At 40.9% G+C, this 72,089-nt stretch overlaps 1 protein-coding gene across 1 annotated transcript; it reads left to right on the top strand.

The window, feature by feature from the left end:
• Nucleotides 1-12,756: 12,756 nt before the first annotated feature.
• Nucleotides 12,757-55,787, top strand: LOC106095744 (uncharacterized). The gene is made up of 21 exons (XM_013263103.2): nucleotides 12,757-12,872; nucleotides 24,234-24,422; nucleotides 24,503-25,146; nucleotides 25,228-25,387; nucleotides 25,459-25,702; nucleotides 25,770-26,602; nucleotides 26,671-26,907; nucleotides 26,985-28,782; nucleotides 28,853-29,063; nucleotides 29,127-31,445; nucleotides 31,518-33,067; nucleotides 33,140-33,289; nucleotides 33,357-33,975; nucleotides 34,034-34,621; nucleotides 42,359-44,039; nucleotides 44,123-44,292; nucleotides 49,754-49,843; nucleotides 49,931-50,496; nucleotides 50,563-50,763; nucleotides 51,544-52,234; nucleotides 55,510-55,787. The coding sequence occupies exons 2-21, from the start codon at nucleotides 24,344-24,346 to the stop codon at nucleotides 55,567-55,569; spliced, it is 12,891 nt and encodes a 4,296-aa protein (XP_013118557.2). The 5' UTR covers nucleotides 12,757-12,872; nucleotides 24,234-24,343; the 3' UTR covers nucleotides 55,570-55,787.
• Nucleotides 55,788-72,089: the final 16,302 nt, after the last annotated feature.

Below are 72,089 nucleotides of genomic sequence, written 5' to 3'. Positions count from 1 at the left end.
ACGGAGAGGTAGAGGTAAGCGGGTAGCTTTGCTGTGAAAGCAAGTGCTATGAGTTAAGTAGTCTATTTGATACATATTTTAGAGCTTCTATTTATTCTGTGTGTGTGTGTTTTTTTTTTTGCTATCCACATTTTTCTATAAAGTATTTTTCCCAGAAAAGTCAGCCAAAGACTCATACACACACACATACACATACTCATAATACACTCACATACACCTAACCAGATGTCGACTTAAAGTACTCAAAGTGCTTAAGTGCAAGAGATACGAGTTTCAATTACGTTATGATAAAGAAACAGAAATAAATAAATAATTCCCTCAAGCTATGCAAGAGAAAGTTGCACACACACACACACGCTCACTCACAGACACGCTTCTAAGTGGAAATAGAAAAATAGGAAATCCTGCTTCAGGATGCTGCTTTACATTTAGCAAATATTGAAATACAAAAAAAATATATGAGAAAATTTCCAGAAGTTAAAGCTTTAGGCTCTAGCGTTTTAAAAAAAGTTTGCGAGATTAATGGCTTATAAAGGGGAAAAAGAGGAAAAAAGGATATTTCAATTAATATTGAGTGGTAGTATTTTATTTGTGGATAGCCCACCACTAGATGTGGCAATCAAAATACCTTTATTTATTATTTTTATGCTTTCCCTTTTTTCTTTTCAAGCTTTATACACTTTTATTCAAACAAATCCATGGACAGTCATTAATTTGTCAATGAGTAGATGGGATATTCCACAATACGTAAGACAGATGCCATGCTTAAAATGTAATCAACTTTGGAAATAGTTGGTCAGCAAACTCTTTCAGGTAGTTTTTATACCCTCCACCCTAGGATGGGGGAGACGAATTTTATCATTCCGTTTGTAACACATCGATTTTTATACGCTCCACCATAGGATGGGGGAATACTAATTTCGTCATTCTGTTTGTAACTGCTCGAAATATTCGTCTCAGACAGACGTATTCCGTCCGTCCGTCAGTCTGTCGAAAGCACGCTAACTTTCGAAGGAATAAAGCCTGCCGCTTGAAATTTTGCACAAATACTTCCTATTAGTGTAGATCGGTTGGGATTGTAAATGGGCCAAATCGGTCTATGTTTTGATATAGCTGACATATAAACCGATCTTGAATATTGACTTCTTGAGCCTCTAGAGGGCGCAATTCTTGTCCGATTTGGCTAAAATTTCGTAAAAGGTGTTATGTTATGACTTCCCAAAAATTGTGCTAAGTATGGTCAAATCGGTTTATAACCTGGTATAGCTATCATATACAGCGACATCGGATCTTGACTTCTTGAGCCTCTTTATTGCGTAATTATTGTCAGGATTGGCTGAAATTTTGCATGAAGTGGTTGTTTTGACGTCCAACAATTACGCTAAGTATATACCAAATCGGTTCATAACCTGATTTGGCTTCCATAAAAACCTATCTCCCGTTTATAGTTTTAAGCCTATAGAGGGCGCAATTCTTATTGGATGAAATTTTGTTCAACGACAAACCTTAACGACATGACCTTCAAATTACGTGCCAAATATGGTCAGACCAGACGGTATTTAACCTGATATAGCTCCCACATATACCGATCTCCCGATATTATTTCTTGAAACCCTATATGGAGCAATTCATCTACGATTTGGCTGACATTTTTTGGATGATTTCTACTGTGGTATCCAACATTCAAACCAAGTATGGTCGAATCGGTTCATAACTTGATATGGCTCCAATAGCATAGCAATTTTTATCCATTATCCTTTGTTTGCCTAAAAAGAGATACCGGGCAAAGAACTTGACAAATACGATACATGGTGGAGAGTAAATAAGATTATGCCCGGCCGAACTTATCACCCTTTTACTTATTGAGGCCTATATTTGGAATTGTAGGGAAATCGGGAGATATAGCCCATTTGCAACCCCGATACCCCTTTTTAGAGAGAAGTTTTACATGGCATAGTACCTCACAAATGTTTCCAGCATTAGGAGAGCAAAACCATCGCTGAAAATTTTTTCTGATGCTCTCGCCAGGATTCAAACCCAGGCGGTCAGCGTCATAGGCGGATATGCTAACCTCTGCGCTACGGTTCCTACAAGCTTTAATTTTTGCTTAAGCCCTTACAAGCCGCAATTTTTGTTCGATTTGGCAGACATTTTGCATGTAGTGTTTTGTTATGACTTTTAACAACTATGCCAAGTACGGTCCAAATCGGTCAAAAACCTGATATATCTCCAACTTCTAATTCTATTTCTACTTCTGCTTCTACTTCTACTTCTACCTCTGCTTCTACTTCTACTTATAGTTCTACTTCTGCTTCTGCTTCTACTTCTACTTCTACTTCTACTTCTACTTCTACTTCTACTTCTGCTTCTACTTCTACTTCTACTTCTACTTCTACTTCTACTTCTACTTCTACTTCTACTTCTACTTCTACTTCTACTTCTACTTCTACTTCTACTTCTACTTCTACTTCTACTTCTACTTCTACTTCTACTTCTACTTCTACTTCTACTTCTACTTCTACTTCTACTTCTACTTCTACTTCTACTTCTACTTCTACTTCTACTTCTACTTCTACTTCTACTTCTACTTCTACTTCTACTTCTACTTCTACTTCTACTTCTACTTCTACTTCTACTTCTACTTCTACTTCTACTTCTACTTCTACTTCTACTTCTACTTCTACTTCTACTTCTACTTCTACTTCTACTTCTACTTCTACTTCTACATCTACATCTACTTCTACTTCTACTTCAACGTCTACTTCTACTTCTACTTCTACGTCTACTTCTACTTCTAGTTCTACTTCTACTTCTACTTCTACTTCTACTTCTATTTCTACTTCTATTTCTACTTCTAGTTCTACTTCTACTTCTACTTCTACTTCTACTTCTACTTCTACTTCTATTTCTATTTCTACTTCTACTTCTACTTCTACTTCTACTTCTACTTCTACTTCTACTTCTACTTCTACTTCTACTTCTACTTCTACTTCTACTTCTACTTCTATTTCTACTTCTATTTCTACTTCTACTTCTACTTCTACTTCTACTTCTACTTCTACTTCTACTTCTACTTCTACTTCTACTTCTACTTCTACTTCTACTTCTACTTCTACTTCTACTTCTACTTCTACTTCTACTTCTACTTCTACTTCTACTTCTACTTCTACTTCTACTTCTACTTCTACTTCTACTTCTACTTCTACTTCTACTTCTACTTCTACTTCTACTTCTACTTCTACTTCTACTTCTACTTCTACTTCTGCTTCTGCTTCTACTTCTACTTCTACCTCTGCTTCTACTTCTACTTCTACTTCTACTTCTACTTCTACTTCTACTTCTACTTCTACTTCTACTTCTACTTCTGCTTCTACTTCTACTTCTACCTCTGCTTCTACTTCTACTTATAGTTCTACTTCTGCTTCTGCTTCTACTTCTACTTATAGTTCTACTTCTGCTTCTGCTTCTACTTCTACTTCTACTCTACTCCACTCTGCTCTACTCTACTCTAGTCTACTCTACTTCCACTCTACTTCTACTATTACTTCTACTTCTACTACTACTTCTACTTCTACTTCTACCTTTACTTCTACTACTACTTCTACCTTTACTTCTACTTCTACTTCTACTTCTACATCTACTTCTACATCTACTTCTACTTTTACTTCTACTTCTACTTCTACTTCTACTTCTACTTCTAGTTCTACTTCTACTACTACTTCTATTTCTATTTCTACTTCTACTTCTACTTCTAGTTCTAGTTCTACTTCTACTTCTACTTCTACTTCCACTTCTACTTCTACTTCTACTTCTACTTCTACTTCTATTTCTATTTCTACTTCTACTTCTACTTTTACTCCTACTTCTACTTCTACTTCTACTTCTACTTCTACTTCTACTTCTACTTCTACTTCTACTTCTACTTCTACTTCTACTTCTACTTCTACTTCTACTTCTACTTCTACTTCTACTTCTACTTCTACTGCTACTTCTACCTCTACTTCTACTTTCACTTCTACTTCTACTTCTACTTCTACTTCTACTTCTACTTCTACTTCTACTTCTACTTCTACTTCTACTTCTACTTCTACTCCTACTTCTACTTCTACTTCCACTTCTACTTCTACTCTACTCCACTCTGCTCTACTCTACTCTACTCTACTCTACTTCCACTCTACTTCTACTATTACTTCTACTTCTACTACTACTTCTACTTCTACTATTACTTCTACTACTACTTCTACTTCTACCTTTACTTCTACTTCAACTTCAAATTCTACTTCTACTTCTACTCCTACTTCTACTTCTACTTCTACTTCTACATCTACTTTTACATCTACTTCTACATCTACTTCGACTTTTACTTTTACTTCTACTTCTTCTACTTTTACTTCTACTTCTACCTTTACTTCTACTACTACTTCTACTTCTACTACTACTTCTACTTCTACCTTTACTTCTACTACTACTTCTACTTCTACCTTTACTTCTACTTCTACTTCTTCTTCTACTTTTACTTCTACTTTTACTTCTACTTTTACTTCTACTTCCACTTCTACTTCTACTTCTACTTCTACTTCTACTGCTACTTCTACTTCCACTTCTACTTCTACTCTACTCTACTTCTACATTTCTCCTTCTTCTTCTTCGACCATACTTCTACTCTACTTTTGTTCTTCACCTTGTTCTGGAGTGACCCATACATGGCTATGTGATTTAATCTTGGTTAATTAAAACCCTTGTCCGTTGCTCAATTATCACATCAATTAAATAATCAAATATACCAACCAATTCAGTCTTACAAAGTCAAGCATGCCCTAGCGTTCCCTAGCCACATATCCCATCCATCCATCCATTCATTTCATCAACAACCCACTTTCAACCATTTCAGTCATTCAATCTTAAACGATTCATTTATTTTAAAACATTTTGTTTTCCAACTTTTGCCAAAAAATAAACTTGTTTGTTTGTATTTGTATGACAGCACTCAGCTCTCTGCTCTCAGTCCGTAGTCCTTGCGGTTTTGTCCTAGTACGAGTACTACAACCGAGTTGATTCTTATGTAGTGCTTTTTGTTCTGCTGATTGCGATTGTGGTGACGGTAATGGCGGCGGCGGCGGCTATGGTGGTGACAAGTTGACGTTTAAATGCCAATAAACTCATAAAGATTAATGGTAACGACAGTGGCAATGAGTGGAAAAGGCAAACACACACATACACTGACATTTATATAATGTAAAAGTGAGTGTAAAAATTATTGCAGGTGCTGCAATAGGCGATTTGCCGCATCTCACGGAGATTTCAATATTCAAATTTCCATGGTTGCACAATTTTTGTTATCGCGCCTGACACTGTTGAATTGAGTTTATGGTGGATCTTTTTTTTTGTTTTTATTCTATAGTGAGTGCTAACTGGTACCAAGCCTCACTTGCAATTTCCTAGTTATTTTCATTACATATTAATTTAGAAAAAGGGGGTTTTGAGGAATTAATGACATTGGGAGCGGCTTAAGTCGTTGACCATTAGGAAATTGATATTTTCTTAGAATCTTAATCTTATCTCAATTCTTATATAAAACATTTTTTTTTATTATAAATAACATTTTGATGAACGATTGTTTGGAAAACATTGAAATACAAATAAGCTCCCTTTTATTTAATTAATGAACTCAGTTAAACCAAAAATAATTCTGTTATGTGGGCATATCAAATCTTATTAATGCAAACAAATTATTCAATTAAATGAAATCAAATTATTTTGATTTGTGAGACATTTTAATAGGATTAGGAATAGATGAAAATAAGTAATTTGTTTTTAATTAGCTCCAAGAAATACATGGTAATATTAAATACACTTGAATTAGTTGAAGAGTTACCCAGAAGTTAAAGCGTTCTCCAATGGAGTGGTGGAATGTTTATTTGGTCGTTATCTCTGTAATATCGCAATATATTGTTCTTAGATAGGGAATTAGCGTTTGAGTCTATTTGAGAGTATGTATGGCCGTCCGTCCGCTCTCTTGCTTTTCCATAATATGGAAGGTTTGTTATACTTATACTGTTGTACCTTTTTTAACTTCTCAAAATATAGGTCCAATACAATGTTCTTTAGTATGAGTCTATCTTAGCGTGCGTCTGTAATTTTGTCCATCTGTCTATCTGTGGAAAGAATGTTCATTTTGGAGTAGTAAGGCTAGCCGCTGGAAATTTTGCGCCAAATCTTCTCGTTGATATATGTTGGTCAATATTAAGATACATCTTCCATATCAACCGGTCTCCCGCTTAGACTTCTTGAGTTTCTAGAGGTCAAAGATTTTGGCAAAATGTGTTGATTTTGCTGAAATGTGGCACATAGTGTTCCGTTATGATTTCCAGGCAAGTATGATCCTGATTGATGCACAACCTGTTATAGCTTCTATTAAACCAATATACCTATTTGACTTTTTCCGCATCTTTTGCTATTCATATTAGTTGGGTATAGTGAATTCAGTTATCAGTACTACTATCCCTAATGTAGAATCATATATATCGGTTTTCCGATTGTACTTCTCTACTGCAGCTGTTGCTGTCTTTAAATCCGTATATTGCTTTTGACGATTGCTTCTTGACGCACTTTGTTTGTTATATCGTTACTTGTCAAGCAACCGAATGAAAAGTGTCATATTAAAATTAAGAAACCATTCACTCCATTCGCTAATCATTCGTTGCATTTGTAAAGAAGTACCAAGAAAAAAATTAGGAAAATTATGCCCCAAATGGACATGTATACCAAACGGGACAATATGGTATTCTAATGAAAGTTAGAGTTGAGAGATAAATATGAATATCAATAATTTTCAAAATTTGGACCATGCCAAAAGGGGCCGCTAAAACTTATCCTTAACCCCCCAAAAAGAAGGTTTTTTTGGACGATAATGACAATATGGGACTGAAATGAAAGGTATTCGGGAGTAGATTTCGAATATAGTCAGGAAGAAGGTAAAGGCATTATAATTTGTTGATATTGGAAGGGGGCGGACCCTCAGCGTTATCACAAAAACACCACCCAAAATAAAAAATGGACCCATAAGGATAATATAAAAGCTATTGAAGCGTAGAATATGAATATGGTATTAATAAGTAAAAAGGCGTTAAGTTCGGCCGGGCCGAACTTTGGATACCCACCACCTTGGGTATAGATGTAAAATCTTTTTAGTAGCTATATCTAAAAATAAACCGATCTGAACCGTATACGACACGGATGTCGAAAAGCCTAACATAAGTCACTGTGTAAAATTTCAGTGAAATCGGAATATAAATGGGCCTTTTATGGGACCAAGACTTTAAATCGAGATATCGGTCTCTATGACAGCTATATCCACATCTGAACCGATTTGGGCCAAATTGAAGTGGAATGTCGAAGGGCCTAACACAAACCACTGTCCCAAATTTTGGCAAAATCTATCAATAAATGCGCCTTTTATGGCCCCAAAACCGTAAATTGGGAGATCGGTCTATATGGCAGCTATATCCAAATCTGGACCAATCTGAACAAAATTGAAGACGAATCCCGAAGGGCCCAACATAACTGACTGTCCCAAATTTCGGCTACATCGGACAATAAATGCGCCTTTATGGACCCAAAACCTGAAATCGAAAGATCGGTCTACATATATATATATGCAAATCTTGATCGATCTACGCCAAATTGCAGAAGTATGTCGAGGGGCTTAACTTAACTCACTGTCCGAAATTTCGGCGACATCGGACAATAAATGCGCCTTTTATGGGCCTAAGACCCTAAATCGGCGGATCGGTCTATATGACAGCTATATCCAAATCTTGACCGATCTGGGGCAAATTGAAGAAATGTGTCGAATTGCCTAACGCAACTCACTGTCCTAAATTTCAGCAAAAGCGGATAATAAATGGGGCTTTTACGGGCCTAAGACCCTCAATCGACAGATCGGTCTTTATGGGGGCTAACATCAAGATATAGTCCGATAAAGTCCATCTTCGAACTTACTTATGGGCAAAAAAAAGTCTGTGCAAAGTTTCTGCTCAATATCTCTTTTTTTTAAAGACTGTAGCGTGATTTGAACGGACAGACGGGCGGACATGGCTAGATCGTCTTAGATCAAGAATATATATACTTTATAGGGTCGGATATAGATATTTCGATGTGTTGCAAACGAATGACGAAATGAATATACCCCCATCCTTCGGTGGTTGATATAAAAACGGCTAAACCGATTTCTTTGAAATTTTCACAGATTGTGGGGACTAGTCCGGAAGGAATAATAGGCTATATAATTTTTTGATATCGCAGTAGGTTCGGACCCTCCCCCTTATCCCAAAAATAAAAGTAAACCAATCGTAACAATATGGGACTCAAATGAAAGGTATTCGGGAGTGGAAAACAAATTTGATATCAAAAGAAACTGGGCTTTATAATTTGTTGATATTGGAAGGGGGGGACCCTCCCCCGCTACCCCAAAAACACCATCCAAAATCAAGAGTGGACCGATAGGGACAATATGAAAGCAATTGGAGAGTATAACATGAATATAGTATTAAAAATTAGGATGAAGTATACAAGGGGTCGCCCAACTCCAAAAACTGTCCCAAACAGACATATTGGACGTACATATCAATATAGAACTCGCTTGAAAGGTATTCAGGAGTAGACTACCATCAAGTGATTGATGGTCGCCCCACCCCCAATAAGCCCCCCATATGGGAATATTACTCGATCATAGCTTGATGAAACTCAAATAAAAGGCATTTGGGAGCAGATTACGAATATAGCATTAAACTTTGTGTCCAAGAATCTAGGTGGTGCTTTACCTCCTAAAATCGTCTCTAATGGGGTTTTTTGACCCATTAAAACAATGGGAAATCAAGTGATGGATTTTTTTGAGTAGAGTGCGTCATTCACATTTGTGCTCAAATGGCAGATGGGGTGTGGCGCACAACATGACAATATGGGGTTAAATTAAAGGTAAAAGGTTGTGAACTGCGAATCTGATCTTTATTCTGCTCATATATCTAGCGGACCACCTGAACCCAAAACAGTCGATCAATCATAATGACCTAACAGGACACTGTGTGATTTTATTAATGTATGAGGACACAAATAAATGTAGGCCACCATACCCCCCCAAAAAAAAAGACGTTCAGCGTGATAGGAAAAGTTGCCAACCTTAATGTTTAGGTTGCAACAATTCTTAGCTCATCGATAGACAAGACCAACCGACTTGTTGCTGGGCAAAATTTTTTGTTCAAAAGTTAAACATGGTTTAATAGTAAGAACAATCGCCACCGCACCAACTACAATATATAGACAGGTAAATTAGTTCTTTACCACAGAAAATCGTTTCATATGGCAATTTGATTTGATTTAAAAAAATAAGACTAAATTATGACTATTAAATAGGTAGTCATTTAGCCATTTATATATAACCACCACATGAAGATCCATTCCAAGGGAATAGCACAAACATATAAATTAGCGCCATCTACTGGCTGTTTTCAATTGGATATAGCTGATCCAATTGGATTTAGTTGATCCAATTGTATTTAGTTGATCCAATTGAAAACAGCCGGTTGATGGCTCTAATTTGGAGATGCCAACATGACGAGAGAGAGGGCAGAGTGGTCAAAATTAACCATACAGCACTTATCTTTGTTATGACAACCAATCGTTTCTTTAAATAAAGAACAAGTAAAAGCGTGCTAAGTTCGGCCGGGCCGAATCCTATATACCCTCCACCATGGATCGCATTTGTCGAGTTCTTTTCCCGATATCTTTTTTTAGGCAAACAAAGGATGCAAGAAAAGAATTGCAATGCTACCGAAGATATATTAAGTTATGGACCGATTCGGATCATAATTCAGGTGAAAGTTGGAGACCACAGTAGAAGTCATTGTGTAAAATTTAAGCCAATTCTAATAAGAATTCCGCCCTTTAGGGGCTCAAGAAGTAAAATATGGTGATTGGTTTATATGGGAGCTGTATCAGGCTATAGACCGATTCAGACCATAATCGACACGCATGTTGAAGGTCATGAGAGAAGTCGTTGTACAAAATTTCAGCCAGATCGGATAATAATTGCTACCTCTAGAGACTCAAGAAGTAAAGATCCCAGATCAGTTTACATGGCAGCTATATCAGGTTATGAACCAATTTAAAACACATTCAGCACAGTTGACTTTCAATCATAACAAAACACGTCATGCAAAATTTCGGCCAAACCGGATAATAATTGCGACCTCTAGAGGCTCAAGAAGTCAAGACCCAAGATCGGTTTATATGACAGCTATTGGGTTGCCCAAAAAGTAATTGCGGATTTTTTAAAAGAAAGTAAATGCATTTTTAATAAAACTAAGAAAGAACTTTAATCAAATATACTTTTTTTACACTTTTTTTTCTTAAGCAAGCTAAAAGTCACAGCTGATAACTGACAGAAGAAAGAATGCAATTCCAGAGTCACAAGCTGTGAAAAAATTTGTCAACGCCGACTATATGAAAAATCCGCAATTACTTTTTGGGTAACCCAATATATTAGGTTAGGGACCGATTTCAATTTCATTTCCATACTTAGCACAGTTGTTGGAAGCCACAATAAAACACCTCATGTAAAATTTCAGCTAAATTGGGTAGGAATTGCGTACTCTAGAGGTCAAGACCCCAGATCGGCTTATATGATAGCAATATCAAGTTATGGACTGATTTCAATAATGCTGACCACAGTTGCTGGAAGCCATAACAAAACACTTCATTCAAAATTTCAGGCAAATCGGATAATAATTGCGACCTCTGGAGGCTCAAGTAATCAAGAACCCAGATTGGCTTATATGACAGCTATATGAGTTTATTCAAATACACTTAGCACAGTTGTTGGAAATCATAACAAAACACCTCATTCCAAATTTCAGGCAAATCGGATAAGAATTGCGCCCTCTAGTGGCTCAAGAAGTCAAGACCCAAGATCGGTTCATATGGCAGCTATATCAAAACATGGACCGATATGGCCCATTTATAATACCAACTGACCTACACCAATACGAAGTATTTGTGTATTTCAAACGGTTGGATTTACTCCTTCGGAAGTTAGCGTGCTTTGGACAGACAGACGGACGGACGGATGGACAGACGGACGGTCATGGATAGATCGACATAAAATGTCGCGACGATCAAGATTATATATACTTAATGGGGTCTCAGACGAATATTTAAAGTAGTTACAAACAGAATGACGAAATTAGTATACCCCCCATCCTATGGTGGTAGGTATAAAAATTTATATAATAACCAATTTTGGGGCCAATTGTTTGGGGTACGCCTCATCCCATAAACTTCCCTCTAACCATTGGCAATATGGGCTTAAAGTAAATAGCATTTGAGAGAAGGGCACGATGCGGATATTTTTTTCAGGGCCAAGTGTCTGACACGAAAACACCCACAAATCGGACATTCATATTTACGGGTCAAATCGATATGGGACTCAAATGAAAGGCATTTGAGAGTTGAGAACAAAATTCAAGCCCACTTTCAGGACCACGTTTCTGGGGTCCACACCACCCCCTAATCCCTCCAATCACCATCCTGGGGGCCTTCCCACTCCCAAAATCCCCATGAGAATATCGGACTCAAATAAAGTCTTTTAAGAATGGATGACCCTAAAACCGCCGAGCGAATTCATGGACCAATAGAGATCATATGGGATTCAGAAAAAGGCATTTATATTGTTATACTGCTAGTCAAGCGATATACATGTAATGTTCTCGTAGCATGGTATTTCACTATAAGCTCTTTAATGCGGTTCGGACTTTAGGAGGCCTTGTACAATTCAATGTGTCAAATTTCGGCGAAATCGAGCTACAAATGCTCCTGCCGTCTTTATACCCCCATTCCTATTGTGAAGGGTAAAGAAAAATTCCAAACATTGTGCTAAGAACTGTAAATGACAACTATCGGTCAATGCCATATTGCCGGTCGGTCAACTCTTGCTTCGACTACTGTCTGCTGCAGTCGTTTGTAATCAATCCAAAAAATATAGAAAATCATTAAGCAAATATTTGCACCAACAAATGCACTTCACTACCGTTCTCGTCACATACGCATATGGAAAAATTCCTAGACTTATCAACACACAGGAAATTCAGGGAATTGACCTTAAGTTATCTAATTTCAAATAGTTCCCAAACAAACAGTTGCTAGCTTTGAGTTCTACATGCGTCAATTTTTTTTTCGATTTTTAAGGGTCTTTGTCATGGCCAATCAATGCCCAGGGGGATCGGCTAAAGGTGCTGAGACTTTCTACTCTCTCTGTCTCTGAAAGATAAGAATTGATTTTTTTTTTTGTGAGTGATAATGAGGATGGTGACTGCACTAAGGCAGTCTTCAACTGATAACGCTTTGGATTTACGTGGCTCTGGATTTTCGGGATTAGTTTGCAGGGAAGATTGAGGGCTGCCAAGCTCTGTTTGAAAGGGAGGGAGGAGGGGAGAAAAGGTATGCCTATCTTTTTGTTTGTTTGGGTTTGAAAATAATTTCTGTATTTGTATGGATTTGCTTAATGGGCAATTTGTTTAACCCTCAGTGTGGCTTATGTATGAGCTGAGTGCTGAAGAAAGTATATAGGGCTACAGGCAGAGGACATAATCTCAAGCCATGTCTCTCTCTCTCATTGCCTTTGTATTTTCTTATTGCCATTATCAGTTTGGGTTTTCAATTGAAAGTCAGTCGAGGTATTAAATAGCCCAAAATAGAAAGTCTTCAAATCAGTTGCTTAACGCTGACATCCGTGAAAGGTCCGATTTGTTGCAAGGACATTTGAATTGGATAGTAGTAGCGTCGAAAGAAAGTGAAAGGACTAACTACAGCAGCAGCAAGTAAGAAAAAAAAAACTTAAAAACAAAAATCAATATCCTGCTTAAACCCTGACTGAAGGATAATAATAAATAAAAAGCCCAAGTGTTTTAAGCGGCCATTGACAGTCTACACTGCTTTAAATGAACTCATATGGAACTCATTTGGCTTTTTTCTTTTTTGTTGAGTTGCTTCCAAATCCAATTCAAATCAAATGGAAGAAGTTTTTTGCGAAATTTTTCTCCACGACTTTGCCAAAGAGGCCAAGTGAAAAAGAATGTGAAAAATAATTCAAAGAATTTCAAACAGTGTAGCCAAGTGTACCAAGTGTATAAAGGGCAAAACAAAGTGTGTGTGTTGAAGAGTGCTCTAGATGTGTGTCTGTATGTGTGTGTGGGTGCACATGCCCCTGCAACAACGAAAAACAAGCAGAGGATTAAAACACTTTGGCATTAAAATATTCCACATTTATGCTTAAAATCTTCTTTCCAATATCCCTGTTCCTCTACAAAATCCAATGAGAATTTGTTAAAGAACGTTGTATGTATGTGCATGTGTGTGTGTGTGTGTGTGTGAGTACTCAGAGAAGCATGGGCAAGAGTGTTGTCCTTGTACCCACTGACTAAACTGAACTTTGTGTGCATTTGAAATCCAAAATCCCTTAAAAACAAAAAAAAAACTCATACAAATATCCCAACCCAACCGAACTGTAACCGAAAGCATAAAGCGGGAAACGGAAACATACTCTTGGAGTGGTAAGGACAAACAAATTCAATGAGAGAGCGGCAGCATGTTGTTGCTGACGTTGTAAAAAGATCAAAAGGCATTAAAAAGTGATTCAGTGAATGTGTAAAATGAAATCGTTTGCCCAAATAAATGTTTTCGAGTCAAAGGCAATTGCCGAACAAAAAAAAAAAAACAAACCACACCAGGAGAAAGGAATTAAGCCACAAATCCAGGCTCTCCCCCCAAACCCCCACACACAATTAAAATTAAAAAAAAATCAAAAAAAAAAAATCTTTTGACTAGAATTCAATTAAAATCATATAAAAAAGGCAACAATGCCAAAAAAAACGAATTAAAGTATTACTCACACAAACATGGGCACAAACACATGCTTTTACTCGCACACAAGTGGCCACTGACAGGAAAGGGAAATGGATTTGCAATTTTTATTTGAATAACAATTGAGAACAGAAGCACAGAAAAGCTTCGATTGCATTACAAAAATGAAAATTACAAGAATCTGTTTTTGGCATTTGCAACACTCTCAACCGCAATCACCGCAAAACAGCAAAAAAAGAGCACTAAAACAATCGATTTTATATTTTTTTTCAAATTTTTTCCTCTGCATTATATTTTTGTGGAAAATACCTTCAAGCAAGCCATAAAAATTAGAATCATAGAAATCCGAATTAGCATTTTAATGAAAAATGGGAAAAAATTTCAACTAAAATAAAAATAGCACAAAGAAACTTTAGAATTTTGTATATATTCAATGAATAATCAAAAATGAACTTTGTAATCTGGTATAAAATTAAAATTGATTTTTAATATAGTCTAAATGAAAGCATTGGAAAGTTCAATGGTCATTAAGAAAAAAAAATGGAAAATCCCTTAATTCTTTGCTTTGCCAAAGGGGTTTGAATATTTTCTGGACAAAGAATGGTCATTTCGTTTCTCTTAGTGTACTGAGTTCGAAAAGGACATAGAAATAAAATGAAAACAAATAAAAACGTACTAAGTTCGGCCGGTCCGAATCCTACATACCCTCCACCATGGATCGCATTTGTCAAGTTGTTTGACCTGATTTCTTTATAGGCAGAAACAAATAAGGATAATGGGAGGTCATAACAGAAAGAAAGCCCCATTGGTTTTTTATATACTAGGATAAGAATCGCTTCCTCTGAAGACTCAAAGAGTATATCCTGGAGATCGGTTTATATGGAAGCTATATCAGTGCCCCTGAAATGTTCATGGACAAAATTTGCATTTGCAAATCAGGTTAAAAGCCGACTAGAGCCAAACTTGGTACATCTGTTGGATGTCATAGAAAAAGTCAACGTGCAAAATTTCAGCCAAAACGGATAAGAGTTGCGGTCTCTAGCTGCTCAAGAAAATATTCGGCAGATCGGTTTGTATGGGAGCTATATTAGGTTTTCGACCGATTGTAACCATACTTGGTGCACCGGAGGTCATTGCAAAAGTCATCGCGCAAAATTTCAGCCAAATCGGATAAGAATTGCGTCCTCTAGAGGCTTAAGAAGTACATTCGGGAGATCGGGTTATAAAAGGAAAGCTTCGTCAAAACATGGACCGATTTGACCCATTTACAATCCCAAACGACCTACATTAATAAGAAGTACTTATGCAAAATTTCAGGCTCCTAAATTTAAAGTGCTTTCGACAGACGGACGGACAGATGAAGGGACGGACGGACATGGCTACATCGACTTAAAATGTCATGACGACCACGAATATATATACTTTATGGGGTCCTAGACGCATATTTCAGTGTGTTACAAACGGAATGACGAAAATAGTATACCCCATCCTATGATGGAGGGTATAACAAGTAAAAATACCTACCACCACGGTAGGTAAAAATACCTACCACCACGGTGATAATTTTCCCATGAACATTCCATTGAGATACAGGGGCAAATTTCTCATAGATTAATAAGTACTATCCGATTCAAGTTAAGTTACCTCATATTTATAGCTAAGTCCCAACGCCATGCCAGAGGGCGCACCTCTTTGATGTCGCCTGCATTTAGAAGGGATAACCACCGCTGAAAATTTTTTCTGATTTTCATGGCAAGATTCGAACTCAGGCATTCAACATTATAAGCGGACATGCTTACCTCTGCGCTACGTTAGCTTCCATATTGTCCGATTTGGACCATACTAGCCATGAGTGCCGAGGGATTTAATACAACTCACTATGCAATATTACAGCGAAATCGAATTAGAAATGCTTTTTTTGTTGGCCCAAGGTCTTATATCGGTATATATGGCAGCTAAAGGGTGATTTTTAAGAGCTTTAGGAAATCATTTACAAAAAAAACAACAACACAAAACATTCAGAAAAATGCATGAAATCTTTATTTGCATCGATAGTACGGTCCATATAATTTTATGTTTGAAGATTATTTCAGGCAAATGTTGACCGTGACTGCTCCTCAAATGGACCATTCGCTTAGTTAAATTTTGGCATACTCTTTCCAACATTTCGGCCGGTATCTCACGAATAAATGCTTCAATGTTGTCTTCCAATGCGCCAATTGAAGCGGGCTTGTCTGTATAGACATGAGATTTGGCATAGCACCACAAAAAGTCTAAAAGCGTTAAATCGCACGATCTAGGCAGCCAAATGTTCACCGCACTCGCCTTTCAATAAATCCATTGTTACGCGTGCTGTATGGCATGTGGCACTGTCGTGATGAAAGCACACATCATGCAAGTCAAGCTCTTGTATTATAGGCCAAAGAAAAGTTGGATATCATCTCACGGTAGCGCTCACCATTCACAGTTACTTTACGAATCGCATCATCTTTGAAGAAGTACGGTCCAATGATGCCACCAGCCCATAAAACGCACCAAAGTGTGACCTTTTCTGGATGCATTGGTAGCTCTTGCAATGCTTCTGGCTGATCTTCACCCTAAAATCGACAATTCTGCTTATTTGCGTACCCATTGAACCAAAAACGGGCTTCGTCGTAAAATGGACGAATCACGCGATAAACTTTCTTAACAGAGCACGCATTTTGGCAACAAAATTCGATAGTTCGGCTTGGCCGAATTTTGGAAACCAACCACCATGGATTGAGCTATAAATTTGCAGAAACGAACTTAATCAGGTGATCGATTTATAGGGGGTCTATGCCAGATTTTTGACCGATATGAATCGGATTTGGCACGGCTTTTTAAGTGACAACAGAACTCTACCTGCAAGTTTTCAACAAAATCGGACCAAAATTGGACTTTCAGGGGCTTAAGATCTCAATTTGGGAGGTCGGTTTATATGGGAGCTATATCATGTTATACACCGATTTGGATCATACTTTTCGCGGTAGTTGGAAGTCGTAACAGATGTTCAGCTAAATCTGATAACAATTGAGGCTAGCAGGGGTTTAAGATCTCAATTTGGGAGATCGGTTTATATAGGAGCTATGTCAATTTATAGACCGATTTGAACCAAACTTGGCGCGGTAGTTGGAAGTCTTAACAAAACACTCTATGCAAAATGTCAACCAAATCGAATAACAATTGCGGCTTCCAGGGGCTGAAGGTGTCAAATCTGAAGATCAGTTTATATGGGAGCTATATTATGTTATTCACCGATATAGGGAGTCGAAGTTGGGAGTCGTAAAAAAAGACTACGTGCAAAATTTCAGCCAAATCGATTAACAATTGAAGAGTCCAGGGTCTCAAGATCTCAAATCGGGAGATCGGCTTATATGGAAGCTATACCATATTATGAACCGTTTCGGACCGTATTTGGGATCTATATCAATTTATACACCGATTTGGATCATACCTGGCACGGTAGTTGGATGTCGTAACAAAACACTTTGTGCAACATTTTAGCTAAATCGGATAACAATTGGTGTTTGCATAGGTTCAAGATCTCAATTCTGGAGATCGGTTTATATGGGAGCTATATCCAAATCTGTGCCGATATAGCCCATTTGCTGTCCTCAACGGCCCGGATCAATGAGATGTATCTGTGCAAAATTTCAAACACCTAGCTTTATGCATTCGACCGCTATCGTGATTTCGACAGACAGGCGGCCATGGATACACCAAGAGAAAAGTTAATATCAAATGAGCTCTTTTCAGTAACATACGGAATTGATAGTAAAGCAACATTGTATGGTACAAAAACAATACCGGATGACATGGATGAACCATAAAATGATTAGTACCGTTTGGCACAAGCTTTATTACTGAACTGGTATAGATTTTAATACCAATCTGTTATTGGCTTTAATACCAATCTGTTATTGGTTTTAATACCAATAATAATAATATTGTTAATACCAATAATAATACCTGTTAATACCAATAATAATACCTGTTAATGTTTTTAGTACCACACCATTATTGGTTTTAGTACCAAACCGTTTTTGATTATTCCAACACCTAATGAACCAAAAACAAAAAAAAAACATTGAAAATGATTTAAATCTAATTTGTCTTCGATTATTTATGTTAATAATTACAACAAGTAATGTTACACTATGAACAACCTCAATTTTTTGTATCCATCGATTCTCAAAAGTGGTTTTCATACGAATACACCGAACTCAGCATCGTTTTCCTCACAATGGACTATCATGTTTTTGAAGTAGAATGTCCTTAGAATTTGTACAATATCGACTTTCACCGCTTTAGAGTATTTGAACAGGGTTTTAAGTACTCCAATTGTATTAAAACATTTTATTTATTTCTTTAAGAAATATTTTTAAAGCTCAACAACACTTCTGGTGCGATGACAAGAATATAAATGTGACGCCGTCAATTCTTAATAGGCTCCATTGTCTGGTATTGTATTGATACCAAATGGCCAAATGGTATTAAAAATCTTTGCCAACGACGAGAACAAAATAATACCAGGCGGTATTATTTGGCAAAGTACCGAAATTTTTCTATCAGTGTAGATCGACTCAAAGAGTTCACATTTCATATACTTAATGGGGAGGCAGATCAATATTTTGAGGTGTTACAAACGGAATGACTACGTTAGTATACCCTTATCCTATAGTGTTGGGTGTAATAAAAGGATTTTAACGCGTGCTGTGTGGCTTGCGGCACCGTCCTGCTGAAACTACATGTCGTCCATGTCCATATCTTCCAATTCAGTCCAAAAATATAATCAGTGAGCATGTTGTGGTGGCATTATCCATTCCCGGTAACGTGACGATTGGCATCGTCGACAAAGAACTATGGCCCAATGCAAACCGCACCAAGCAGTGTTGATTCGTGAAGCACATGTGGATTTTCACCTGACCAATAACGCATATTTGGCTTATTTATGTATGAAGATTTAGTATGTATGAAGATTTAGTATGAAGATTTAAGTCAAAAATTCCGTGCTGCTTACAAAATCCCTAATTGTTTTCCATACCACAGCTCTTATTCGGTTTATGTCTGGTATTGTGTCCCCACCTTAGTGCCGGTGTCTTTTAGCCGCGTAAGCCGGCAATAACATAGGAAATTCTCCAATGTCTCAACATGCCCTACACATGCTATCACTTACCGCACCGTCATCGTCTGATTTGTCGTTTCCCCTTACTCCACTATGGCCCGGCATCCAAACGATGCAAATCGTGCCATCCTCAGAGAAGGCGTTAATCTCCTTCTTACAATCCAAGATTGTTCGTGACTTTACCGCCCGAGTTGTTATTGCCCTCATGGCCATTTTACTGTCCGTAAAGATGTTCACACTCGACGTCCTTGCGTTAGCACCACACCACCTCACGCATTCCGTTATCGTCCGAATCTCCGCCTTGAGGACCGTATTATGGTCAGGCAGTCTAAAACACATCTCAGTCTCTGGGTTCTCAATGTAGACCCCCAGGCCCACTCTGTGCACTTGATGTGATCCATCCATGTAACATGTTCTTCCAGATGGCAATACTAGGGATTCGTCAATGCAAGACTGTGCCGATGACAGCAGAGTCTCGCACTACACCTCAAGTTTCGTCTCAGGTACCCGATCGGAAACCTCTTCCCTTCCTTCCAGATTTCCTACTGTCGCCTCGATTATATTACGATGGTATGACTTCCTCCTATCCCCTATTTATTCACCAATCGCCTTAAGTCTCATAGCCGCAGTGGCTACATCGCACTTAATCTGTATGTATATGGCCGGATATCTAGAGTAGTCTCCAGTGCCCTAGTAGACGTGGTCCTCATCGCTCCACCTATGCCAAGACAAAATGTTCTCTGAACCTGTTGTATTATTCTTACGTTGCACTTTTTCTCCATTGTGTCCACCAAACTACTGATGAGTAACTAAGAATTGGTCTAATCATGCTCCTGCGGAGCCTGTAGATTATTCTCGGATTCAAGCCCCATATCGATCCTACGACCCGTCTACATAGTGCCCAACATCTGTGAGCAATCTCGGTACGCTCCTGAATTTGACACTTCCAATTAAGTTTCCTATCCAGATCACTCCTAAGTATTTGACCTTGTCAGGTAACGCAATTGTTCTACTGAGGCAACGCGGTGCGTCATATTGCCCACATTTGTTTTACTCGTGAACAAGCAGAGTTCGGTCTTTTCTGGTTTAACATTGAGACTCCTTGGTCTAGCCCAGTAGTATGTCATCGCCAAGACTTTATCGGCCCTTCTGCATATCTGGTTTGGATGCCTAGCTCTTAGAAATATTATGACATCGTTTGCGTAGCAGACGGGTTCTAATCTCTCCTCAGTCAGCATCCATAATAGACTATTTATGATGTTCACCCATAGGCGTGGCGTTTAAATGCTTCCCTGTGGTGTGACCTGTGCCACTTTCTCCCTTAAAATTATGTCATGGAATCCACAATTTATCCATATGTTCCTTAGCATGTGGTTTATCCAGTCTCTAAATACCTGGTCCTGGCCCGGTCTACTGGTCTAAGGATTGGATCAGTGTGTCGGTCCGCACATTGCTAAAAGCCCCCTCGATGTCAATGAATACCGCCAGGGTGTACGTTTGCCATCGAAGGATTCTTCTATTTTAAGCACTACCTCCTGCAGAGCAGTCTCCACCGACCTTCCCTTGACATAGGCATACTGTTTGTATTTAAGAAGTTCGCTGGATGTCCTACTCTTTATCATGGTATCCACAATGCGTTGCATGGTTTTGAGTAGAAAGTACGTAAGGCTTAAAGGCCTGTAGGCCTTTGGTATCGCATAACCTGTCTTGCCAGGCTTGGGTATAAATATCACTCTTGTCGCCTGCCAGGCTATCGGAGTATTTGCAAGACCAAGGCACGCTGTTAAATTAGTGGCCAGATAAGGCGGCAGATAGTCGGCCTCCTTCTACTGTAACGCCGAAAATAATCCATCAGATCCGGATGACTTAAATGGTTTGAAGCTCCTCAAGGATTCCTTTGCCATAAATTCTGTAATGATAATCTTTCGGGAATAGTCGCAATGTGAGCTATCTAGTGCTATTCTGTCATTACTTTAACGGTGTTTACTCATCTGTTATTCCTCTTCTTATTCTTGGCCTTTCATGAAACTCGCACCCATTTATAAATGATTTGCCAGCTTACCAGCAACGTTTTTGGCTCACAAAAGATTTAAAAAATTTAGGTAAAAATCTTTCGTTTGCGACTAATGTCTTCTTCACCAACTATGACATTCAAAAATGTAAAACAAATGTCAACAAATACTACCTCTTCTCTCTGCTCTAATTTCTAGCAATCTATCCATAGGGGACATGACCTGCGGGTGGGTTGACAGATTTAAAAAACATTTTATTTCTCTATCATATTTTCCCAATTGGTGTCCTTGACTCAGGTCGGTCGTTCCCCTCGGTATCTTGACACACGCACAGTGGGATGAAATTGAAAATTGTGCGATAGAGATAACTCCTTGAAATTTGAAATGGTTAGAGCTAAGGTGATATCGAGATCATGTACAAAATTTCAAAGCCGTAGGTGGTCCGAACATCTGTGTCACATTGGCATTTTAAAGACACTTTTATTTGCAAAAATCTAAGAGAATTACTACGATATCTCGAATTAATTTTTATATCAGATGCTTACTCTACTTTTAATTACCTTTCATTTGATATCCATATTGTCTCAATTGGTAAATATGCCCTGCTGGGGGGTTTTGGGGGTGGGGAGGTCCCTCAGGCACCAAGGAATACATTTTTATGTCAGATTTGTGCTCTACTTTTAAATACCTTTTATTTGATGCCAATTTTGCCCAAAGCGGCGAAAGTGTCCTGTTGGGGTTTTTTGGGGTGGGGTGGACCCCCTGAACACTTAGGGTGAAATTTTAATAACTTTCATTTGATACCCATATTGTCCCAATCGGTAAACATGTCCGTTCGGATGGGTTTTGGGATGGGGAGTGCATCCAGGTTACTTTACCCCAATATTTTATACCAATTGCACCCATCTACGAGATCTGGCGGTTTTGAAAATTTGGGAAAGGGGGAGGGTTGGCTCCGCCCTTCGGATATCAACCCCTTTGGATATCACACAAGTAAGGACGAGCTAAAGTGCGTAAGCAAAGGCCTTAAGTCAAAATCGGGAGATGGATATATATGGTAGATATATCTAAAACTGAACAAATTCGTATGAAATTCATTAGTCACAGAAGAGTTAAAAGAGAATCCTTCGTGCCATCCTTCGGTTACTAATTATTGAGTATTATTCAAAATTAGACGAAAGTTGAATTCAATATCAATACCCGGAGACATAAGGGAATCCTTTGTGCCAATTTTCGTGTGAATCGGTTAACAAATGACCAAATGATTGTAATACTAGTCCAAATCGGACAAACATATATATGGGAGCAATATTTAAATCTAAACTGATTTCTATGAAATTCGAAACTTATAAGAGAATCCCTCTTGCAAAATTTCGTGAGAATCATTTTAAAAATGACGAAATACAATAATTGCAATTTCAATCCAAATCGAACGAATATATATATATGGGAGCTATATCCAAATCTGAACCGACGTTTTCCAATTTCAATAAGCTTTTTATGTAGGCCCAAGAGAATACTTTTTCCAAATTTGATGACAATCGGATGAAAATTAAGATCTATACTTTGTGCATAAATTAACACTGACAGACAGACAGGCGGACATAGCTAAATCGGATAAGGGAGTGATTCTGAGTCGATCGGTGTACTTATTAATGGGTCTACATTCCTTCCTTTTGGATGTTACAAACTAATCCACTAAGTTATAATACCCTGTACCACAGTAGTGGTGTAGTGTATAAAAGTTGAGAATAACGTCATTAAAACATTTACCAACATTCCATTAGGAAACAGCGAGGATGCTCTCCTCACATCAATGAGCGCCATCCGACTCATGGTAAAGCTCAATCATAGGGGACCTTCTCTTTATTGTCGAGTTTACACGCAGTGCCGCAGAGCGACACCACTCAGTAGAGAAGTTTTACACTGTTGAAATTCCTTCTAAAGTTCTCGCTAGGGTTCAAATCCAGGCGTTAAGTATCATAGGCGGCTATCGTAACCTCTGGATCTACCAGAATCTAGATTTTCTTTCAAAAGCATTTGGAAATATTTTTTCTGACTTAGAGAACTCCCCTGAATACCTGGTTCAAATCTTTCATCATATTCGAATGATTCTCCCAAATATCATTAATTTCATTCCGCTACTTCAGACGTAAATATCGTTATTCGCTCATTTGGGTTTTAGGATGGGGCGTTCCTCCTAAAAATGTTAAGTTAAAGTAGCCTCCCGAAATCCCTTTCTTAGACAAGTTTGTGCAATGTGATAGCGCTACAGCGCAATACCGGGAATTGAACACACCACCTCCATACTGGTTATAAGAGCTCGAAGCACAAAAGTATTGCAAATTTGCCCATGAACATTCCATGAAAGAACTGAGGCAAACTTCTCACAAATCAATAAGTGCTGTCCGATTCAATTTTAAGCTCAATGATAAGGGAGCTCCTTTTATAGCCGACTCCGAACGGCGTGTCGCAGAGCGACACCTCTTTGGGGAGAAGTTTTTACATGGCAAAGAACCTCACAAATGTTGCCAGCATTAGGAGGGGATAACCACCGCTGAAAAATTTTCTGATGTTCCTGCCAGGATTCGAACTCAGGCGTTCAGCGTCATAGGCGGACATGCTAACCTCTGCGCTACGGTGGCCTCCAGCACAAAAGTATTGTGATGACTAAATCTTTATACAAGTTTTGATAGCGTGTCTACTACTGTTGCAGAGGCGGCATTAATCTAGGTTTTGAAGCCAGAGTCGAAGTCAGAATAATTAGCCGGAGCCCGGTTCGGTTCTGAGTAAGCATGCTCCAATTCCGAACAGGTCTCCGAAATCGACTCCTGCCCGAGGTCGGAGTCAAGGGTCAGACTCCGCCGCCCTGGTGTCAGTGCTATCTGAATTATCAGTGTCTCTGCTACCATATTTAAAGACAACCTACAATCATGATGGTTTTTTTTTGAAGGGTCCCATAAAACTTGTTTTTATAGGGAGAAGTGCCGGACCTAACAAATCCCACAAAGGAATTTGCCTGTTAGCGTTATACGATTTAAGACCTTATTTCATTAAAGACCATAAGGGGAAAAAATTTATCAATCCTCAGACCATATTCCAAACACTTTCAAATATTTTAACAATGAATTTTACAATTTTTTTTTTTATTTTCCTTGCAGTAAAACCTTCCCCCTCCCCCATCTTCCATCTAATGGAATTGGAATTTTGAACTGACACTTAACGATAGAATAACTAAAGAGTTACTTTGTCAACCCCACATCAAAAGAAAATGAAGCTACTTGCGCTAAGGAGCGCCAGCTTCCTCTTACTGCTATTCGTAATCTCAACGGTTTCGGGAGCCAGACAAAGTAAGTGTTAACAGAAATCAACCAATATGAATATTCCTTAGGACTTTATTTTAATTTATTTTCTTCTTTTGTTTCCTCAGATCCTTTGAAAAATCCCAAAGTATGTGGTCGACCCCAATGCGATGTGCAAAATAAAAAATTCGGCTATAGCGACAATGTCTACAGTTATGAATACAATGCTCATGTGACCACCGAATTCGAGGGTACCGGAGATGATACCTCGGATTTGGCAGTGAAAGCCGATGTCGATCTGTTGTTCCCCAAGCCATGCGAGGGTTTCTTGCGCATCAATTCGGCCCGTTTGTCCGATGACAAGAATGGTGCCAAAGACCATGCCAAGAGTCAGGCCTTCCAGCAGGACGTCACCAAGAATGTGTTGCGTTTCGATTTCCACGATGGTCTGATCAATGAAGTCTGCCCGGATGCAAACGAGCCCGTCTGGGTTTTGAACTTCAAGAAGGGTATATTATCGGCTGTGCAAAATACCATGTTGCGTTTCGATGTGGATTTCAATACCACCGAGACTGATGTCTCGGGCACCTGTGGTGTTCATTACTCGTTGGCTTCCACAGCCAATGCCTATGTGACCATACGCAAGGACAAAGATTTGAGAAGTTGCCACAGCCGTTTTTCCACTCATTCATTTTTGCAGACAGTTCCCTATGCCTTCAGCGGTGGGGACAACAGTGTCTTCCCCCTTTTGGATTCCGAAAGTCATTGCAATGTAAGTGGAGAAGGAAAAAAAAACCGTGGGAGAGTTGAAGCTACATGCCGAATAATTGTTTTTGTTTGGTTTTTTCTGTAGTTGACCATTGACAATCATATCTACCGTGAAGTTAACTGCTTTGAACGCCATCAATTGATTCCCTTCTCCAAGCAAAGTTCGGGAGCTGTTACCTCCGCCACCTATAGCCTGCAATTCAAAGGAGAGCAGCACTATAGCCCTGGAGAATTCTTGGAGCAGCGTAAGTTTTAAGAGAGAGAGAGAGAGAGATGCTTATGAGAGTCTTAATTTGTTTGTTTTTTGTTTCTTCAGATGGCAAGGACATTAAGAAACGTTCTCCCTTGACTTTCGATCACACCCCCTTGGTGAAGCCCACCCATGGTGAGATCAAGGCCTCCCGTGAACTTTTGAAGCAGATGTGTGCCGCTGGCTCTCCCAAAATCCAACGCGAATTCATTGACATCTTCACCAAATTCCTGCAAACCACCAAAAATCTGGACTATAAGGCCTTGAGCCAATTGTTGCAACGTGCCGACAGCATAGGACCAAATGGCAGGTATGTCTAACTGAAGCTGGGCTCTCTCTCTCTTACAAACTCACTCACCCCTCTTTGGATTCTTTAGAAATCATGTCTTGGAGTCCTTGCCCTATATTGGCAGCACTGCCTCCTACCAAGTTATGCGCGATCAAATTGTCGATGACAAATTTGATGAGAAGACCGCCCGCAATTGGATGACCCACATGTCCTTTATACAGAGACCCGATGATGCCACTCTGGATACCTTCTTTACCATCTTGGAATTCTCCCGCAAGAAGGCCAATGCCGAATACACCTTGGGTGCCACTGCTGTGGTCCACAACTACTGCAAGCACAACGAGAACTGTGAAAAGAATTCCAAAATCAAGCGCATAGTCAATTTGCTAGAAACCGAATTCCTTAGCCTCTTCAACACGTACAAGGGCGAGCGACAAAATCGCGAACGCATGGTTGTCATACTCAAGGGTTTGGGCAACATTGGTGTGCTCTCCGGCCCCTTTGCCGCTCAGTTGCAGGATATCATTTCGCAAGAAGCCCAGAATTTGGAATTGCGTTTGGAGTCCGCCTTGGCCTTCCGTCGTGTCGATTGCATGAAATATCGTCAATTCTTCTTGGATACCTATGGCAAATACAATCTGAACTCGGAGGTGCGTACCGTGGCCTATTTGCAGGCCATGCGTTGTCCCGATCATCAATCGGTGGGCCGTGTCAAGGCCATTTTGAATCGTGAGGAAGTCAATCAGGTGGGCTCCTATGTTTACTCGCATTTGAAGAATTTGGCCAAGTCTTCGTCACCCACTCGCATTGAGACCCAGGGTTTGTTGCAGGCCGATGATTTGCCGGACAAATTCAAGATGGACATACGCAAGTTCTCTCGCAACTATGATTTCTCAGTGTTCTTTGATGAGTACAATGTGGGTGAGTATATACAAGAGAGGCGGAGGGGGCGATAGAGGGACTTCATTTTAACTGTTTATCCTTGCCAGGCACCACCACTGATGTGAATGTAATTTTCGGCACTGACTCCTACCTGCCCCGCATGGCCACCTGGAACTTCACCACCGAACTCTTTGGCCAATCCATCAACTTCTTTGAGCTTTCGGCCCGCACCGAAGGTTTTGATCAGGCCATCTCTGGCTTGTTTGGAGCCCAGGGACCTTTCAACAGCGAATTCTTTAGCGAAAAATTGGCTTTCCTAACCAACAGCAATGCCGAAGGAGGAGGTAGGCACCTACCATCAAACACTCTCCCAGTCTGTGGTGTAATTTTCAAAACTTTTTCTATTCCTCTCACCCTGCAGTCGACTTCAACAGTTTGTTCAACACCGACAATTTGCGCTTGAAACGCGAGGTCACCGAGACCGAGGCAGAAGATGTGGAAGAAGACAACTACGACTTCGAAGAGGAATTGTACCGTCCCAGACGTGCTGCCCCCGCTATGCGCCGCAAGAAGGAAATCCGCCGCCAGGTAAGAGATATTGGCTACCAAAACGACCAGAACCATGGCAATCAGAATGCCCAAATCGGCTTGAGAATCTTTGGCAATGACATTCGCTACTACACCATGGAAGAAGCCGGTGAGCTGTTCACCAAAGTCAAAGATTTCGATTTGATCGATCACATCTCCAAGCTGTTGAGTGGCGAGGAGGTTACCTTCAGCAAGAGCCGTGTCTTCCTGGATACCTCCTACAATGTGCCCCTAGCTGTGGGCTTGCCCATGGCCATACACGCCTATGGAGCCTCCTCCGTGGATATGCGCATGTTCGGCACCTTTGAGAAGGTGGAAAATATGGACTGGCACTACGATGTGAATGGCAAATTCAAGCCTTCGGTTTCTTTGGATGTCATCACCTCCATGCAATCCGATTTCTTCCATGCCATCTCGGGCATTAAGGTCAAGAGTAATCTCTACTCCAATTCCGAGGTGGAGGCCAGCCTAAAGATACGTGGCAAGAGCCAAGTTTCGTTCACCTTCGATTTGCCCCAGGAGACCAATGAGATCTTCAGCGCCCGCTCCGAAATCTTGGTGTTGCAGCACGACAAGGAGGTGCCCCAGAAGGGCATTGCCAGCCGTCGCTCCAACAGCACTTGCACTTGGCCCGTCTTGGACAAAGCCATAGGCCTGCAATTGTGCTCCGACTTCAGCGTGCCCGATGTGGTGAGTGGTGGCGAGGATAAGGCTTATCCTTGCCTGCTGCTCAGCGGCCCCATGGAATTCAATGTCAAGTTGAAGAAATCCGATCCCTCGGCCCACAAATATGTCTTTGAGTACAACTACGACAAGAAATCCGAGGATGAGTCCAATTGGTCTTTGATCTTCCACACACCAGGCTCCTCGGTGAAGCGTGTAATGGTGACCAATGTCACCAGTGTGCCCGACAACTTCAAAGCCACCATGCAATTGATTAGTGGACGCTCCGAAGTAAACGCCGGCTGCCATTATCAGAACCAACCCAACGATCGCCGCCTTGATGTCTACATGGACACCAATGGCAAGCGCAACTTCGATTTGAATATGGAATTGGCCCGTTGGCAGGATCGCACCACCATGATGTACAAGCCCAAGTTGTTGTTGGCCATTAACGGTGTCAATGTCACCGGTCTGCTGGGCAGCATACGAGTCAATGAGAAGAATGGCATTTCCCAGAATGGTTTTGAGCTCTCCTTTGAGACCAAGAAACTGCAGGCTGTGGTCACTGGGGAGTTTGTGACCAACGAGGTCCTCACTTCGACCAATTTGTCCGTCAACTATCGCTTCCAATCGAACAAGGTGGAGACCATCAACTTTGAGGCTAAATTGCAAAACAATGGCGACAAGTCCAAGACCGAATACGTGGGACAGGCCAAAATGACTTCTTCGGCCTATCCCAAGCTGAACTTCATAGCCGACACCACCTGGCTGAGTCTGCAGGGCCATACCGAGGGCACGATGACCTTCAACAGTGGCAAGAACTTCATGGATCAGAGACAGGCCAGCACCATGCGGGTGATATTCGCTCGTGCCTACAATGAGGATCAGGCTGCCGATGGCTCCATCACCAGGGCCAGCTTTGAGATTAAGGTGCCCAAGTCCAAGGTGGACTACAAGATTTCATTCAAGTAAGTATGGGCTGACACTGGGTATTGGTGGGAAGAACTTAATTTTCTCTTCTCTCCCCCTCCCCCGTAGACATGAGGAACGCTCCAAGAACGGCACCGAACACAATGTGCTCTTGGGTCTGCGTTATGCCCCCGAAAAAGAAGCCACTGGTCTGTTCTCCATACATTTGCCCAAACGCAATCTCTTCGCTGTAGACGCCTACTTCAATGTAACCGTACCCGAATTTGATTCCTGCACTGCCAAGGTTAAAGTTACCGAAACTAGTGCCAAAAATTATCAGGTAAGTCCCGGGACCACAAGAAGACATTTTGAGCTTTAGTTAATTTTTCTTAACCGACTTCAGGTCAACTTAAGCGGCTCCTGGTTCACTGGCCACTCCGCCACGGTCAAGGGCAATTACAAGGACAAGAGTTCACGTGTACAGAGTCTGCATAATGCCAAATTCACTGTGGAGAGTCCTTCGTTCAAGGCCACCACTATTACTTTGAACTACAGACGCACTCAACAGCTCTTCTCCTTCGATGTGCAGGCCAAATACGACAAGGATCCCTATGGCCTCACCGTGCAGTACAACGACAATGCCGCCCAGAAGAACTGCAATGGAGAAATTCGCCTAAAACTTAACGACAAGGACTACTGGGCCACTGCCAAGGTTTCCGAGGAACCCAAATCCTTGGTGGTCGAAATCCATTTGGACAAGCTGCGCGATATTCACGCCAAGGCCAATGTGGTTTCGTTGGACAAACGCAAGGAACTGAACTTTGAACTGAAATGGGATGCCAATCGTGATCCAGCCCAACGCTTGGCCGTCTTGGCTGCCTTCAACAATCCCAGCAATGACCGCTATGACGGCAGTCTGGAGATCACCTATCCTGATCGCACCATCAGCTGTGGCTTTGAGGCCAACACCGCCGGACCCCAATATCATGGCTCGGCACGTGTCAGCTGGAGCACCAACGATTTGATCACTTTCAACTACGATGTGGGCCTGATGCCCGGCAAGGATGTCAACAATTGGGTAAATGCCGAACTGAACACCCCCTTCCAGGGCTGGCGCCGCAACAGCATGAAGGCCGGCTTCTACAGTGGCGGAAATCTGCTGCTGGCCAACTCCTCCTTTGTGTGGGCCGATAACCAGAGCCTCGATCTGAGCTTTAAGAGCGACCACCAGATGCAAGGACCCGTCATGAGCTGCGAAATGCTCTTTGGACTTAAGAGCACGGTGACAGGCATTCCCGAGGTTAATGTGAAACTCAGCCACTACCAGGACAAACAGAAATACGACACCATGATGAGCTTGATCTACTCGGGTCTAAATGAGATGAACGAGTATAGCCTCAAGTCCGTGTGGGAGGTGACCAAGAATGGACCCGCCGACAACATTTCCGGCACCGTGCACATTGTAACTCCCTTCGAGGGCTATCGCAAGGGAGGCCTCTCTGCCCAATTGACCATGAACGATAGGCATGAGATCAAGGGTGGTGCCACCCTGGACTTTGAGGACCGTCAATTCACCTTTAACGTGGATGGCTATGTGCGCAAGCTGGCCGATAGCAAACTGACTGTGATCATTACCACGCCCTTGGAGAAATACCGCACCCTGGAGGGCCGTTTTGGTTTGAATGAGAAACAACGCCATGCCGTCGCTGAGATCCGCTCTCCCGATGGTGCCTTGGGCCTAGAAATCTTGGCTGACTTTGTGGGTCTCATGGACTTCGATGTGAAACTGAGTGTGGCCACACCCATTGAGAACTTCCGCCAGGCTGCCGTTGTGGCCAAGGTCAAGCCCAACACCGTTGATGTGCGCGGCACCTACAACAACGCCACCCTGGGCTTCACCGGTGTCTGGCGCATGGAGGGCCTCAACGACTTTGAATACTCGTACACCGTCTACACCCCTCTGCAAGGCTTCGAGGAAAGTGGCTTTGTGGTCAAGTTTGTGGCCAAGGACAACTTTGTCTTGGAAATGCATGCTCGCTTCTCCACCCACAAGGCTGGCCTGAAGGTCAATGGCCATCCCAAATCCAAGTTGCAGAAACAATTGGTCGGCAACAAGTTGCAAATGTTGTACGATGAGGACTTCCGCCCGCCCCAATACAATCCCAGTGAATACGATCCCAGCAAGTTGGACTACAACGAATTCCTTTCGTACTCCGTCACCTTTGAGGTCGATCCCTTGATTATGGATAGTCTGCACGGAGGTCTGGACGTACAAGAGGTGCTAGACTTCTACCTGTTGGTAGGTCATGTGCAATGGCCCGAGGGCAGAATTGATGTCAAGGATCGTCTCTACTATCCCGACTATGTGAATGCCCTCAATGTGTTGACCGTCAAGACACCCTTCGAGGCTGCCAAGGAAGTGAAATCGATTGTGGAATATCGAGTGGACATCAACCAATGGGCGTTCTATGAAAAGGTGAAGTTTGTGCTGCACGACAACACCAACGAGCCCAAGGTGACCTCGGTGGAGGTGGACTACAAGAAGGTTGTGGACTCGGTCAAGCCCAATGAGCATAGTGTGCAAATCAATGTGAAGACTCCCTTGATCACTTTGGCGGAAATGAATGTGTGGGGTAAAATACAGTTGGAGGATAATGTCTATCGTGGCAATATTTCCTCGCGTACCCCCAACACCTTTGTGAGCTTGGCTGCAGCACTAGAGGTGAGTTGTAATGGTGAAAAGTGACAATGCTGAAAAGTAGATTTAACCCTTCTTCTTTCCTTTTTTTGTTAGTTTGAAGAGAACTTCACCGAATCCTCGGTGGACTTTGTGTTGAATACCGATGTGGTGCCCCACTATGGCTGCCGTGCCTATTTCAAGAACGATTTCAATGACAAGGACAACACAGTGGACATGCAATTCTCGGTCACCGACAACGATGTGGTCAACGAGATCAAGGTGGGCACTGCCTGGCACAAGGATCCTTCGCATCTGGTGAATGTCAATGGTCACATCTCCACCACTATGTTGCCCCTGAAACTGGCCGAGACTTCGTTGAAGGTGGCCACGGAACCCCATCCCTCGTTGAGCTTTGACCTGTCGGTGGTGGGACGCAATGGAGAACGCGCCGATTATGGTACTCGCGCCAGCAAGAAGAGCGACGCCATCGATGTCGAAGTATGGACCCCCATTGAGGACTTCCGCAACATCTCCATGCACGGCTCCCTGACCCAGTCGCCCAAGGATCCCAATGAGTACAGCGTCAGCGGCAAGCTGTATCGCAACATGCACACCTACGGCATCAATGGCATCATCAAAATGGCCAATGGCTATCCTACCGACACCAGGCTGCGCGTGCAACCCTCTGCCGGTGGTCCCGATGGTGTCATCGAATTCAGCGTCTCTGAACCCCAAAGCGGCGGCAAGGGCTACAACTTCCAATTCAGTGCCATTCAGGAGGGCAAGATGTGCCAGATCTCTGGCGGCTATTCGGCCAGCAACGAGACCGGTGTGGACTTCTCCATGCTGATTGAGTCCTCGGTGCCCGAGCTGAAACGCATCAACTTCAATGGACAATTCCGTCCTCGCGGCAAGGGCCACACCGTGGGCGATGTCTCCCTGGAGACCCCCTGGAAAGATTTGGGCATTGAAAATGTTAAACTGCATTCGGATCTTAATCTCAAGAAGGATGGCGGCAAGGTGGCTGGTGAATATCGCTTTAGTGACTATGTTGGACGCGGCAGCTGTGCTTGGACTTGGATCTTGGCCGAAAACATGCAATTGGCCTTGGAGAGCAATTTGCAGAGGCCCAACATGAAGACGCGCAGTGTGCATGCCAGCGCCAAGTATCTGAATCCCCAGAAGAATTTCCAGAAACTCTCGACCGCTGTGAAAATGGATGTCGACTCACAATGGAAGATGGAGACCAACGGCACACTGAACTATCGCAATCAGGATGATGTACAGGCCTCTTTGGTGACCACCCTGCCCAAGCCCATTGGCGATACGCACAACTTGAACTTCCGCTACAAGGGCAATTTGGTGGCCAAGAAGGGAGTCAAACCGGAATTCTTCTTCGAAGGCAAATACAAGTCCAAGGATGCCCAACGCAACGGCTTGGGCCGTGTTTCCTACAAAAATGCCACCGATGTGCAAGCCTCGGCTCGTTTGGAATGGGGCGAGAAGAAGGATGTGTCAGCAGTAGAGGGCGACTTCCATATGCAGCGTAAAGGCAAGGTGCGACGCGAGTTCTACACCAAGTTGGTGACACCCAAGTACAAGGATGAGGATACCTTCTATGTCAAGGGCAGCTATGATCTGGTAGACAAATTCCATCAAGTGGTGTAAGTAAAGCGCGCGAGAGAGAGGGAGAGAGAGAGAGAAAGGGAGTAAAATTTATTTCTATGCTATTCCAGAGCTTCTATGGGCAGTCCTGCCTCCCGCCAACTGGCTGATATGGATATGGCTTTCAAGGATTTGAGCAATATGCATGGCTATGTCAATGCCTCCACACCTTTGCCCACCATGTCCTGGCTGAAGACAGAATTCGATTTCAATACCAAGGGGTAAGTGAGGGGCAAGGAAACCAGTCATTGGGAATGTTTCTTTACTTTTTTTTTGTCTTCTATGCAGACCCAAGACCACTCGCCATGCCCAGGCCAGTTGGCCCAGCGACAAGGCCTTCTTCAAGTCCCAAAGCACCTACAATGAAAAGCCTGGCCAATCCGATGTCAAGGGCAACATTGAAATTGAGGTACCTTTGCTAAGCCGTCATCGTGCCGAAATCGAATATGGCCTGCGTGAAAAGAACGGCAATGACAATGGCTTTGTCAAGGCCAACTACAATGGCAAGCAGGTGCTTAACGGTGTCTACAAGTCGGTCAAGGATACCAAGGGTCAAGTGCAAACCGTAACCAAGGACATAACTTTGGAGAATGAAATGAAACCTTTGGGCATTAAGTATGTCAACAAACAGGATAAGACCAGGCCCGAGGAATTGGTGGATGTCAAGCGCGTCGAAGTCTATGAACTCAAGAATGCAGGCAACTTCAAGTTGTCGGGAGAAGTGACTCATGTCACCAAACCCAATGGTCATGACGTCAAGATAGTGGCCAGCCATCCCAACCGCACAGTGGTGTGGACCAGCAGCTATGATGATGCTGAGCCCAATAAGATTAAGACACACAGCCGTTTGGAATTGACTGAGGATGCCTGGTTGGCCTATAACTTGGAATTGAGCAACAAGACAACGGTAAGCTGAAGAGTGTAAAGGGTCAAGGATTGGGTAATAAAATTTTCTTTCTCTATAGGGTGATGTGGTCTCCCACTCCTACCTGTTGGATGTCTCCTATCCCAAACGCAATCTGTCCACCGAAGGCTCCTATTCCTTTACCGATGACCAATTGCAATACAATGCTGTGCTTAAGTGGAACACCTATCTGGATGATGACATGAAGGCGGTGCGCACCGGTTTGGTATGGAAGAAACAACCCCTGACCGAGGGTGTCGACTTGGATCATCAAACGTTTGTCTTCACCATTGGCCATCCCAGTCTGGACAAGGATGTCACCTTCAAGGGCAAATACTATCGCGGCAAGGTCGATCTGCTAAACACCGATTTGGTCATCGATTATGCCAACGATGAAAGTCATGCCATCAAACTGGGTGCTTTGGTCCAAGATCTGGAATCGCAATTGGGCCACACCAACTACACCGTCCATGTCTATGGCAATCACCAAGCCTCCGATATTGATCTCCAATTCAATGGCTCCATGGCCGCACGACCAGATCACTACAAGACCGAGGCCTCGGCCGCTTACAAGAAACAATATTTCACCGAAAAGGCTGGCCAACTTTTGGCCCTCCTCAATCTCGAAGACAAAGAATTTGAGTATATTGTAAGTATCTTAGCTAGAATACGCAGTTTTAAAATTAACCGAACGTTCGAGTTTTGATCTGAAGTGAACGAACAAGTAGAAGAAGTAGAAGAAGAAGAAGAAGAAAAACATTAAAAACACAAATCGAGAGAGAACAAAATGACAAATTGTTTAATTAAATTATAAAGAAAACCCAAAACGAAAGAAAACCACAAAAATTATGCATTTGATTATAGCTATACATTACAAATTAATACATATAAATTTATTTTTTATTAAATAAAGGAGAATGTAAACGTAAATTAACGAAACAATACCAAAAAAAAAAATGAGAAGAAAAAACAAACAACACTTTTACATAAAAAAACCCCTCCTTACTTTCTCACATCTCTATTCCAAAAAGCTATCAACATCTAAAGGGAAGACAAAATTTTCAATTTTAATTTTAATTTAAGGAAATTTTAAGATTTCTTTTGCACAAACAAGCAGCAAGGATATTTTTTACAGCCAAACAGCAGCAGCAGCAGCAGAGACAAAATCAAATAAAAGCTTGGCAAAAAGCTTTTAAAAACTTTTCACCACCAAGTGAATGAGAATTGTATGGGTTCGACTTTGATATGAAAACCACTGAGCAACAAAATTACAAGTACCAGTATTACCAAATGGCAAAATGAGGTTAAAAAAAGCCCTAAATCGAAATGCCTGTGAAAAGAAATCGAAAAGAATCCCCCAAGTTTCGAGTTCAAAAAAATATTCCAAAAAATTTTGCATTGCAAATCAAGGACCTTTCTTAAGGCTTTTTTCTGAAGCCTAATTTGTCTTACAAGATTTTTTGGAAAATCCATAGATTGCTATGAAGTTCTTGAGCATTATGAAAAATTTCAAAAAAAAATCCCTGCTTTTATATACCCAAAAAATCCGGCTTATCAACTGTAGCTTAAAAGCATTCGCCATTTACGATAACTAAAAGTCCCTGAACCTCAAGAGACTCACCTTATCAGCATAGAATGGTATGGCACTAAAAAGAAAATCGCAGCGGATAAGAAGTGCAGCAGTTCATTAATGCATTGCAGCTCTGCGGTGGAGTGGAGATAATCTATCTCTCGAAAGGTCTTCACCATAACACTGATAATCTCAAGGCTTATCAAAATTAAAGCGGAAACATAAGACACAAAGATTTTGACAACATAAAAAAACAACCAACGAAAAAATTTGTTTTTTTTTAAATATTTTTTTTTTATTTTTTATACCTTAAGAAATAATATTTAGCAAAAAAAAAATAAAATGAAATATTTTGAAAACCAACAAGTATTTTTAAGTTTTGTAATTGTTTTAATCTTTTTAAGGGGTGACTAATGGCTAATGGAGAAGATAGAGAAAGCAAGGGGGGTGTTGAGATCTTAATTTTTTTTTTTTTGTAAATTCTTGTCTTCTTTAAACATATTTCGGCACTTCATTCCAAAACTCTACGTACATGAAAAGAAAAATTATAAAAAAATTGCAAATGTTCTAAACTGTAAAAACTCTGCAGTCCTCAACGAAAGGATATAACCTTTCAAGTGATCATTCCATTTCCAAGACATTCAAATGTAATATTGAATTGAGCCAATGCCTTGACAATATAACCCTATACGTGCCGTCTATTGGATACCACCGTAGCGCAGAGGTTAGCATGTCCGCCTATGACGCTGTACGCCTGCTTTCAAATCCTGGCGAGACCATCAGAAAAAATTTTCAGCGGTGGTTTTCTCCTCCTAATGCTGGCAACATTTGTGAGGTACTATGCCATGTAAAACTTCTCTCCAAAGAGGTGTCGCACTGCGGCATGCCGTTCGGACTCGGCTATAAAAAAGAGGCCCCTTACCATTGAGCTTAAACTTGAATCGGACTGCACTCATTGATATGTAAGGAGTATGCCCCTATTCCTTAGTGGAATGTTAATGGGAAAAATTTGCATTTTGTCCGTCCTATTACACCATCATATATGAAACTTCGATTTTATAATGAAACTTGGTATAGTAAATTTTTTTTTTGGGACAAACACTTCCCATAGCCTCAATATGGAATGCTCTTCCTAGTATAAATAACAAAATTCACTTCAAGTTGTCCCTATAAGTGGTATTTACAGGTGTACACATCGTGTGATACCTACGAAAAATTTATTATGAAAAATAGATTTTGATTATAGCGATCTCATATTTCACCGAACATACTTTTAGACACATGTCCTTAGGAAAAAAAAATACAATACATAGAACGCGCTCTATTCGTATTTGACATACAGAAAGTGACAGCACATATGTAACACACATACCGTGTGATAGCAGCTTAAGGTAATAGTAGCAGATCGTCGTAGACTTAGTTCAAATGTCTTGCCGCAGAGCATGATCTCTATCAAAAGCCTGCATAACAGCATGCATTGGTGACTGTTTTTGCTGTATTTCAAGTCCACTAAAGAAGTAGACACTGAAGACAGAGTGCTATTCACAAGTTGCTGTTGAGTAGATATGCCCATTCAGTGCTTGGTAGTATTGTTATCTCGAATTCATTGCCTCAATAGTGAGATATGAAACATAACCCACTGCACACCGAGTCATATGAAAGCGGCTCGCAGTCATTTTCTAAAGACGAACTATTCACACAAATTGTTATTGTGTCTGTCTCATATAAAAAAACTAAGCGTTTACAGTGAGATATAAAACATAACTCACTGCACACCGAGTCATATTAAAGCGGCTCGCAGTCATTTTCAAAAGACGAACTGATCACAACAAAACAAAAAGGTGTAACAGTTGAATATCGTCTATTACCGATCTGGATCAAATACAGCAAAACGGTGTAGAGGTCTAACAAAACTCACTGTTTAAAATTTCATCACAATCAGATACCGAAATCGGGTAATAAAGCTAAAACACTGCTTCAAATTACATCAAAATCGGATGACAAATGGTCTTTTTATGGGCTCAATACCCCATATAGGGAGATCGTTTTTTATGGCAAAAATGCAAATTTTGCCCATGAACATTCCACTAAGGAACAGGGGCAATCTTCTCACATAGTCTCGACAGGATTCGAAACCAGGCGTTCAGTGCCATAGGCGGACATGCTAACCTCTACGCTACGGTGACCTATATGGCAGCTATATCCAAATATGATCCGATCTGGACCTGATTTAAATAAAATAGGTAGGGGTCTACCAAAACTCACTGTACCAAATTTCATCGAAATCGGATGAAAAATGCTCCTCTTATGAGCTTAATACTATATATTGGAAGATCGGTCTATATGGCAGCTATATCCAAATATGGTCCGATTTGGACCACATTCTACAAAAAGGGATAGGGGTCTACCAGACTCTGGCCCTTGATTTTACATACAATACCAGACTTGAATAATGTAGGGACATAAAACAGATTAACGATTTTATACCCTCCACCATAGGGGTGGAGGTGCACTAATTTCATCGTTCTGTTTGTAACTCCTCGAAATATTCATCTAAGGCCACATGACATTTTAAGTCGATCTAGCCATGTACGTCCGTCCGTCCATCTGTCCGTCTGTCGAAAGGACCCTAACTTTCGAACGCATAAAAATTGCACAAATATTTCATATATGTGTAGGTCGGATGGGATTGTAAACGGGCCATATCGGTCCATGTCTTGATATAGCTGACTTCTTGAGCCTCTAGAGGGCGCAATTCCTATCCGATTTGGTTGAAATTTTGCATAGGGTGTCTTGTTAGGATTTTCAAAAGCTGTTTTAAGTATGGTTGAAATCGGTCCATAACCTCATTTAATCCGATCTGAGGTTTGGACTTCTTGAGCTACTAAAGAACGCAATTCTTATCCGATTTGGTTGAAATTTTGAAATTGTGCCGAGTACCGTCTAAATCGATCAAGAACCTGATATAACTCCCATATAAACCGATCTCCCAATATGACTTCTTGAGCCCCTGTAAACCTCAATTTTCATCCGATTTGGCACGTTGTGTTTTGTTATGATTTCCAACAACTGTGCTAAAAATGGCTCAAATCGCTCCATAACCTGATATAGCTGCCATATGAACCGATGTGGAATTTTGACTTCTTGAGCCTCTAGAGGACGCAATTATTATCCGATTTGGCTGAAATATTGTTCAACGGCTACTCCCACGACCTTCAACATACGTGTCAAATATGGTCTGAAGCGGTCTAAAGCCTGATACAGCTCCCATTTGTACTGATCTCCCAATTTTAATGCTTGAACCCCTAAAGGGAGCAATTCTTATTCGAATCGGACCATAACTTGATATATCTCCAGTAACATAGCAATTCTTTTCTTTTATCCTTTATATGCCTAAAAAGAGATACTGGGAAAAGAACTCGACTCGAATGAGATCCATGGTGGAGGATATATAAGATTCGGCCCGGCCCAACTTAGCACTCTTTTACTTGTTTCGCTGTTTTCTCTTTGGAGACGAGCTAAATGATCGGAGATTTTCGCAATGGAAAAGGAAAGCCAGAGATCACAACAAACACCAAGTACTATGGGACGCTTTTCGTCATTTGGTTAGAATAACTCAACGGCCATATTAAGTATGGAGGCTTCAAGGGCCATACATTGGTGGGTCGTACCTTTGTCGAATATACCGAGAAATCGATTTGCGATATAAGCACGACATTAACACAAGTCTGACACCTTTTACTCTAGCTGTTCTTTTCCAACGCATGCATATTCTTTGTAGTGATAGACTTCTAATTGGGCCCTCTATCGGCTCAAGAAGTCAAAATCCAGGATAGGTTTAAATGGCGGCTATATCAGGTTATGAACCGATTTGAACCATACTTGGCATTGCAATTGAAAAGCACTTCATTCAAAATTTCAAACAAACCGGATAAGAATTGCGCCCTCTATAGGCACAAAAAGTCAAGATCCAGAATCGGTTTATATAGCAGTTATATCAATACATGTACCGATATAACCCATTTACAATCCCTACCGACCTACACTAATAGGAAGTATTCATGCAAAACTTCAAGCACCTAGCGAAAGTTAGCGTGCTTTCGACAGACGGACGAACAGGGTTAAATCGACTGAGCATGTAAATATTTTTCACATATGGACCACAAACACTTATGGGAGAAGCGAAGTACACCGGACCAGCCTGATACAGCTGCCATATAAACCGATCTCCTAATTTGACTTTCTGAGCCTTTGGAGGGCACAATTTTTACTCGATTTTGGAGGTGGTATTTTTTTATGACTTCTAACACCCATAACAAAAACGATCCATAATTGTCATTAACTTGATAAAGCTCATATATATTTGAAAAGGTCAGTCGAAAAACTTGACGCTACGATCTATGGTGGAGGGTATGAAAGAATCGGCCCGGCCGAACTTAGCACGCTTTTACTTCTTTCAAATAAAACAATTAAAAACGCCTTAAGTTCGACTGTGCCGAACTTTCGACACCCACACCATGGATGTATTATCGTCTTCTATTATTACTCTACTATTATGATAATATCCAAATAAAGGCCGATCTTAATCAAATTTGGTTCAGATATAGAGAAGCTTGATGCAGGTAAGTGTTACCAATTTCAACGAAATCAGGTAATACATGCGGCTTTTATGGGCTTAAGACCCTCAACCAACAGATCGGTTTTTATGGAGGTTTTATCTAAATTTGGTCGATCTGGACTATATTCAGGTTGGATGTCGGGAGTCTTAATATAACTCACAGTTTCAAATTTCAGCGAAATCGGATAATAAATGAGCTTTTTATGGTCTTTAGATCCTAAAGCTGAAGATCGGTGTATATGGCAGCTATATCTAAATATAGCCCAATCTGAACCATATTAAAGACAGATGTCGGAAGTTTTGATACAAAAAACTGCTCCAAATTTAAGAGATATCGGGTAATACATGCAGCTTTTATGGGACTACGAACCAAAATCGGCAAATCGGTCTATATGGCCCCATAACCAAATATATTCCGATCTGGGCCATATTTAGTTCGAATATCGAAGAGCCTAAAACAATTAAAAGTGTGCCAAGTTCTGCAGGGTCGAATTTTGGAAACCTACCAACCACCATGAATTCTGTTAAAATATGGGAGCTATATCTGGATATAGACTGATTTAAACCATACTTGGCACAGTTGATGAGAGTCATAGCAGAACACTATGTGCAAAATTTCAGCCAAGCCGGGCATAAATTGCGGCTTGTAAGGGCTCAAGAAGTCAAATCGTTGAATCAGTTTATATGGGAGCTATATCAGGTTATAGACCGATTTGGACGGTACTTAACACAGTTGTTGGAAGTCTGTTGTTGGAAGGAATAACAAAACACTACGTGCAAAATTTCAGCCAAATCGAATGAATGAATGACCAAATTAGTATACCCCCATCCTATGGTGGTGGGTATAAAAACTTAGTGTTTTGAATTTCAGCGAAATCGAGTAATAAATGCGCCTGGTATGGGCCTAAGACCCTACATAGGCAGATAAACCTTTTTGTTCCGAATTTCAGCGAAATCGGGTAATAAATGCTCCTGTTATGGGCCTAACACCCCAGATCGGCATATCGGTCTATAGGGCAGCTATATCCAAATATGTTCCAATATGGGCCATATTTGGTTCGGATATCGCCGAGCCTAAAAAGCTCACAGTTCTGAATTTCTGCAAAATCAGGTAATAAATGCGCCTATTATGGGCCTAAGACCCTACTTAGGCAGATCGATCTATATGGCAGCTCTATGTAAAAAAGGCCTGATATGGACCATTTGCTAGTTGTGGGCAATCGGCCTATTAGAGCTTCCGGCCTATATGACCCCTGTATCGAAATGTGGTCCGATCAGGAAGCTATATGTAAATATTTCCCGATATGGACCATATTTGGGTTGGAGGGCGATGGACCTTATAAAGCTTACTATTCCGAAATTCGGCGAAATCGAATAAAAAATGCGCTTGTTGTGGGTTTAAGACCCAACATCGGCAGATCGGTCTATATGGCAGATAAAGCCTGATCTGAACCACATTGAAGAAAGATGTCGGGAATTTTGATACAAATCACTGCACCAAATTTCGGACTAAAATAATGGACTTAGGACCCTTAATAGGCAGATCGCTCTATATGGCAGCAATATGTAAATATGATCCATATATATATACCATTTTCGGGTCAGATGGCGATGGCCGCAAAAAGGTTTCTGTTCTGAATTTCAGCGAAATCGGCTAATAAATGCACCTGTTGCGGGCTTATCGTTCTATACGGCAGCTGTAAGTAAATAGGGCCGGATATATACAAAAATCGGGTCGGATGTCGGGACCCTTAGTACAAATTAGGGAAATCGGATAAAAAAGGCGGCTTTTATGGGCTTAAGACCCAAAATCGTCAGATCGGTCTCTATATGGCTGTTAGATCCCAATACAGTCCGATCTTCAAAATTTCAATTCAATATCTTAATTTTTAAAGACTACAGCGTGGTTACAACTGACGGTTGGACAAACGGATGGACAGACGGACGGTCGGACAGACATACGGACATTGTTAAATTGTCTTAGAGTTTAACAGCGATCCGAAATATGTATACTTTGTAGGTCGGAAATGGATAATTCGACGTCTAGCAAACGGAATGACCAAATGAATATACCTCCTATTCTATGGTGGCTACAATTTAAAAATTTTTTTTTCATAGAAAATTTGGAAATTAGTTCTATTATTTGTAAAAATTCTCAACACTTAAAACTTTTTTTATTATTTTTTTTTTTTCCTTAGCGCACTACCCCCACTCGCTGTGTCCGCCTATGGGCCGTACCCGTGGCTCAATATCCCATTTATGGCTTGAATGCCTCTGTGTGGGACACACCGGATACTAATAATACCGGTTACATATACATCGATTTGCTGCATAAATATCTAAGGGCCGAGGTCAATCTAACCGAAGACGATAGTCAAAATTTGCAATTAGTGGGCACCATACCAGATGCTCGCAGTGCCTATTTGGATATATGGCGTAACTATGAGGACATACGCATCATTGATGTAAGCTCCTATGTAAAGATGAATCATTCGCGTTTGGTGACGGGCCGTTTCCATTGGCGACCCAAAGTACGGCACGAGCTCAAGAATAAGGTCTTCACAGTGACCAAGAGCATATTTAGCTCCTTCTCCGATGGTTTGGATTTCTGGGTGAAGGCCATTTACACCGAGGCTGTAGAGTCTTTGGAGATTATTTGGGAAACCCAGAAACGCTACAACAATGCCTTCTTCGATGATATGCACGAATTGGCCGAGCTTGAGGATGATATCACTGAGCTGCGCAATTTCATCAATGAGTCGTATGAATCCAATGACTTCTATATTAAGGATGTGATAAACTTCTTGCTGGCTATACTCGATGAATTGGCCATTAAGGACCACATTGAATCCTTGCCCCAGATATTTACCGAATTATGGCAGACCATGGGCGAATCGGGCAAGGCCTTGCGTGAAAGTATCCTAACGCTGATAGAAAAAATAAAGACTTCGTACAATGAGTTCTTGGTTGCATTAAGCCGTTTCTTCCGTGGAGATTCTCTGCAATACATTTCAGAACTACTGGAACAGGGTGTACACAAGTATGATCGCTTTGTCAAGGAGTTGCATATATCCTTCATCAAATATGTGCAAAACTTGTGGAACAAGTCCTGGACCATGTTGACCAATTACTGGCAGGGAGTATTCAAACGCATCGAGCCCCATGTGTTCAAGTTCATAAGCCAACTGGAGGCCACTTTGTGGGATCTTAGCAAGGAGCTGTTCGATTTCATTTACAAGCGTACCAATGAGTTGGCCGAATCACCCTACTTCAACAAGGTGTCCAGCTTTACCCAGGATGTGGATCGCTTGTACAGGGACATCAAGTCCCATGATGCTCTTACAAATATACGCAAGTATTCTGTCATCATATGGAACTTCCTCAAGGAGAAATACTTCAAGCTGGTGCCCTTCGGCAAGGAACTCAACGAGGTGCTCACCGAGATATGGGAGGAGATACAGGAGCTGCGAAAGATAGAGCAGGTGGCCATCTTGATAGAGAAATACAATGAAATAGTGGACAAATTGGAGTGGGTAGCCAAGGAGTTGGAGCTGGAGGAGCGCCTACACAAATTATATGCTCTGCTGCTGAACAAACTGAATAATTATGCCAACAATGCCTTGGAGACGGCTGACAAATATCGTAAGCCCAAGACCAAGTTCATATTTGATCCAGAGGCTGGTATTATGGATTTGGAACAAAAATTGCCCATGTCATGGCATGCCTTCAATGAGACACCACGTTTTGAGGAGATTCCTGAGCTGAGGGTTGTGGCCAAGGTTCACAATATCTTGACCAGCACAAATTCGTCCATGATAAGGAACCTGTACAACTTGAAGCATCATTTGGATCCCAAGACCTGGTTGCCACCCTACTATTGTAAGTGGAAAATTAAGCCCTTGGGTGTGTGTGTGTGTTTTTTTCCTTAAGTAAACAAAAATTGTTTCTTTTTTCTTTACCAGCACGTGCCTTGATTATTGATTCCCGCCACTACATGACATTCGATCAACGCTTTGTGGGCTTAAATCTTCGCTTCGAGGAAATGACCGATAATCAGCGCAACCAGCAATGCTCCTACTTGTTGAGCCATGATTTCTTCCAGGGTAATTTCACTCTGTTGCTAGAGCCATCGGTAAGTTATCAATTGTTGTTGTCTTTGAAGTGACCTTTCACCTATGAAATGGTGATAACTTATCTTTATGCCATTGGCTTGACCTTTAACCTTATGTTGTTATCGCCTGCATTATTTTTAATGCATTTATTTCCCACATAAACAATACCCATGTTCTGCGGTACTTTTTCCTAGGTAAATAAATAAAAAAAAATGTTTTTATACCCTCTGCCTTATGCAGCGGAGAGACAGACATTGCTTGCTGATTAACTTTGTTGGCTGCTGCAGACTGTTGGTTGCTTTAGCCAAAGTGAGGAGAGATTTCATAGCGCTTCGATCTTCTACGCTTCTTTTTCAGTATCTGACACCAAGTTTCGAGATGTTTTTCTCCCCCAGGTCGTTTAATCGGAGTTTTGGTCTTTTCCATCTGCTGACCCATAAATATAAAGACCCTCGACATAACCAATCTTCATTTCTTGGTTTTTTTTTATAGAATATGCCCATTTGCCTATTCACACCAGCACCTCGTATAATCTTCTCCACCAGGATAGTAAAACGATCAAACGACAAGCTGTTTCCGCCTCTGATTTCCCCTTACGCATTGAATGGTTCGAAAATGTCCTTTCCTATTTTAACTGAGGAATTTGTGTCAAGTAGCATCAGCATTCAAAATCATAGTAATTTTGATAAAATTTTGGCTGGTAACCCATCGGCTCTTGCTGCCTTAGTGTTCTTAAACAGGGTTAAAGTTGCGCCATTCTACCGACTGGTCATAATAGGATATGTTGTGTAGCGGAATAAACTTCATTAGCGTGTCAATCTGTTCTTAAAATTTCAGCTTTTAACCCATCGGCTTTTGCTGTGCTTCAATCGGGTTACTGCTACGCACACCTCAGTCTACCGCCTTGTCAGATAGAGGTTTACAAGTATTCTATATCATCAAACACCTTCCTTATCAGTGTGGCTTAAATAGTTAATCTGACAACCCCTTAGCATCTGCTGCCTTGTTGTCTTGAAGCCGAGCTAAAGCCAAGGTGACCCTATTTTACTGCCTAGTCATAATGAGCAACCCATAGGTTTCATCTGCCTCGTTATTATTCAGCAGGGTAATGTTAGGGTGACTTTATTATACCAACATTGTATACCGGAATACGCTACATCAGCGTATTGGCTTTTTCTTAAAAAGTTCCCCTGGCAACCCATCTGCTCCCGCTGCCTAATTGTTCTTCCGACTGGTTACTGATACGCCTACGTCACTCTACCGTCAAAATAGGATATATTTTACACAAATCGGTCTTAAATAGTTCAGCCGGTAACCCATAGGTTCCTACGGTCTTGTTGACTTTAAGACGGGTAACCCGCTAAATCAGAATGAGGTACATTCTATACTGACATACGTATAATCAGCATTTTTTGTCACCGTTCTTAAATAGTTCAGCTGGTAAACCAGTCTTCACCGACAAAGTTTTGCTGGTAACCCGTAGGTGCTAGCTGCCTTTCCTTGCCTTGCAATTTTTCAGGGTGACGTCATTATTCCACCTAGTCAAAATGACCTACACACCTATACAACCTATTGATTCCCGCTGCATTGCTGTTCTTGAGTTGAGTTACTACTACTCTTATCTTATTCTTCTTCCTAGTCCGAATGGAATACAATGTACGCGAACATACATGGAATTCATTCTACCGAACATGGAACATGGAATTCAATCTACCGACATACCTTTTTAAATAGTTGAGCAGGTAGCAAATCGGCTGCTGCTGTCCTGTTGTTCTTCAGACGGGCTATTGCAATGGTGACCTCAGCCATTACGAGGTATATTTTATACCGACAGACATCTCGTCAGGGTGTCGCCTCTAATCTTTTATAGTTAAGCTAGTAATCCATCAGCTCCTGTTGCTTTTTTCCTTTAGTTGGTTTACATAGTAAAAATGAGGTTCACTCTACACCGACATACGCTTAATCGGCGTATCTCTTTCGCTTGTTCGCTCTTATATAGATCAATTGGTAACCCATCGACTTCTGCTGCCTTCTTATCTCTAGTCGAGTTTCTGTTATGCTAACTTCATTCAATCGTCTACTCATAATGAGGTACTTTCTATACTGGCATACGCCTTAACAGCATGTAGCCTCCGTTCTTTTATAGTTCAGCTCACAAACAATCGGCTCCTGCTGGCTTTTTATTTTTCAGCAAGGTTAATGATACGGTGAGCTCATTTTGCAGTCTAGTCATAATGACCTTAGTGTGCATCATCAGAGTGTCACTTCAATTCTTAAATTGTTTAGCTGGTAACTCATCGGCTCCTACTTTATTTTATTCTACTGCCAAGTCAGAATAACCTATAACAACTTAAACCGTCATAAGCCTAATCGGCCTGTTGCTTTTGTTCTTAAATAGTCAAGAGCAAGGATTCGGAGCTGCCCGGAACGGAGCATGGTTGGGGCGTGTTTTGGGGGCGGAGTGGCCGGAGCTGGATTGAAATTGGAAGCCATTCCGCTCAGACTAGAAAAAATGTCACTGCCTCTTCGGCAAAAACTGAGCCGCTCCGCTTTAGCTCCGACCCCACTCAGGCCACGCTCCGCATCCCTGGAGAAGAGGTAGACCATCGGCTCTTACCGCCTAATCGTTTTTCAGTTGGGTTACTGCTATGTAGGCCACCGTGGCGCAGAGGTTGGCATGTCCGCCAATGACGCTGAACGCCTGGATTCGAATTCGGGCGGGAATTACTTTTTTATTTTCAGCTGTGGTTATCCTCTCCTAATGCTGGTGACATTTGTTAGGTACTATGCCATGTAAAAACTTCTCTCCAATGAGGTGTCGCTCTGCAGCATGCCGTTCCGACTCGGATATAAAATGAAGGCTCCTAATCATTGATCTTAAACTTGAATCGGACAGCACTCATTGATATGTGAGAATTTTGCCCCTGTTCCTTTAGGGAGTGTTCAAGGGTAAATTTGAATTTTTACTGTTATGATAACCGTATCATCAAAGATCTGTTCAGTGGTATCCTTGTCGTTCTCACTTTCTATGTCAGCATTTATTACCTGCCCTGGTAATATCGGACTTATACTCTTAGTTCCAACAGTTAAAATGTAAATCCTTAAATAGGTGGTCTTCAAAATTAGAACATGTGGATATCGCTGTCAATGTCCACAGTTGAGTTGAAAGGGGAACCAAAATTGGGGTGGGGGGGACTTTATCAAATTGAAGATGGGAGCAGCTTATACCGCGGTATAATCGAGGCGACGATAGGAAACCTGAAAGGAAGGGAAGAGGTTTCCGATCAGATACCTGAGACAACATTTGAGGTCAAGTGCGAGGCACTGCTGCCAGCGGCATAGTCTTAGATTGACGAATCCCTTCCTGGAAGGAAGGGGAGAGGTTTCCGATCGGATATCTGAGACGACACTTGAGGTCAATTTCGAGGCACTGCTGTCAGCGGCACATACTTGGATTGACGAAACCCGATGGATCAAAGCTTGAGGACAGAGTGGGCCTAGGGGTCTACATTGATAAGCCAGGGTCTGTGATCTGTTTTTGACTGCCTAACCATAAAACGGTGGTGTGGATGGATGTCGAGTTTCAACATCTTTACGGACAGTAAAATGGCCATAAGGGTAATAACAACCTGAAGGGTAAGGTCACGAATAGTCTTGCAGTGTTAGAAGGAGATTAACGCCTTCTCGGAGTATGGCACAATCCGCATCGTTTGGGTGTCGGGCCATAATGGAGTAAGGGGGAATGAAAGGGCAGACCATTTGGCAGTAAAGGCCAAAGGACTGCCGTCAATAAACTTGGTTAACCCGAACCCGGGTCGACGCAGAACGATTTAAGGGCTTGGGGGACAAACGCGCATGTAACACTGTGGAACAGCGATACAGTCGATAAGAGGACGAAAATCCTATGGGGTGATACGGATCGGTTATTACTAAAAGGAAGCAAGAAAGAAGTCAGTATAGCTTTTGGTGTCATAACGGGACACATAGGACTACGAGCTCACTTGTGCAAAGTCAGTGCGGCAAGTGATAGCATGTGTAGGGCATGTGGGGAAGATGATGAGACGTTGGAGCATTTCCTATATCATTGCCCGGCTTTCGCGGCTAACAGACACCGGTACCTAAGTGTTGACACGATATCAGACATGAACCAACTTAGGGGAGTGGTATAGAAAACAATGAAGGATTTTGTAAGTAGCACCGAATTTTTTCGATGTTACTTTTAAGTATTTAGAGCGCATAACAAGACGATTACCGGCTTAGGTGTATGTCTATTGTGGCATGGGACGATTTAATATCCGCACCATCCTTTCAACCTAACCTAACCCATCGGCTTTTGCTGCCCCGGTCTAATGCTACGGTGCCCAAATTCAACCGCCTTGTCAGAAAGTGGTCTAAGAGTATTCTATGCCATCATACACCTCATTAGGTTGGTTTAAATAGTTCATCTGGCAACCCATCAGCAACTACTGTCTTGTTGTTTTTCAGCCGGGATAAAGCTTAGTTGACCCTATTTAACTGCCTAGTCACAATGAAGAACATTCTTCCCCGACGTAGTTTTGTTAGCAGTTTCAGCTGCCTTGCTAATTTCAGCGGGGTAATGCTAGTTGAAACCAATGTAGCACAGACGTTAGCATGTCCAGCTATGACGCTGAACGCATGGGTTCGAATCCTGGCGAGACCATCAGAAAACAAAAACTCAGTGGTGGTTTTCCTCTCCCAATGCTGGCAACATTTGTAAGGTATTATGCCATGTAAAAACTTCTCTCCAAAGAGGTGTCGACGGCAGCGGCCCGCCTTTCGGACTCAGCTATAAAAAGTAGGCCCCTTATCATTGAGCTTTAAATTGAATCGGAAAGCAACCAGTGATATGTGATAAGTTTGCTCCTGTTCCATAATGGAATGTTCATGGGCAAAAAAATGCAAGGGTTTCCTCATTATTCCACCTTGATAAAATTTCATATTCCTACCTATACCGGCATAAGCCACATCAGCAAATCGTTTTTTTTTTTCTTAAAAAGTTCAGCTGGCAACCCATCTGCTCCCGCTGCCTTATTGTCCTTCCGATTGGTTACTGATACGTCTACGTTATTCTACCATGAAAATGGGATACATTCAACACGTTCAATAGTTCAAATAGTTCAGCTGTTAACCCATAGGCTCTTAATGCCTTGTTGCCGAGTCAACTTAATTATATTTTAGCCAAAGCTTTGCACGGATTCTATTTTGGTCCAAAGGCAGGATAGATTCGGAAATGGGGTATAAACCGCACCAACACAATATCTTGATTAGACCCTATTTAGACAGATATCCTGATTGAAGTCCTTTCACCTATTATTAAGGTATTCATTTCCCGATTTCACTGAAATTTGGCATAGTGAGTTATGTTAAGGCCCAAGACAAATGTACCCAAAATGGTCCAAATCGGTCTATGGTCCAATGCGTTTTTACTTATTGTTTTGTAACATTTTCTTCCTTTTGCAGATAAACGTCAGCAGCCGTGATATGATATCTACTCGAAAATTAAGTTTCATAGCCAATGATGAGCTCATTGAAATCGATTTGGGCGGTGATGTAAGTTAATAAAAAAAACTTTAAAACTCCTTGCAAGACCTAATAAAACCAAAAATTGTTTATATCTCTTCTCCTCCCCCCTCACAGAGTATCACCATCAATGATGATCCCAAATATTTGTTGCCCGTCAAATTGGGCGGTGTTACCATATCGCGTGATCTTGACATACTCACCATAACCTCAGATACCGAATTCAGCTTGAGTTGCAATGTCCAATACGATTTGTGTTGGTTTGAGGTCAGTGGTTGGTACTTTGGCCAGACGGCTGGTCTACTGGGCACCATGAACAATGAGCCCTATGATGAGTACACCACCTCCTATAATAATGTCACCACTGATATGACCGAATTCACTGATTCTTGGAGTGTGCAGCGTTGTAAGCAAAAAATGAAATCTGCCGCTATGGCTTTGGATGTGCCCAAAGAAGTGGCCGAGACTTGTGATTATTACTTCAAATCGGGCATGTTGTCGGCTTGTGCCGATTCGGTGGATCCCAAGCCTTTCTATGATATATGCTTGGATTTGGGCAGCAATTCAAATGAAGTAAAACCAGGACATCCCGCCAACAAGGGTGCCTGTACCGCAGCGTTGGCTTATATAGAGGCGTGTGCCAGTGCCAATATACTTATGCGGGTACCTGATAACTGTATATTGTAAGTGAGGAAGTATTTAGAAAAGTCCTATTTGTTAATCCTTTTTATTTTGTTTTTCTCTTTTAGCTGTAAATTAACCAATGGCTCCTTTGTTCCTGAGGGCAGTTTTGTCCAATTAAGCTCTGCGGAAAATGAACGCAGCAGCGATGTGGTCTTCATAGTTGAGGCCAAACCTTGCAATACCAATCTCACAGAGCACAAGAGCATGATGACCATAGTGGAAAGTCTGGAGGAGCAGTTGAATGAAAATCAACTCACAAATAATCGGTAAGAAAAAAAAAACTAAGAAAAAAAGATAAAAGCGATGCCATCATGTACACAAAACTGCTGAGTTTATATTAGGAATATTTTAAAGAAATCGATTGGACCAATGATAGAAAATTCAAGGGGTCCAAGATATGAAATGGGGGGACTATTACTAACCTATGGGAAGGCCACCTTAGTGCAGTGGTTAGAGTGAACGCCTGGGTTCGAATACTGGCGAGAACATCTGAAAAAACTTCGGCATTGTTTGTCCCCTCCTAATGCTGGCGACATTTGTGAGGTACTGTACTATTTTGGTATGGCAGCCAAGTAAAAATATCTCCAAAGACGTGTCAACGGAATGTTCGTGGGCAAATTTGCATTACTTACCTAACGAATACTTGATGTGGCTTTAACAGATCATATGTTCACCCTATATATCACATTTGAAAAAATTTTCGTCTGCGGTTATCCCCTCCTAATGGTGGCGACATTTATGAGGTACTGTACTATTTTGGTATGATAGCCAAGTAAAAACTTCTCCACAAAGAGGTGTTAACGAAATGTTCATGGGTAATTTGCCTTGCTTATATGACTATTACTTGGTGTAGCTTTAACAGATCATATGTTCACCCTATATGTCACAGCTCACCTAAATCGCCCAAATAGAAAAGCTTCCCCAGGGAATGGGTATGGGTTTCTTAGAGGGCCGGCCATCTTTGGTATAAAAAAGTACAGTCCTGCCTATTTTTTTCACTTTTGGTACTTGTCTTAACTTTCTTTACCCCTTTTCTTTCATTTCAGCTATGCAGTAGTCACCTTTGGCGGCATTGCCCCCTTCGACACGCCACGCAGCATTTACTATGAAAACTCAGTGTTCACCCATGACTATCGCAAACTGGAGGCCTATTTCGCCCACATCAATACCAGCAACAGCACCAATAGCGACATTCTGCAGGCCATTTCAACAGCCTCCCGTTTGAATTTCCGCCCAGGAGTCTCCAAGACATTCATCCTTTTAGCCTGCAGCAATTGTGCTGCTCGCAATATGCTCTTCGATTATAGTTCCATTTTGCAATTCATGCAGGAGGAGGGAGTGAATCTGCACATTTTGGCCGACACCGAATTTGAGTTTGAGAAAACGCGTAAATTGCGCCACTTCTTTGGCATGGATCATGAGTTGGTCTATTCGAAACGTTTCCCTGAGGGTGATGCCGAAACGCGTAAGGCCCTCTATATACCAAAGAGTAATTTGGGCATTTGCACTCCATTGGCCATGGAGACCAATGGTTCGGTGTTTAGTGTTCGTAAATTTATACCAGAACGTAAATATGCCATCAAACGACTGGCCACCATCTTTGCCAAACGTGTGGCCAAAAGTGCGGTTCCTTCGGAGAATTATACGTGCGAGTGTTCGGGTCACAATACTGGAGTGGCATATATGGCCTGCTCGCCGAACACATATCATGTGGAGACACCCGATTTGGATGACTATGTAAGTAGAGTGAAAAGTTTGAAAAAATTAAAAAAAAAAACAAAAATCGCTTGAAAAATGACAACATTATTGTAAATCCACCCAAAACCTGACGTACATATATATGGGAGCTATATCTAAATCTGAACCGATTTCGGGCAAAATTTTCAGATATTTTGGTAGTCGTCGAGGAAAGCGTTGTGCAAAATTTTGGCAATATTGGTCGATAATTGCGCTTGCAGAGGCTCTAGGAGTGAAAATCGGGCGATATATGTATATGACAGCTATATCTAAATCTGAGCCGATTTCTATAAAATTCAACTGCAATGTCGAAATCATAAAAAAAAACCTTCCTGCCAAATTTCGAGAGAATCTGTTCACAAATGAGCACTTTCTTGCAATATTTCTCAAAATCGGATGAACATATATATGGGAGCTATATCTAAATCTGAATCGATTTGGAGCAAACTACTCAGATATTGTAGTAGTTTTCGAGGAAAGCGTTGTGCAAAGTTCTGGCAAGATTGGTCAATAAATGCGCTTGCAGTGACTCTGGAAGTGAAAATCGGGCGATATACATATATGGCAGCTATATCTAAATCTGGGCCGATTTGTATGAAATTCACCAATATAGGCTAGTTAAGTTCGAAAATGGACTATAACGGACTATTTCTTGTTATAACCCCCATATAGACCGATAAGCCCATTTAAGGTCTTAGGCCCATTAAAGCTACATTTATTATCCGATTTTGCTGAAATTTTTAACAGTGAGTTGTGTAAGGCCTCTCGACATCCTTGTCCAATACGGCTCAAATCGGTCCAAATTTACTTATAACTGCATTAAAGACCGATCTCTTGATTAAGGGCCCACAGAAGGCGCATTTATTATCCAATTTCGCTGAAATTTGGGACAGTTAGTTTTGTTAGGCTTCTCGGCATCCTTGTTCACTACGGCCCAGATCGGTCCATATTTAGATATAGTCCGATCTCTCGATTAAGGATTTTTGGCCCATGAAAGGCGCATTTAATATCCAATTTCGCTGAAATTTGAGTTGGTAAGCTCTGTTAGGCTTCTCGACTTCCTTGTTCACTACGGCCCAGATCGGTTCAGATTTAATTATAGCTGCCATATAGTCCGATCTCTCGATTAAGGATCTGTGATCCATAAAAGGCGCATTTATTGTCTGATTTCGCAGAAATTTGGTAAAGCGAGTTGTGTTAGGCTCCTCGACTTTCCAGTTCAATACAGCCCAGATCGATCCATATTTAGATATAGGTGCCATATATACCGACCTCTCGTTAAAGAACCTTTGACCCATAAAAGGCGCATTTATTGCCCGATTTTGCTGAAATTTGGGACAGTAATGTATAGTAGGTCTCTTGAGCTACTTGTTTAATTTGGCCCGGAACGGCTCAGATTTGGATATCGCTGTCAAAGAGACTGATCTCTCGATTTAGGATCTTAGGCCCATAAAAGGCGCATTTATTATCCAATTTCGCTGAAATTTGAGGCGGTGAGTTGTGTTAGGCCCTCCGACAATCCTTCTTCAATTTGGCCCAGATCGGACCAGATTTGGATATAGTTGCCATATAGTCCGATCTCTCGATTAAGGACCTTTGGCCCATAAAAGGCGCATTTATTGTCCGATTTCACTGAAATTTGGGACTGTAAGTTATGTTTGTCCTTTCGGCCTTCTTGTTTAATTAGGCTCAGGTCGGGTCAGATTTGGATATGGCTGTCATATAAACCGATCTCCCGATTTAAGGCCACGGGTCCTTACTAGGTGCATTTCCGATTTCGCAGAAATTTGGTATAGCGAGTTGTGGAAGGCTCTTCGAGTTTCTTTTTGAATTCGACCCATATCCAGATTTAACTATAGCTGTCATATATACCGATCTCCCGATTTAAGGTTTTAAACCCATAAACGGTGAATTTATTAAGCGATTATGCTGAAATTAGGTGCAATGAGTTTCGTTAGGACCCTCGACATTCGTACCGAGTATTGTCAAGATCGGTCTATATTTGGGTATAGCTGCCACATATACCGAGGTCCCGATTTAAATTCCTGCAATAATAAAAGTACGTTTTTTGCTCGATTTCGCTGAAATTTAACACATTGGGCTGGATTAAGCTCCTCGACACTCGTGTTCTATCTAGTTCAGATCGGCCTATATTTGGATATAACTGGCATATATATATATACCAATCTCCCGATTTAAGTTCTTAGGCTACTAAGTGGTGCATTTTTTAACCGATGAATGTGGTACAATGAGTTCTGTTAGACCCTTACATAGCCTTCTTGAATATGGTGGAGATCGGACTATACTTAGATATAGGTGATATGGGTTCATAAATGATGCATTTTTCACTGTGATTAACCTTTGTATGTATTTAGAAGTTATCATACCCACCACCATAGGATGGGGGTATATTAATTTAGTCATCCCGTATGTAACATCTCGATATATTCGTCTAAGACCCCATAAATTACATATATTCTTGATCGTCTCGACGTCCTGAGTCGATCTAGCCATGTCCGTCCGTGGAAATCTTGATAGCGGTTGAACGCGTAAAGCTAGCCGCTTGAGATTTTGCGCAGACACTTAATACTGATGAAGGTCGTTTGGGATTGCAAATGGGCCATATCGGTTCAGATTAGGATATAGCTCCCATATAAACCGATTTCCCGTTTTGCTTTCGTGAGGCCTTGAAAGCCACAATTTTTGTCCGATTTGGCTGAAATTTTGCAAGTAGTTTTCTTTTATGACTTCCAACAGCTGTGTCAAGTAGGGTCTGAATCGGTCTATAACCTGATATAGCTCTCATATAAACCGATCTCCCGATTTAATTTCTTGAGCCCTTGGAAGCCGCAATTTTTGTCCGATTTGGCTGAAATTTTGCATGCAGTGTTCTGTTATGACGTTCGATAACTGTGCTCAGTACGGTCTGAATCGGTCTATAACCTGATATAGCTCCCATATAAACTAATCTCCCGATTTGACTTCTTGAGCCCCTGGAAGCCGCAATTTTTGTCTGAAATTTGTTGAAATTTGGCATGTAGTGTTCCGCTATGTCTTGCAACAACTGCGCCAAGTACGGTTCAAATCGGTCTATAACCTGATAGCATCCATATAAACCGGTCTCTCGATCATCCTTTTTCGGTTTCTAGAAGCTTTAATTTTTATTGGTTTGACAGAAGCAGAATCCATTGTGGTGGGTTCCCAAGATTCGGCCCGGCCGAACTTAGCACCTTTTTTTATTTAAATATTTAATTTTTTTTTTATATTTCTTTTAGGACAATGAATTCAACGATTGGGACATGGACGAAGATGATATGAACGAGATGGACCATTAATCGTAAATGGCTGGCCCACTTTTCCGCCCCCGGTATGCAGGGGCCCCACTTCTATATATATATAGTTAAGAGTAATTAGGCTAAGATTTTTTATATGAGTTTTTTTAGAATGATTTTTTTACTATAACAAAAAAACGAAACTATTATTTGTTATACATAAAATTTATTATAATTTTATAATGAAATAAGAAAAAGAAAATAGAACAGTTGAAGAAAGAGCTTTTATTTTTGTTTAAATGCAAGTTCATCTCTCAAGCGGAAATAGGAACTGATGATTTATACAACAAGGCTTTTGAAAAGCTTTGCATTTGGTGCTTTTAAGCAAAGACCACAACTGTTGTTGGTTGTGGGGTTTTAACGAAAAAAGCTTTCGTTAAAAGTTTAAGGCAAAGCTTTTGATTCAAAATTTGTTAATAAACGTTAACTAGAAAGGTGGGTTTATTTCACTGCGTGTGTATTGGGAATTTTTCTAATGAGGTCGTAAATTGTGTATCCCCTGAACAGGATACACAAAGTCTTTTCCGGGTGAATATGGGTCTTCGTGTGTGTGTGTGTTTGTCCATCATTTTGCTATGTGTGTAGATGTGTGGATGTGTGTGTGGGTATCTCAACAACTCTGCTTGTAATTGAAATAAGTTCGTTAAACTTTGAGAACAACAACACATTGTTGCTGGTTGTTCCATGATTGTCAACGTTGATGTTTCCTTTTCATCCGCCAGAGCAACAGCATGTTTTGACTTTCCCCTTACTTAAAGAAGCGACTGGTATATGTAGCTCTAATTGGAGCAGTTTTAAAGTAGATAAAAATCAACTTCCCTTATATCCTTAGAAGTAAGTCCTAAGAATTTCACCGAAGCCTAAGCCTAAAAAGATATCCGTTTAAAGCACATATACACACACAACAGTCTATCTATTCTCCACCCATCTATCAGTCGCTGTTGCTCCAATTTCCCAAATATGTAATTAGGTCGTCTTGTGTATCTCTATGGCTTCTCTACTGCCAAGCTAAACGTAGAGATTCACTTTTATGTGTATCCTTTAAAATGTTGCAATAAGGACACACTTTGATTTTGTCAAACTGGGTAATTGAAATATTTGTCTTTCTCTCCCCCACCACCTGCATACCTTTGGAGCCCAGAAAGGAGCTTTCCTACAAATGAGTACTAATCCCAAAACTTGGCACTTGTAAAGAATGTTCTTGGCTGAAAGTCATTCACTTTTAGAGGACTTTGAGGAAACTTAAAGGAAAGTTTTCTGTGTTTCGTTTGTATTAACTATGATAAATATGCCATGCTTAATTGAAAGGTAAAAAGAAGGTGAGGAGAGAATATTTGTTTTTTGTTTTTCAAGGGGAAATTGAAAACTGAAATTGACAACATAATTAAAAAAAAAAAGTTAATGCTATTTAAATATTGGAAGAAGTTCTCCAAATCATTAAATAATTTTTTGGAAAAGGTATACATCTAAAAAAAGCTTTATACAAAAATTCTTAAAAGTTGATTACTGCCTCTGACCCCTCCCAAATCAAGCTTATTAAAATCTTTGGTTACTATTATCCAATTTTTTAATATCTCCAAATTCTCATACAAAAAAATTTAATTCCAAGATTGCACATTTTTAAGCATCTTAGCTTGATAATAATCAACAAGCGATTAATTGCTGCCCAATGAGTTGTGAAGAGAAATATAAACAAACCAAAAAGAAAAATTCGTATGAAAATACCCACACTGTGGCTATAGCAGCTGCCATGTAGTTGTTCTTGTTGTTCTTGATAACACTTTCTTGATGTGCCTTCTCATTAAAAATGCATTTAAAAAGTACACTGAACGATTTGGCTTTTGGGGCAAAATATGGATGATACACCAAAACTTACATCATATGCTCAGATCTTTATACTCCTTTCCTTTCCTTGAAAAAGGGTAATTTTTTACCCTTTCTTTTGGAAAAGGGTAGTTTTTGTACCCTTTCTTTTGGAAAAGAATACTTTTATCAACCTTTCTTTTGGCAGAGAATTTTATTAACCTTTCCTAAAGATGAGGGTAATTTTATTAACCTTTCCAAAAGGAAAGGGTAGTTTTGTTACCCCTTTCCAAGGGAAAGAGCAGTTTTATTACACTTTTCCAAGGGAAAGGGTAGTTTTAATAACCTTTCCCAAAGGAAGGGTAGTTTTATTACCCTTTCCCAAGGGTAATGGTAGTTTTTTTAATCTTTCCCAAGACGGCTGGTGTCGATACCACTTCCCAAGGTAAAGGGCAGTTTTATTACTCTTTCCCAAGGAACAAGGGAGTTTTTTTTAATCTTCCCAAGGAAAGGAATGTACCCTTTCCCAAGGGTACGGGTAATTTTTTTACCCCTTCCCAAGGGAACGGGACAGCTTTTTAATCTTTCCCCAGGGTAAGAGTAGATTTTTACCCTTTCCCAAGGGTAATGGTAGTTTTTATAACCTTTCCCAAGGATACGGTGGTTTCGTTACCCCTTCCCAAGGTAAAGGGCAGTTTTATTACTCTTTCCTAGGGAAAAACGGAGATTTTTAATCTTCCCAAGGGTAAGGGTAGATTTTTTACCCTTTCCCAAGGAAAGTTTTATTACCCTTTCCCAAGGAAGGGGAAAGTTTTATTACCCTTTCCCAAGGGTACGGGTAATTTTGTTACCTCGTCCCAAGGGAACGGACAGTTTTAATACCCTTTCCCAGAAAAAGGGGAGTTTTTTTACCATTTCCCAAAAATAAGGTTCGATTTTTACCCTTTCCCAAGGATGAGGATAATTTTTTTAACCCTTCCAAATGGAAAGGGTAGTTTTGTTACCCCTTCCCAAGGAAAAGGGCAGTTTTATTTCCTAAGGGAAAGTATAAATTTATAACCCTTTCCCAAGTGAAAGGCTAGTTTTAATACCCTTTTTTATTTTATTTTTATTTCCCTTTTCCAAGGGAAAGGGTAGTATTTTAACCCCTTTCCAAGGGAAAGGATAGTTAAATGACACTGTCCCAAGGGAATGGGTAGTTTTATAACCCTTTCCCAAGGGAACGAGTAGTTTTATTACCCTTTCCCAAGGGGAACGCATGCAGGCTCAGTTGGAAAAGATTCGCATGCAGGTTCCGTTGGAAAAGATGTGGCACCGCATTTCCTCAAGGGTCTATAGACTTACGGGGATGAAAGATCTTTAGACAAGTCTTCAGCAAAAGATTCTGAGGCATATTATGAGTCCCTTTCCTATCACTTCTGGAAACCTTGAGCTTCACATTGTTAATACTTTGGATCCGTATTCTTTCGACTTGTTGAGGTAACTAAAGCAATGGATGTTTAGTACGAATATCGTATTTCTCTTAATTCTAGGGACTTCGTCCAAGTGCATGCTCATGTATTTCGATTGCCTAAGTCACCGTAGCGCAGAGGTTAGCATGTGCGCCTATGACGCTGAATGCTGGGTTCGAATTCTGGTGGGATTATCAACATCAATTTCAGAGGTGGCTATCCCCTACAAATGCTAGCGGCATTTGATGTAAGGTGACACGCCATTCGGGCTATGCTATAAAAGGTAGGACCCTTATCAACGAGCTTAAACTTGAAGCGGACAGTACTCATTGAAATGTAAAAAGTTTACCCTTATTTCTTAATGCCTATAAAGGGCAAGTTTACACTTAGGGGGTAAATAAAAAAAACTCTACTATCGTTGCCATGGGTTTCATGGAGTTAAGGTTATTACAAATCGATCGCAACTCTATGGGTTGGTGCTGCACCTTTGCCGAATTAGCAATAGGGCGCCGTGGTAACCTACCCAGTTACGGTTTCCAAACCCAATTAAGGAAACATTCCTCCTTGTAGGTGAGAAACTAAGAATCATTTACACCAAGACTCTAAATAAACTTTAAGAGTGGCACCTATTTTCATTCTTCTTTTTGAAAGGCGACCGTTTTTGCCAGGGACAACCTTTTGAAGAACAGGAGTGATAAGAAAAGCCTCGCTCTTAAAATTATTGACGATCATGTGGTCCGATCTCATCTTATCTTTGCACGTCTTCATTTCCATTGGATTAACCACCACATCGAGAAAATAAGAAGGCCTTGACCTTATCCCCAAACCTTGAACAAAGAATTTTCTGGGAATTTATCGTTTGTCTACTAGTAGATCTTGTGTACCCACTATCAAAGTCATGTTTTTGGTATCAGGATGTAGACTTAAACCAATTATGGCGACCAACTGCGATGCATAGCCTTTTACGGTAGTGTTAACGGCAAGTTACTTGTACCCTTATGCCTTTTGTTTCAATGGTTGTTGAGACACCAACGAGTGAACATGCACAGGGTTTTACGCATCATTTTGCTGTTTTTATTTTCAAAACATTGACATTTGGCGATTAAACGCTTGGAAGTTATAGAAAATTATTGAATTTTTCCTATTTTATCAGTTCACAAAAAATTTCTCTCAATGCACATGCATACAAGATAAAATATACATAATTTTATTTAAAAATAACACATATTAATAAGACATTGGCAACAACACAAACACCCACATTATTATGACGACGGGGTCGTGTTTGTGTTCATATGAGCCTGCCTGCTGCCTTCCTACCCCCATTTGTGTTGTCTCTAGCATCGCTTGTTATTTTCTCAGTCTCTATTAAAAATAAACGTGCCGCACATTCAAAACCACTACATTATCATCGCTATAAGCATCCCTTTCCCCACACAATCTTACCACCATCATCAAAATCTCCATCAACGCCATCAACAACATCACAGTTTTTAAAATAACAGCAACTAAAAGACAACAACAGGCCAATATTCTTTGAAAAACGCCAACCACAACATAACCTAAGCCACAAAAAAGGACACACATCCTTGTTAACAGAGAAAACAAGAAAAAAAGGCTATCGCAGAGCAAGCCTTTTGCCCCACCATCAAAACAATCGACGTCATTGTAATGCCAGTCGCCACCGCCAGCCATCACCACCGCCACCACCGTGATTGTCTCCCTCTCACACTTGGATGTTTTAAGGGCTCATCTCTAGCACGACATGTCATCAGTTTGAGACATTTGTCCTGGCATCATTGGTGGTGCGATATTCACAACCCTTTTAGGTTTAATGAAGAGTAAAGTGCTGGAAAACGATTCGTTCGGTTTGAACCGCTAAAGGTTTGTTCCTCTATTGTAACGATATGTGGCAAAAGAATTAACAAACAAAAACCTTTGAAGAAAAGAATTAAGAGGAAACGGAAGTATGGCTGAAGTGAGAAATGTTACTTTCAGTACAGGTGCTATCAACAATTTGATGGTAGCCGTGATGTATTGTCATCATTATTGCCCATGGTAGTAGATGATGAGTTCGATTATCTCTGGAAACCAGAAGTAATTGAAGCTATTAGGAAAAGTTTAATTTTCCATATCATTTGCTTTATTGTTAACACATAACATGAGGTCATGCTTGGTATGGGACATATGTACATTTACACTGATTCAACCGTTCGACAATCCTAGTACCATACCATCTGGCGAATACTGAACAAATTACCATCTGCACTGTCAATCCGAGTAGAATATTAACTCAGAGCGGTTCAGATAGTGATAACTCAATTGAGAATTAACAAGGCAGCTGGAATCGATGGGTTGTCAGCTGTACTATTATGACGGATGGTGATTATAAACTGCTTAGAAGAAGAACGCATTGAAATCTCAGCATGCTATGCCCAACTCGTATACGACCAACGTTAGACCTATGCTGACATAGGTGACAATGATATAGAGGGAAGCTGTGGGTAGGCCTGGTATGGCCTATTCTGACATATAGCACAATTACATAGCGGGAAGTTGTGGGTGGATGACTCATTTGGGGGTTGATGTTTCATTTAACGTCTTAATATCTATGCACAATTTTATCAAAGTCGTTCCAAATCGTTAGATAATCTATCCGATATTTCAATAGGTATTAGAAATTAAATTGTGACTAGATTTAGACGTAGGATCTATGCATTAAAATAAATAAGTAGACTCTGTGGTGTAGGGTATTATTTAGTCCCCTTCGCCCGACTTCTTCCTTTCCTTACTGATTCTATTAACCCTCCGATGAGTGAGAAGGTCCCTAGGGACCTTTTTGCCTTTTCAAACTGAAATTACTCCTACTTCGGCCACTACAACCCACCCCCAAAGTTGCTCTGTATTCCAAGAGTATTTTGTTGCGCATTTTTAGGGAAAAAAAATCAAGCCGATCGGATCATTACTTAAGGAGTTATTGAGGTTTTAGTGAGACTAAAGAAACCAGGACCAACAGGAAATAAACACGACCCCTATACAATAATGCGTTCAATCATGACAGAGGAAATAATACACTTAGTGCTACGTGAAACAAATCGTAAATGCAGAGAGGTTACAGCTGCATGGAATTTGGCGAATCCCACGAAGAAAAAGGAGTGGAAGCCAGTGACAGTGAAAGAGTTTGACGCCTTTGTAGCTGTTCTTTTGTATGCTGGACTCACAAGATCAAACCATGAACCAGCTATGGAATTATGGGAAGCGACGCGTTGCCCAATATACAATCGCTTCATGTGTATAAAGCAATGTATTCGATTCGACAATGGAAACACTCGACAACAGCGACTCATCGACAGCAAAACTGCGGCTATTGACGACATTTGGGAAATGTTGCAACATAACTTGGCAGCAGCTTACACTGCTCATGAAGCACTAACAGTTGATGAGCAGTTGTTCCCTTACAGAGGCCGCACCCGCTTCACACAATATATTCCGTCAAAGCCAGCTAAGTATGGTTTGAAAGTATGGTGGTTATACGACTCACAGAGTTATTATCCTGTGAAGGGAATGATATATTCTGGAAAACTGCCAAACCAACAACGGGAGATAAACTAAGGGCAGAACGTAGTGCTGGATCTTGTGGAATAATATTTAGATGCTGGCCGTACTATATACGCGGATAATTTCTTTACCACTCTTAAATTGGCGCGTATTTTGTTGAGGAGGAAGACCGCATATGTTGGTACAGTGCGCTACAACAAACCATTAAATTCACAGGAGTTCAAGAAGAACTAGAAGCGCACCATCAATAGTACATTATTTGGGTTCTACGAGGAGGATATATCGTTATGCTCATACGTGCCGAAAAAAAATAAAGTGGTGAACGTGCTCTCCACACTGCACTACACCTGCCTCGTTGACGAGCAAACCGAGAAGCGGAAGCCCTATGCCATATTAGATTACAACGCCAACAAATGCGGCGTTGATACCATAGATCAAATGCTAGGCACTTACAGCTGCAAAAGAGCAACACAACGATGGCCGTTGGCCATGTTTTATAATATGCTGGACGTCGCTGCATTGGCTGCTTTTATGATTTACAACGAAATGAAGCCTATAAAAAGGAGTGACAGACGGCGGTCGTTCTTGTTACTGCTAAGAAAACAATTGGCCACACCAAATATCGAAGAATATGCCCTGAACAACCATATAACCGCCCATCCAAGAATACGCAATGCGATGGAAGCATTCGATGTCAGGGTAAGAAAACATCTTCAAATTCAAGAATAGAATATATATTTATTATACCCTCCACCATAAGATGGGGGGTATACTAATTTCGTCATTCTGTTTGTAACTACTCGAAATATTCGTCTGAGACCCCATAAAGTATATATATTCTTGATCGTCGTGACATTTTATGTCGATCTAGCCATGTCCGTCCGTCTGTCCGTCCGTCCGTCCGTCCGTCCGTCCGTCCGTCCGTCCGTCCGTCCGTCCGTCCGTCCGTCTGTCTGTCGAAAGCACGCTAACTTCCGAAGGAGTAAAGCTAGCCGCTTGAAATTTTGCACAAATACTTCTTATTAGTGTAGGTCGGTTGGTATTGTAAATGGGCCATATCGGTCCATGTTTTGATATAGCTGCCATATAAACCGATCTTGGGTCTTGACTTCTTGAGCCTCTAGAGTGCGCAATTCTTATCCGATTCGAATGAAATTTTGTACGGCGTGTTTTTTTATAATGTCCAACAACTGTGCCAAGTATGGTTCAAATCGGTCCATAACCTGATATAGCTGCCATATAAACCGATCTTGGGTCTTGACTTCTTGAGCCTCTAGAGGGCGCAAATCTTATCCGATTGGAATGAAATTTTGCACGACGTGTTTTGTTATGATATCCAATAACTGTGCCAAGTATGGTTCAAATCGGTCCATAACCTGATATAGCTGCCATATAAACCGATCTTGGGTCTTGACTTCTTGAGCCTCTAGAGTGCGCAATTCTTATCCGATTGAAATGAAATTTTGCACGACGTGTTTTGTTATTATATTCAACAACTGTGCCAAGTATGGCTCAAATCGGTTCATAACCTGGTATAGCTGCCATATAAACCGATCTTGGGTCTTGACTTCTTGAGCCTCTAGAGGGCGCAATTCTTATCCGATTGGAATGGAATTTCGCACGACGTGTTTTGTTATGATACCCAACAACTGTGCCAAGTTTGGTTTAAATCGGTCCATAACCTGATATAGCTGCCATATAAACCGATCTTGGGTCTTGACTTCTTGAGCCTCTAGAGTGCGCAATTCTTATCCGATTGGAATGAATTTTTGGCACCAAGTATTTCGTTATGATATCCAACAACTGTGCCAAGTATGGTTGAAATCGGTCCATAATCTGATATAGCTGTCATATAAACTGATCTAGGAATTTGACTTCTTGAGCTTCTAGAGGGCGCAATTCCTATCCGATTTGGCTGAAATTTTGCATGACGCAATAATAATATCGACCCCTAGAAGTCGCAAATATTATTACCGATATGCCTGAAATTTTGTACGATGGATCCTCTCATGACCATCAACAAACGTGTTTATTATGGTCTGAATCGGTCTATAGCCCGATACAGATCCCATATAAATCGTTCTCTCTATTTTACTTCGTGAGCCCCAATGGGCGCAATTCTTATACGAATTGGCTGAAATTTTACACAGGTCTCCAACATATAATTTAATTGTGGTCCGAACCGGACCATATCTTGATATCGTTTTAATAGCAGAGCAACTCTTTTCTTATATCCTTTTTGCCTAAGAAGAGATGCCGGGAAAAGAACTCGACAAATGCGATCTATGGTGGAGGGTATATAAGATTCGGCCCGGCCGAACTTAGCACGCATTTACTTGTTTGTTTTTATACCCTCCACCATAAGATGGGGGGTATACTAATTTCGTCATTCTGTTTGTAACTACTCGAAATATTCGTCTGAGACCCCATAAAGTATATATATTCTTGATCGTCGTGACATTTTATGTCGATCTAGCCGCCCGTCTGTCCGTCCGTCCGTCCGTCTGTCTGTCGAAAGCACGCTAACTTCCGAAGGAGTAAAGCTAGCCGCTTGAAATTTTGCACAAATACTTCTTATTAGTGTAGGTCGGTTGGTATTGTAAATGGGCCATATCAGTTCATGTTTTGATATAGCTGTCATATAAACCGATCTTGGGTCTCGACTTCTTGAGCCTCTAGACGGCGCAATTCTTATCCGATTGGAATGAAATTTTGCACGACGTGTTTTGTTATGATATCCAACAACCGTGCCAAGTATGGTTTAAATCGGTCCATAACCTGATATTGCTGCCATATAAATCTATCTTGGGTCTTGACTTCTTGAGCCTTTAGAGAGTGCAATTCTTGTCCGATTAGAATGAAATTTTGCACGACGTGTTTTCTTATGATATCCAACAATTGTGCCAAGTAAGGCTCAAATCAGTTCATAACCTGATATAGCTGCCATATAAACCGATCTTGGGTTTTGACTTCTAGAGCCTCTAGAGTGCGCAATTCTTATCCGATTTGAATGAATTTTGGCACGACGTTTTTTTTCATGATATCCAACAACTGTGCCAGGTATAGTTCAAATCGGTTCATAACCTGATATAGCTGTCATATAAACCGATCTGGGATCTTGACTTCTTGAGCCTGTAGAGGTCCCAATTATTATCCGATTTACCAGAAATTTTGTACGACGGATTCTCTCATGACCATCAACATACGTGTTTATTATGGTCTGAATCGGTCTATAGCCCGATACAGCTCCCATATAAATCGATCTCTATTTTACTTCTTGAGCCCCCAAAGGGCGCAATTCTTATTCGAATTGGCTGACATTTTACACAGGTATCCAACATATAATTTAATTGTGGTCCGAACCGGACCATATCTTGATATCGCTCTAATAGCAGAGCAAATCTTTTCTTATATCCTTTTTTGCCTAAGAAGAGATGCCGGGAAAAGAACTCGACAAATGCGATCCATGGTGGAGGGTATATAAGATTCGACCCGGCCGAACTTAGCACGCTTTTACTTGTTTTATTTTTCTCTTCATTTCAGGTATTACTAAGACCGAAGGAAGGCAATGTACCATCGTTTGCGGCTAGGTCAAATAGACCGTCATGTAGGCTTTGCCGTTCTGACTACGGGCGGCAGCGGAAAATGCGGGCATACTGCTTCGGCTGCGGCAACGCTGTTTGCGGAGAACATAGCACACTTTTTCATCGCTGCAACACTTGCGTACAGGGCAGGGGACAAGAAGTACACGCTCAACAACAATAATTTTTAAATTTTTTTATAATAGTCTTAAGAAAAAAAAATAAAAAAACTTAAAAAATTATTTTTGTATGTAGAATTTAGTTATAAACGATAAAAACAAAACAAAAAATAAAAAAAAAAATGTTTATGTGAAAAAACATGATTTACAAAAAAAGGTCCCTAGGGACCTTTTCACACGGCCGTGCAGTTCAGAACTGTCACTCATCGGAAGATTAAGAAATATGTTATTCATCGCTGTTATTAACAACCTGCTCTCATCCTTTCCTTAATATTCATAGCTTCAAATATTTTTTTTTCACCAAACCAAAAATATTTCTCTGCTTGTATGATTACTCAATTGGCCCATTCCCATTGAGAATGCCATTGCTTATGCGAGTATTTATATGATATGTCAAATTCTAAAGATTTTTGATAGCATACTACAAATCACAGCAACATGACTATAAAATATTTAATTTGAATTTCAAATCGTGATGTTTTTTTTTTCCTGACATTTTTTGGACAAGGTACACATAAAAATATTTTACAATATTAGAATATTCCCTTTGACTGTCATTGCTGTTTGCTCTTTTAAGCTACCATTTCTTGTGTTGTTGTTGTTGTTGTTGGCAGTTCTAATACATTCCATTTCATTGTAGAGAGTAGAGCAACATTTTCATCCTTCATGGTTGACAGGAAAGGGAAGAAGTGAAAGCAAAGCAAAGAAATATCATATCTGAAGTAGGTATCGTTGTATTTATTGTGTCAAGTTACCTAAAGTAGCCTTTTTATGGGGCACTAAATGTGTGACTGGGGCTGCTGGTACGGGGTAGGATGGTGATGACGAAGCTTTTGAATATTTTTTGCTGAAGTTGATACAAAATTTTGATGACAAAAGCACTTAGGCCATGTCACACATGTGTGACATAAATGACATGTGCAACATGTTGTACAGACATGAAGGCTGCTCAAAGCTTCAGAAGCAAAAAAAAAAACAAGACAGTATTTGGCTACTTAAAATATTTACCTATAATTGAAGAAGACGAAGAAGACCTCCCAACACAGCATTACATGAATAGAAATCTTGAAGGGTGTATACACGGGGAGTGCTTCAGCGAGTATACTACAGACTGCTAGATCGGTTTGTAACAAATAGATTATATAATGTAGAATAGGTAATCAATGGGCACAAAGAACGAAAAGGAGGAAGAGAGGTTTAACAAGTAAGAGTGTGCTAAGTTCGGTCGGGCCGAATCTTATATACCCTCCACCATTGATCGCATTTGTCGAGTTCTATGGGCGGTATCTCTTTTTAGACATACATTGAATACTGAATAAGAACTGTTATGCTATTGAAGCAATATCAAGTTATAGTCCGATTCGGACCATAAATGAATGCTGAACATTGTAGAAATCATTGTGTAATATTTCAGTTCATTCTATATAAGAATTGCGCCTTGTAGGGGCTCAAGAAGCAAAATCGGCAGATAGGTTTATATGAGAGCTGTATCAAGCTTTTGATAGATTCAGACCATATGAGACACGTATGTTGAAGGTCATGAGAAAAGCCGTTGTACAAAATTTCAGCCAAATCGGATGAGAATTGCGCCCTCTAGAGGTTCAAGAAGTCAAGATCCCAGATCGGTTTACATGGCAGCTATATCAGGTTCTATGCCGATTTACGCCATACTTAGCACAGTTATTGGAAGTCATAAGAAAACCCCTCATGCAAAATTTCAGTCAAATCGGATGAGAATTGCGCGCTCTTTGGCTCAAGAAGTCAAGATCCCAGATCGGTTTATATGACAGCTATACCAGATTATGAGCCGATTTAAGTCATACTTAGCACAGTTGTTGAAAGTGTATATGAAAGTTAATTCAGATGAGAATTGCGCCCTCTAGAGGCTCAAGAAGTCAAGACCCAAGATCGGTTTACATGGCAGCTATATCAAAACATGCACCGATTTAAACCATACTTAGCGTAGTTGTTGGAAGTGATACCAAAACACTACGTGTAAAATTACAATGAAATCGGACGAGAATTGCGCCCTCTATAGGCTCAAGAAGTCAAGACCCAAGATCGGTTCATATGGCAGCTATATGAAAACATAAACCGATTTAAACCATACTTAGCGTTGTTGTTGAAAGTGCCACCAAAGCACTACGTGCAAAATTTCAATAAAATCAGATAAGAATTGCGCCCTCTAGAGGCTCAAGAAGTCAAGACCCAAGATCCCAACCGACCTACACTAATAAAAAGTATTTATGCAAAATTTCAAGCGGCTAGCTTTACTCCTTCGAAAGTTAGCGTGCTTTCGACAGACAGACGGACGGACATGGTTAGATCGACTTAAAATGACATGACGATCAATAATATATATACTTTATGGGGTCTTAGACGCATATTTCGAGGTCCTATGGTGGAGGGTATAAAAACGTTTTTATACCCACCCATAGTTACAAGCTGAATGGGAATGATGCCGAATATGCAGCCTACTGTGGTCTATATTCAAAACTATGCCTCCAGAATTGTGCTTAGACAAAGATAACTCAGCTTTCTGTAGGGAGAGAAGGAATAACCTCAGTGAAGATAGTTGCTCTAACTGGCACCATGACCGAATTGAGATGATAGACATGGGAACTAAGCTTCCTCAACAGGAAAGTTTTGTGATACAGTTACTGTTATGAAGTCCCGATCTTATTGGATGGCTACAAAACGAAATGCCTAACACTATTTATATCTATGGCCTTACCATCGCAATTAAGGGGCAGCGACACAAAAGCTACTCGACCATCCCCAACTCCTCCTCCTACTCACACACCCTGCATAATTCTACCCCTCCCGGCGTTCAGCGCTATATCAAAGTCCTGACAGGACTGCTATCAGAAGCCCCAAGTTAGTCTTCCTGAGCCCCAGAATTAGCGACGTTCTGTTCCCCAAAATACTCGATCAAAGGACGTCTATCCTACCAAGACGCTCGCACCTTTCCGCAACACAATCTTCGACAATCAATTCTGGCCAGCAATTCGGCAGCTTGATTGCCCCGGACCCAGCAGAACCTGACGGCCTTTCCTATGCTTCGAAGAAGCTTTTTTTCATTTCCTTAATAATCTCGACCTCATATAGCTCAACCTCAGAACCTTCAGCGCCGCCTGACTGTTCTCGTATATCGTGAAAGTCTGATCGAGATCACACGAGCTTTGCAAACCTGACACCCACAACAGCAGCCCACGACTTTGTTGCGCGGTTCCCGTGAAGGACGTCTATCCTATCAAGAAGCTCGCACAAGGGAGATATCACCTATTCCGTAATACGATCCCATGGCACCCGGTTGTACGTACCGGATTGACCCAATGGAGTTCTTCATTGGCAAGGGCTGCCGCCTCAGTGTATAACACACTGCTACAACAACAACGACTTTGTTGCGCGGTTCCCGTGAAGGACGTCTATCCTATAAAAAAGCCTGCACAAGGGAGATATCACCTATTCCGTTATACGATCTGCGCCAACCAGCGATACAAACCTGACCTTCTGGGACCAGAAGGTCAGAAGGTCAAAATCGGAATTTTGTTATATATAGCCGCTATATATACCGATTTCCAGACTCAAAGTCTTGAGACAATGTCATTTTCCATCAGGCTTCGATAAAATCTGTCACAGAGAGTTCTGGTAAACCCGTACCTATTTCTGTGAAGTGTGATCCAGATTGGACCATATTTGGATATAGCTGCTCTATAGATCGGCCGCCCGATCTCCCGATATAGGGTATTAAGGTCATAAAAGATCAATTTATTATCCGATTGCGATGAAAATTGGCACAGTGAGCTCTGGTTGACTCTACCCATTCCCGTCAAATGTGGTCCAGATCGGATAATATTTGGATATAGCTGCCATATAGACTGATCTCCCGATACAGTGTTATGATCATATAAAAGGGTAACTTTTCATCCGATTTCGATGAAATTTGGCACATTGAGTTCTGGTTGACCCTAACACCTATTTATTAAATGTGGTTCAGATATAATACCCTATAGCGGGAGATCGGGCGGTCGGTCTATAGGGCAGCTATATATCGAGGGATTTTCTTATAACTATCTAGATTTTGTTATATATCCCATATATATATTTCGCCGTTTTGCACTAATACCTCGATAATTCCGTAATTTCCTAACCGATTCTTACGAATTTGTTACGAATTTGTTAATTGTGAGTTTCATCGAAATCGGTACAGATTCAATTATCTCAAAAAAGTATGGCACACGGTTCTAACCTTTGACTTAACCCACCCCATCCTATGGGTATAAAAATCATCTCAAAGAAGAAGTATGGCACCATCCTATGGTGGTGGGTATAAAAATCATCTCAAAGAAGAAGTATGGTGGCATACGGTTTTAACCTTTTACTTGTAGTGTTCAAACGAGTTGACCGAGCAGACTATGTTCCTCTCCATTATCATACCCTCAACCACGGACAGTGACTCGGCACTGTATTGTAAAGGGTGATTTTTTTGAGGTTAGGATTTTCATGCATTAGTATTTGACAGATCACGTGGGATTTCAGACATGGTGTCAAAGAGAAAGATGCTCAGTATGCTTTGACATTTCATCATGAATAGACTTACTAACGAGCAACGCTTGCAAATCATTGAATTTTATTACCAAAATCAGTGTTCGGTTCGAAATGTGTTCAAATTTTGACAAATTTTGTTCAGCGATGAGGCTCATTTCTGGTTGAATGGCTACGTAAATAAGCAAAATTGCCGCATTTGGAGTGAAGAGCAACCAGAAGCCGTTCAAGAACTGCCCATGCATCCCGAAAAATGCACTGTTTGGTGTGGTTTGTACGCTGGTGGAATCATTGGACCGTATTTTTTCAAAGATGCTGTTGGACGCAACGTTACGGTGAATGAACACATTTCGAACCGAACACTGATTTTGGTAATAAAATTCAATGATTTGCAAGCGTTGCTCGTTAGTAAGTCTATTCATGATGAAATGTCAAAGCATACTGAGCATCTTTCTCTTTGACACCATGTCTGAAATCCCACGTGATCTGTCAAATACTAATGCATGAAAATCCTAACCTCAAAAAAATCACCCTTTATAAGACGCACATCGATACAATCCGTGTATATGGATACACTGGCTAGGACCGAGCACCCTGGGTTGTGCGTAGCAGCCAGTAGCTCAAGCGTTTGAGAGCTAGACTCGCTCAAGGTTTTGCGGATCCTTAGAGATCACCCTGCGGAGCCTAGAGCACTCATTGATGCCTGCACACAAAATTCGACTTACAAGGCCCTCATGGAGAATTTTACCTTCCTCTTGTAATTTTTTTTTTTTTTTTTTGATTCCATGTCCAGGTTGCAGTGTGAACGTGGATTGGTTTTGTTCTCCGTATCATAGAGCCTCTTACTCGGGAATGTCAGGGTTCGGTTTTCCTCCTTGGTACCCAACATGGCTCTCGTCAACAGTTTCGCCGTCAATTCGAACTAATTTTTACTAATAAGCGTGGTGCTTCTGATTCGAAACTTCGCGTCAACGCTCTCCGCTTTGGGATTCCAGTTGGTATTTTTGAGTCAGCCCTTTGCAACATATCAGACTGCATGTCATCCGATTCCTTTGACTTGTAGGTTTCAAACGAATTCACCGCATAGGCTACCTTCTCTCTATTATCATGACTCCAACCACAGACAGTAACTCGGCACTGTATTGTATAAGAAAGAGATCGATACAATTCGTGTACATGGATACACTGGCTATGAGCGAGTAGCCAGGGAAGTACATAGCAGCCAGTAGCTCGAGTGTTTGAGAACTACACTCTGCGGATCCTTAGAGATCGCCCTGAGGAACCTGGAGCACTGATTGATACCACCTAACAACACACAAAATCATACTGATGAGGCCCTCATGGAAGATTTTACCTTTCTCTTGTACTCTTTTTAGGATTCCCCGTCCAGATTCCAGTGTAAA

Source organism: Stomoxys calcitrans, chromosome 3 (genome assembly GCF_963082655.1).
Source record: "Stomoxys calcitrans chromosome 3, idStoCalc2.1, whole genome shotgun sequence".
NCBI classification, from domain to species: domain Eukaryota; kingdom Metazoa; phylum Arthropoda; class Insecta; order Diptera; family Muscidae; genus Stomoxys; species Stomoxys calcitrans.
The sequence above is the reverse complement of the archived record's forward strand: the minus strand, read 5'-3'. Positions and strand labels throughout refer to the sequence as shown.

Bases quoted from the DNA above. Each gene is read 5' to 3' on its own strand.
- LOC106095744 (XM_013263103.2), top strand. From the start codon at position 24,344: ATGAAGCTACTTGCGCTAAGGAGCGCCAGCTTCCTCTTACTGCTATTC. The intron at 33,068-33,139 runs GTAAGTAAAGCG...ATGCTATTCCAG, and splicing joins GACAAATTCCATCAAGTGGT to AGCTTCTATGGGCAGTCCTG. The intron at 33,976-34,033 runs GTAAGCTGAAGA...CTTTCTCTATAG, and splicing joins AATTGAGCAACAAGACAACG to GGTGATGTGGTCTCCCACTC.